This window comes from Felis catus, chromosome F2, assembly GCF_018350175.1.
Source record: "Felis catus isolate Fca126 chromosome F2, F.catus_Fca126_mat1.0, whole genome shotgun sequence".
Taxonomy (NCBI): domain Eukaryota; kingdom Metazoa; phylum Chordata; class Mammalia; order Carnivora; family Felidae; genus Felis; species Felis catus.
The window spans coordinates 74,689,943-74,760,659 of record NC_058385.1 but is presented as its reverse complement, the minus strand read 5'-3'; the positions used below and the strand labels follow the sequence as shown (position 1 = coordinate 74,760,659).

The 70,717-nt window shown below is 52.5% G+C and overlaps 3 long non-coding RNA genes and 1 pseudogene across 6 annotated transcripts; 3 read left to right on the top strand and 1 right to left on the bottom strand.

Moving 5' to 3' along the window:
* The first annotated feature begins 18,916 nt into the window (after nt 1–18,916).
* Nucleotides 18,917–21,548, top strand: LOC109496238. 3 transcript variants are annotated; one of them, XR_006592430.1, is made up of 3 exons: nt 18,919–19,048; nt 20,636–20,828; nt 21,332–21,548. It is a non-coding gene; the product is annotated as an uncharacterized LOC109496238 (long non-coding RNA). The 3 variants fall into 3 exon arrangements; XR_006592429.1 differs by lacking the exon at nt 20,636–20,828 and having other exon boundaries at nt 18,917–19,048; XR_006592428.1 differs by having other exon boundaries at nt 20,636–21,548.
* Nucleotides 21,549–25,695: 4,147 nt separating this feature from the next.
* Nucleotides 25,696–39,348, bottom strand: LOC101094238 (annotated as a pseudogene).
* A 15,840-nt stretch (nt 39,349–55,188) lies between these two features.
* LOC109496236 lies at nt 55,189–58,090 on the top strand. 2 transcript variants are annotated; one of them, XR_006592530.1, is made up of 4 exons: nt 55,189–55,292; nt 55,717–56,538; nt 57,334–57,806; nt 58,027–58,090. It is a non-coding gene; the product is annotated as an uncharacterized LOC109496236 (long non-coding RNA). The 2 variants fall into 2 exon arrangements; XR_002739544.2 differs by lacking the exon at nt 55,189–55,292 and having other exon boundaries at nt 55,678–56,538; nt 57,334–57,573; nt 58,027–58,086.
* Nucleotides 58,091–58,114: 24 nt separating this feature from the next.
* Nucleotides 58,115–60,374, top strand: LOC109496237. The gene is made up of 3 exons (XR_002152217.3): nt 58,115–58,455; nt 59,299–59,416; nt 59,647–60,374. It is a non-coding gene; the product is annotated as an uncharacterized LOC109496237 (long non-coding RNA).
* The last annotated feature ends 10,343 nt before the right edge of the window (nt 60,375–70,717 follow it).

Here is a 70,717-nt window from a genome sequence, read left to right as displayed (position 1 = left end):
ACAGAGACCCATTTCAGACTCGCGACCCCCAGAGCTCTAAGGCAACAAATTCATGTTGTGTTGAGCCCCTGCGTGTGTAACAATTTGTTACAGCCTCATCACAGGACATGTGTACAGCTAAGACAGGGAAACACCACGACAGGGACTTCTAGAGGCTCCAGGAGCTGGCACCAAAGCCAAGGGGTCCCGGCCACTGCCGGTGCTCAAGATCCCTGACGGCTGGGCCCGAGAGCAAGCCCAGCCTTGACCCTTGGCCACCTTGGCAGAGGTGGCACTCGTGGCCTCCCCAAGGCTGCTGAGCAGCTGGCGGGCCTGGTTAATCAGTAAGGCTCGTGTTTGTCCGGCCTGGCCTTCTGGTGACTTAGCACTCCTTGGCCTATTTATGATAGTTTGCACTCTCAGCATTTAATAAAATGTAATGAGTAACCAGGGTCCTGAGGTCTCCACACCTGCCTTCTCCAAACACAGCTGACTGGCCCCAACCTCCCCAGGGACTTTGGCCTGGGGACAAATCCGACACGGTTGAGAACATGTGCCCCCCCCCCTCCCCGGGGATGGGCCTGAGCCCTGAGCGGGCTGGCCTTGGGTTCAGGGTCCAGCTCCCCTTACTGGCTGTGGGTCACCCGGCCTCTCGGAGCCTCCGGATCTGCGTCTGCAAGGGACCTGCTTTGTCTGTTCAACAAATGTTTATTAACCATTAACTCTACAGCCTGTGCCGAAGGGAATGTGAGGCAGTGGAAAGAACTGAGAGAATCTGGGGTGGGGGGGGGGGCTCACGAGTACCCAGGAGACGGGAGATTCCCGTCTCCTTGGTCCCCGGACAACAAAAGTGTGAGTTTGTCTTCGGGCTGCCAAGAGACGTTCCTGGGGGTTCTAGGAGTGGTGTGCGTGCGGGGATGGGAGGGGGCGCAGTTAGGGTGCTCACGGCAGAGGGGCTGTGTGCACGTCAGAGGCACCAAGCAGCGTGAGGCGTAGCTTGGGCGTCCCAGCTGCGTGTCCTCCAGCAAGCGGTTCAGTGTCCCAGAGCATCAGCGTCCTCGTGCCTAAAAGGAGACTCATCCGCCAAGCCTCCCCAAGTCGGGAGGATTACAAGGCGATGGTTTCTAGAGAGCTGCATCCGTGTGGCTAAGCACGCAGGAAGCGCTCAGTAGGGGTTGGCTCCCTTCTCTGCCATCCAGCCCCCTGCCAACGGAAAGCCTCAACCTGCAAGGTAGGGAGGTCCCCGTGGCTAGATGTTTTCCGGCAGAGACTGGACTCCTGCCCACGGGGTCGTGAGAAAAGATTGGCACATGTGGGCATGCTCGGCGGCTTGAGACCCTCATGAGCCACACGGAGCAGGCAGTGTGCTCCAGGAAGGCCGGCCACGGGGGAGCCGGGGAGCGACGGGGAAAAAGTAAGGGAGGCGATGGGGTCAAGAGGACACCCTTATTCCTCAAGCCTGTCTTCTGCTAGGACACGGGAGTCTAGGCCCTGTCTTCTCGGCAGAGGCTCCTTTGTGGTCATGTGCAAGGTACGGCTTGTTCTTGAGGCCCAGAGGGTTTGGAGACATGGAAGACATTTCGAGTGTCAGTTGATGTAATCATCACAACACGTCAGGGCTGGAAGGAGGCACAGACACTATCGGGCCTTTCAGCTACAGATTGGGACACCGAATCACCGAAGGGGTGGAGGTTTCCCCAAGGCGATAGCCACGGGCCCAGCCAGGTCTTTGTAACCAGGGCTCTGCCTAAAACAGACCTGTGACCTCACGCAAGCCAATTCTAACGTGTTAGCCTTCCTCCCAGATGTTCACGGAACATCCCTCCCCAGAGAGTCCGCCTCTGGAAAGACTGGTTCCCTATTGCCCTCCAGCTCTTCATTTAGCTCCTTTTCAAACGTGTTGTTCTTTATCGAAGACGTTTATTCATTGGCCTGACACACGTTAGTAGGGTATTTAGTTATTAGTACGTATCTCGCCAGGACCGGGGATAACACGGCAAGGAAAAATTTTCTCTAAATAGTTGCTCCTGTCACGACAAAGCCATGAGTCTAGAGGTAGGACAGGTGTCTATTCAATAAGCACACAAATAGCTCTTGGTTTCTTCCCATGGCACCGTGGGCCCATGAAGACCAGGGACCAAGTCTGTCCTCTTGGGACAGACGGTGTGAGGACGCTCACAAGATCCGAAAAGCCACCTGTGAAATAGGCGGGCGTCTTGCCAACCGGTTACACTGTTGGTAGGTTGACATCAATAATGGTAGGAGTATTCACCCCACGGAAACTGGCAAGGACCATGAATCAGGGCGCTTCATTTTGTGGTTTCCCGGCATACCCCTCTGGGTCGGGGCCCCCCACCTGGTAAGAACTCGGGAAACACCCTGATGGATGAACTCTCACAAATTCCTTTCTTTGAAACAAGTACTGTATTGTGCCCATTTTTCAGATGAGGAAACCGAGCTTTCAGAGGGTTAGTCGTTTGCTCAAGGTCGTACAGCAAGTGGTGAAGCCAGAATCCGGCTTAGATCTCTGGCTCGTACACTCTGCTCTCAACCTCCGGTCGGCAGGGCCAGGCCTTTCAGGCAAAGGGATCTGTCTACACTGCAGGAAGGAGGAGGGAAAGAGAGACCGGTGCTGGGAAGCCCAGGGCTGCCCGGGGAAGGCGAGGGAGGGGTCTGTGACAGCACGCTGTGAGATCGGATCTGGGTTTCGGAACGTCGGGCCCAGGCCCCTGAAAAGTGGAGGCAGAAGATGCTCTTGCCTGTTGTTGATTGGTCTTGTTTCCAAAAATATAAACGCCCACCCGGGAGGCCCGGAGTCCTTCCTGGGAAGGCACGTCTGAGGCCCATTCCAAGGGGAGGTCAGCTGAGGCACTCCAGGGCCGGCTGCTTAATGGACCGCTGTTGGCAGAGCTCGTGGGCAGACCTGTTTCTTTTTATCAGAGAAGATATTCACGGAAGGTTCTGTGTCCTCGGGCCTGCCGCTGTGCCTGTTCCAAAACCCCAAGGGCTCCCCGAAGGGGTTTGCACCAAGACTTCCCATCTGGCTGGCTCCTGACTTGACCGTGCTCACCGCGTAGTCAGCATTCGGTGGGTGTCGTGAAGGAACGAGACAGTGCGTCTCTGATGTGGGTTAAGTAAATAACGCCCGTTTTCCCTGACTTAAAAGTAGCATAACTTGGAAAACACAGATATTTTGAAGAAAGAAAAGAAAAACCATAACCCAGCCGTAGACATAACCACGCTTGTCAGTCTGGTGCGGTCTTTTAAAAATATGTGTTGGGGGGGAGGCACCTGGGTGGCTCAGTCGGTCGGGCGTCCGACATCGGCTCAGGTCACGACCTCGAGGTTTGTGGGTTCGAGCCCCGCGTCGGGCTCTGTGCTGACAGCTCAGAGCCTGGAGCCTGCTTCCGATTCTGCGTCTCCCTCTCTGTCTGCCCCTCCAGTGCTCATGCTTTCTCTCTCTCTCTCTCTCAAGAATAAACATTAAAAACTTTTTTAAATGTGCAGGCATGTGTACCCTCATTGTATTTTATCTCCACATAATCCTCTATCAGAAGAAATTCTCATGCTTAATTAAAATCCTATAAAGATCATCATTATTTAGCACACCGTCACGAGATTGCCAAGATTTATGTAACTGATCCCCTAAGTTTTGACGTTTCTATTGTTCCTTTGTTTATTCTTTTTTTTTTAAGTTTATTTATTTATTTTGAGAGAGAGAGAGAGAGAGTGAGAGTGCAAGTGGGGAGGCGGGGGGTGGAGGGGGCGAGAGAGAAGGAGAGAGAGAATTCCAAGCAGGTTCCATGCAGCACAGAGGCCAACACGGACCGTGAGATCATGACCTGAGCCGAAGTCAAGGGTTGGGTGCTTAACCAGCTGAGCCATGTGGGCGCCCCACGTTCCTTCGTTTATTCTTATCAACCCCCCTGCTATGATGTTTCTTCTTCCTAAATGGTTACCCAGATGCCAGTCTTGGTTTCGCTTTTCCTTTTTATTATGACTCCCTAGACGTGGATTTAGCAGGTCAGAGAGCAAGAAGTTTTCAAAGTAGAATATAAGTTTTCCATAATAAATACATAAAAAATAATATATAATAAATCAATACTAAATTCGTTTCTAGAAAATTGGTTCCAGAGCAGTAAGTACTGGCGATTTTAACTTCACGGATTTGGTGGGTAACTGATGTGTGTTTTACTGGTGGCTGGTGGGGGGGACCACATTTTCCATCTATTCGTGAGCCCTTCACGCTTCCTCCCGGGAGCCGAGGACGCAAGTCTCCGGCACAGGCTCGGGAGAGGGTATCGGCTTGGGCTCCTGGACGGTCCTCCTGCCCCGAGGCCCGTGGGCTGCCCGCCCTCACGGAGGCTGATCGGAGCAGCAGAACCATTGCTTCTCCTGGCACACTGGGTAGCCAGGATTCCAGGACTTCTGGCACAGCGGGAAGACTTCTGGGAAAAGCCACCGCGCACCTGGCGAGCCCAGCCTCTCTCCCGGCCCACTTGGCTCCCAGCACGGACAGGCGGCCAGCTTCCTCCTTGGGAAGAAGGGACAGAGAAGCTAAGAAGTGAAGGACTGGGGGCACCTGGGGGGCTCAGTTGGTTAAGCGTCCGACTTCAGCTCAGGTCCTGATCTCCCAGTTTGTGGGTTCGAGTCCCATGTCGGGCTCTGTGCTGACAGCTCGGAGCCTGGAGCCTGCTTCAGAGTCTGTGTCTCCCTCTCTCTCTCTGTCCCTCCCCTACTCAAAAATAAAACAAAACATTAAAAAAAAGAAGAAGAAGAAGAAGTAAAGTGAAGGACAGGAAAGAGTTTCCTGCCTCTGGGGTCTGGATTAGGAAGGAACTAGGATTATTTTAGATTCTCCCTGAGAACTAACCCTGGAACGGTTGATCAGGGCATCTCTGGGTCACAGAGAGGAAGGTCCCTTGTGCCCTTTAATCCAGGGGAGCAGCTACGGGCTGGGGCTCTGGAGCCAGACTGCCGGGGTTGCAATCCCCACCTGCCACTTACTACCCACGTGACAGTCACTTCACACTCCTCTCAGACCTTTGGCGCTAAATGAGACAACAGACACGGTGTGTCAGGCACAGCGGAGACAGAGGGGGAGCAAAGCATCAGCTGTTACTCTTACATTGGTGTCCTTTTCCCGCTGTAACAAACGACCAGGAGGTTAGCGCCTTAACGCTTAAGATTTTACAGTCCTGGGGGTCAAAAGTCCTAAATGGGACTTGATGGAGTAAAACCAAGGTGTTGGCAAAGCTACATTCCTTCCAGAGGCTGCTGGTGGCTTCTCCTCCTTCTTCAGATCCAGGAACCACAGCCCTCTGACCTCTGCTACCATCATCACATTTCTGACTCCGGGGCCTCCCTCTTCCATGTTTTAAGGACCCTTATAATTACCTTGGTCCCACCCAGATAATCCAGGATAATCTCTTTATCTTAATGTCCTTAATTGCATCTGCAAAGTCCCTTTTGCCAGGTAAAGTCACATACTCATAGGTTGCAGGGATTAAGATATGGACATCTTTAGGGGTCATCATTCTGCCCATCACACGATTTTATTTTCCCACCTATTTCTTGAGTACCTGTTCTTTGTCAGGAGTCGAATCTTCTTCCCTCTGAATAAGATTTAGGACTATTTTCTCAAGGCACTCACAGGCTGGTGCCAGTAGCAAGTAAGTAAACCAATAACCAAACCAAAGAGTTTAAGGGGTAAAGATCTAACATTACACAGAGAATGGAGGACCCGATGAGGAGGAATGTATCTGGGGGAGAAAGAAATCTCACGTAGAGGAAGCAGGACAAGCAAAGGCATAAAGCGAAGAAGAGGCCACATCAAGGGGTTTGCTCTAATTCCAGCTTAGAGCACGTAGACACTTAGATCTAATCTCGCTTGGGTCAGAGGCTGAAGCATCTCTGAGACAGGAGCCTAGAGAAGAAGAAAGACCCTCGATCACAGAGGACATACACGTCACAGTGAAGAGCTTGGATTTTATTGAGTAGGCCATGGAGAGAAGATGACAGATTAAGAGCATGGGATATGGTTAGGCTTCTAGTTTGCAATAATAAGATGGGGTGTGGACTGGGAGTGGGTGATAGCACACAGGGGACCAGCTTACACACCACCATCCTTCCATCCATTCACTTATCCATACATTCAACTAACTATTCACTCTTCAGTCCATCCATCCATCCATCCATCCATCCATCCATTTGTCCATCCATCCATCTGTCCATCCATCTGTCCATCCATCTGTCTGTCCATCCATCCATCCATCTGCCCATCCATCCATCTATCCATCCATCCATCTATCCGTCCATCTGTCCATCCATCTATCCATCCATCCATCCATCCATCTGCCCATCCATCCGTCCATCCATCTATCCATCCATCCATCCATCCATCCATCCATCTGTCCATCCATCCATCTGTCCATCCATCTGTCTGTCCATCCATCCATCCATCCATCTGCCCATCCATCCATCTATCCATCCATCTGTCCATCCATCCACCCATCTGTCCATCCATCCATCCGCCCATCCATCCATCTATCCATCCATCTGTCCATCCATCTATCCATCCATCCATCCATCCATCCATTAGCCCATCCATCCATCTATCCATACATCTGTCCATAAATCTGTCCATCCATCCCTCCAACCATCTGCCCATCCATCCATCTATCCATCCATCTGTCCATACATCCGTCCATCAATCCATCCATCCATCCATCCATCCATCCACCCATCCATCTGCCCATCCATCCATCCATCTATCCATTCACTTATCCATACATTCAACTAACTATTCACTCTTCAGTCCATCCATCCATCCATTTGTCCATCCATCCATCTGTCCATCCATCCATCCATCCATCTGTCTGTCCATCCATCCATCCATCTGCCCATCCATCCATCTATCCATCCATCTGTCCAACCATCTATCCATACATCCATCCATCCATCTGCCCATCCATCCATCCATCCATCCATCCATCCATCCATCTGTCCATCCATCTGTCCATCCATCTGTCCGTCCATCCATCCATCCATCCATCCATCCACCCATCCATCTGCCCATCCATCCATCCATCCATCCATCCACCCATCCATCTGCCCATCCATCCATCCATCTATCCATTCACTTATCCATACATTCAACTAACTATTCACTCTTCAGTCCATCCATCCATCCATCCATCCATCCATCCATCCATTTGTCCATCCATCCATCTGTCCATCCATCTGTCCGTCCATCCATCCATCCATCTGCCCATCCATCCATCTATCCATCCATCTGTCCAACCATCTATCCATACATCCATCCATCCATCTGCCCATCCATCCATCCATCCATCCATCCATCCATCTGTCCATCCATCTGTCCATCCATCTGTCCGTCCATCCATCCATCCACCTGCCCATCCATCCATCTATCCATCCATCTGTCCATCTATCCATCCATCCATCCATCCATCCATCTGCCCATCCATCCATCTATCCATCCATCTGTCCATCCATCCATCCATCCATCCATCTGCCCATCCATCCATCTGCCCATCCATCCATCCATCCATCCATTCTTTCATCCATCCAATTATTTATCTATCCATCTATCTATGTAACTTACTTAGTACCTATTTTCTTGCCCTGGCACCATGCTCAAAATGCAAAGACCTAAAACACATAGTCTCTGCCTTGAATAGCTCAGCTTTGAGAAGTTCTCAAATGGAAGGAGTTGTGACTGAAGGAGGCACATTAGAAGGATGCCTAATCCAGCCAGAGTGAGAGATCAAGGAAGACTTCCTGCAAGAGGCAACGCTTAAACTGAGTATTTAAAGTTGAGTAGGCATCAACAAAGCAAAAGAGAAGAAGCCTCCCAGGCAGAGAGGACAGTTAAAAGCATGAACAACCCTTGTGGGTTCTGAAACTCCTCATGGGATCTGGAACAAGACCCAAGATCCCAAACTCAGCAAGGAGTCAGAATTAGTGTTCCAGTGGTCATCATAACGTCAGGGGCATAAGGACAGGAATTTTGACTTTTTCCACGTTTTCTCTAGAAACTAGACCAGGATCTGACACATAGTAAGTGCTCAACGAGTGTTTGTCGAATAAATGAATAATGATGAAAAGGAAGTCTGTGTCCTTACATATGTCCTTCATGTTCCTCCATTTCCACCATCCGACGATTACACTTGTTAGTACTGACGTTTTCAATAGTAAGTTTGATGCAACTTGCATTCTGTTTCAGAACCATCATTCGTGCCTGTGTCTTGAATCACTTTGACATTTAAATGGAGTCCATGTTCATCATCAGTCTGTTCCTAGATGCTGTTCCAGCTCAGCGTCCTGTGTCTGGATTTATCACTTGGATGACAGGAACTCCCATCAGCCGTATTTCCCCTTGTTCTCATTTTCTTTCCCCACAGAAAGCTCATGGACACTCTGGCTCCTAATTTCTTGTTTGGCTGCAAATGTCTGCCTGTTGCCTTCATATCGGAAAGTCAACTTGGCTGGAATTGACATGTTTGGGCCCTACTTCCTTCCTTCAAAATGTCATTGCCATTGTTTCTAGCAATGAAAACGGCTGGAGAAAAATCAAGAGTTTGCCTGGCTTTATCCACTCTTATACTTAATTGCTTTTTCTACCTGAATGTCTCCAAGCTCCTTTCCTTAGCATGAAAGTTCGAGAACTATATCTTGGTGTGGATTATCTCGCAGGCTTTGTGGGCATTGGGGTGTGGGATGGGACACTTTGCCCATTCAGTCTGCACATTTATTTTAGGAAAATTATTCTAATACACGTGTGAATAATCTTTCTCCCATTTTTACATTTTCTGTCTCAGAAACGCTAAGTATGATACGCTAGCTGTCTTCTGTGTGTCTTATTGCTCTCTCCCCTGTTTCACCTTATGTTTCACTGCTGAGGCCAGGAAAGAGAAGACTAGATAGGATCAGAAGGAAAAGAAAGCCCATCACACATGACTCTGTAGCCACTGGGTTTTGGGTTTTCCTTTGAGTGAGATGGGAAACCGTTAGAAGCTCAGGAAATAACCATAACCATTGTTGTTATTGTTGCCTTTGTGGTCACTGTTAGCAAGATGGCCGCTGTGCTGTGGAGCACTCCAAGGCGATTGTTGGCTGTCTTGAATGAGGGCAGCATCGGAGGGCCACTTACCCACAGTGAGAATGCCTGAGGAATCAGGGAAATGGCTGGGGAAGAGATGCCAGGTATAATGGCCGCCTATTTTCCAAAACCAGCAAAGAAAGCACAGGTAGGTGTTGACACAAAGCTCAGGGCCATGGGGGAAATGGGACAGTAATGTTGGGAGCCAGAGACACGAGGGCAGGCCAGACCGGAGACGTGGGAAAAGAGTGTCTGGGACAAGATGGTTGCCTGGGATGGGCCCCTGGGGGTAAGACGTATGCGGAGAAAGAGATGTCAAAACTCCAGAGCAGAGTCGGTGAGAGATGCCAAGTCTTAGATTGAGTTTCCCAGAACCGGATTATGGCATAAGGATTTACGTGCAGGGACTTTATTTGGGAAATGATCGCAGGGACTGGGAAGGTGAGGCAGGGAAGAAAGAGACGGATGTCAGGTACACGCACGAGCAGTCTACCACGATGGGCACCCGGGGCTCGCTCCGACTGGGGTTCCCCGACAGACTGCAGAGATCGACTCAGCACCGTGGCACGGAGGGGCGGGGGAGATGGACGTCAGCCACCAGCCTCCATCCGCCATTGTTCACGGGGGCCCCTGGAAGTCCTCAATTGCTCCGGCCTCTCCCATGCACGGGCTGAGTCTGCTCCTGCTCGGGGGTGTCGTGGGTCCTGGGGAAAGAAGCAATCAGCCACCGAGAGAAAGTGGGTGCACACAGGCAGGGGCATGGTGGCTTTCCCTGGGATGTCATTGGCACCGGACGAACCCCCGTGGACTCTGCTGGACTCATATGACCCTGCTCCCACCCCAGGCCACCTCTTCTGCTTCTGACCATTGAGGGGGCGGTGGGAGATAAACCCTGGTCTCACGGGCCCAGAGTCCCACCCCCTCCACTGTTGACGGTCTTCTAGAAGGAATGCTCACTTTCAGCACAGCCAAGGGAACCACAAGACCAGCCACGCCCTCCCATGCAATTCCGACTGGGTGAAACTGTGTTTCCTGCCAGGGGAATGAATATATGTATTTCTCTTCCCTCTTTATGACTTCATAAGCAATACTTTCCTACTCAATAGAGGTCTGGAAAAATACAGAAATGTGGAATGCTGGAAATGAATGACACCTGAAGTCCCCTTACCCAGAGATAAATATTGTTAACATTTTTGCAGATTATTTTTTATTACATGCAATTTTTAGATGATTGAAGTCATATATATATATATATATATATATATATATATATATAGTTATCCTATCTGGCTTTTTTTAAACCTAACATATCCCGAGCCTTTCTTTTCCCCTCCTTAAACAAACATCTGCCAACATGACTTTTATGACTGCTCTTGGCCCAGCATGTGGTTTGCTGTTATCACGTCCACTCAGCATGTAATAGCTGGTCATCAAGGTTGTATCAAATATTTGTATTCTAGCAAACACTCTGGTGACTCTCCTTGTGCCCGGAGCTATTGGTACACCCCAAATTATTTCCTTAGGATTCCACCCCTCCTACTGACTCAAGAAGTGGGAGTTTCATGATAGGGTGTAAACAATAAAACTAAAAAAAAAAAGAAGGCAGAATGGGAAGGAAGCCAGAAACGCATGGCAAAGTCCACCAGAAAACTTCCCGAGAACACGGAACCTCATACTGATCGATTTTCATTTTTTCTTTCTTCTTAAAATTGATATGATGAGGACAAAGCATAGGAAAGGAGAAAAGGAAAGAAAGGAGAAAATGCCTCTGTCATCAACAATGTCTTTCACATTTTCTCCTACGAGTAATGGAAGTGACTTCTAGCAGAGGCAAGGGAAATAAAAGCAAAAATGAACGATTGGGACCTCATGAAGATAGAAAGCTGCTGCACAGCAGAGGAAACAATCAACAAAACCAAAAGGCGACCCATGGGATGGGAGAAGATATTTGCAAATGACATACCAGATAAAGGGTTAGTATCCAAAATCTGTAAAGAACGTATCCAAATCAACACCCCAAAAAGCAAATAATCGTGAAATAAATAGTGAAGAAATGGGCAAATAAATAGCAAGAAATGGGCAAAAAAACCCCACAAATAATCATGAAATAAATAGTGAAGAAATGGGGAAAAGATATGAATAAACACTCTTCCCCAAAAGATGTCCAGATAGCTAACAGACACATGAGAAGATGCTCAACATTGCTCATCATCGGGGAAATACAAATCAAAACCACAATGAGATACCACCTCACACCTGTCAGAATGGCTCACATGAACAACAGATGTTGGCGAGGAGGCGGGGAAAGAGGAACCGTGTTGGGCGGTTGGCCGGAATGCAAACTGGTGCAGCCACTCTGGAAAACAGCGTGGAGGTTACTCGAAAAATTAAACATAGAATTACCCCACGACCCAGCAATTGCACTACTAGGAATCCTCCCAAAGGATACAAAAAGGCTGATTCGAAGGGGCACCTGCACCCCCAATGTTTATAGCAGCGTTATCAACAATAGCCAAGTATGGAAAGAGCCCACATGTCCATTGACTGATGAATGGATAAAGATGCGGTATATATACACAAAGGAATACTACTCCGCGATGAAATAGAATGAGATCTTGTCATTTGCAGCAACATGGATGGAACTAGAGTGTGTTATAGCCAAGTGAAATAAGTCGGAGAAAGACAGATACCATCATAGGTGGAATTTGAGAAACTCGACAGATAAACATAGGGGAAGGGAAGGCACAATGAGATGAAAACTGAGAGAGAGGCAAACCATTAGAGACGCTTAAATATAGGGAACAAGCTGAGGGTTGCTGGAGGGGAGGGGGGCGACGGGCTAGACGGGTGAGGGGCGTGAAGGAGGGCACGCGTTGGGATGAGCACTGGGTGTCGTGCGTAAGAGATGAACCGCGGGGTCCTACTCCTGAAGCCAAGGCTACACTAGATATCAACCGACTTGAATTTTACAAAAATGACTTGTAGCTGCCAATATCCATCTTGTTGGTAACGGAACCCCGGCTTTGAAAGGGGCACGTAGCTGAACAGTTAAGAAACTACATCCCTGGGTTCCTGTGCACCGTGGTGACTATGGGACCGGCTTTTAGCCCACGGGAGGCTAGTACGAGTGTCCTAAGGATTGGGGTAGACCAACTGTTACTGCGGCACCTGTGGCCCTTGCTTCCTGAGGCTCACGTCTTTGCATGACCCCCTCCCCTGGAGGTGGGTGGGAGCTCTGACCTGCTTCTAGACCGGCAGAATACAGCCAAGGTCAGAGGATGCCCGTGAGCGTGTGGTGATCACAGGTACGTGTACACACACATAGGTACACAGGTGGCCATGTCCTACAAGGACCCTTGCTCGTTTGATGAAGTAGGTAGGCCAGTTAAGGAAGCCCACGTGACAAATGGCAGGCGGCTCCTAGGAGCTGAGTGAGGGACGCTTCCGGAAAACAGCCAGAAAGAAACTGAGGCCCTCAGCCCCCCAGCCCTTCAAAGGACTGGAATTCTGGCCACAAAGCCACCTTACCTTAGAAGTAGCTCAGAAGCCACCAGCTGGTACCTCCAAGGAGACAGCAGCACTAGCCTATCCCTGGATTGAGGGGCCATAAGACTCTCAAGTAGAGAACCCAGCTGAGCCGTTTCTAGACTCCTGACCCACAGTGACTGCGATGTGACGGATGCACAGCATTTTAAGCTGCTGAATTTGTGGTAATCTGCTACACGGCAATCAAAAAGGTGCAGGAGACGTCCAGAAAATGGCCTTAAAGAAAAAGAACGCCTTCTTCTTACCCACCTCGTCCTGCTGGTGACTTGGAATTTGGGTGTTGCCATGGCTGGAGCTGTGGCAGCCCTCTTGGGCCATGAGACCTTGAGATCGAAGCTGCGTGTTAAGGATGGAGCAGAGAAATCAGAACCCTGGGTTTCTGGGGAGACTGCTCTACTGCCCTGCTGCCCCCGGCTGCCTGCCTCTGGGCTCCTCTTACACAAGAGAGAGAGAACCTCCCTTCTATTTAGGCCACTGTCGCTTGGGATTCTCCGGCACTTACAGCCAGATCTAACACTCACTGATGCAAGAGTACAGCGGGTCATAACCCAAGCTTGGAATTGGCCAACTAGGGCTCGAATCCTGGTCTGCTGTTTCCAAGCGGGTGAGTCCAAATGTTTCTTTACTCTTCTGAGCCTGGGCTCCCCCATCCGCCAAATGGGGGTGAGCCTTGCCTCTAACTCATGGTCTGTTTAAAAGAACACGAGTGAAGACCTTAACACTGCATCTGGCTCAATGTTCATTCTTGAGAGAGAGAGAGAGAGCGGGGGAGTGGCAGAGAGAGAGGGAGACACAGAATCCAAAGCAGGGTCCAGGCTCTGAGGTGTCTGCACAGAGTCTGACGCGGGGCTCAAACCCATGAACCGTGAGATCTTGACCTGAGCTGAAGTCGGACGCTTAACCGACTGAGCCACCCAGGCGGCCCTACAAGAGACTCACTTTAATTTTTATATTTTTAAAAAATATTTATTGGGGCGCCTGGGTGGCTCAGTCGGTTAAGCGTCCGACTTCAGCTCAGGTCACGATCTTGCGGTCCGTGAGTTCAAGCCCCGTGTTGGGCTCTGGGCTGACGGCTTGGAGCCTGGAGCCTGCTTCTGATTCTGTGTCTCCCTCTCTCTCTGCCCCTCCCCCGTTCATGCTCTGTCTCTCTCTGTCTCAAAAATAAATGAACGTTAAAAAAAATTTTTTTAAATAAAACAAAATATTTATTTATTTTGGGGAGAGCCCAGTGGGGGAGGGACACAGGAAGGGGGACAGAGGATCTGAAGCGGGCTTTGCACGGACAGTCTGACAGCAGCCAGCCCGATGTGGGGCTTGAACTCACAAACTGCAAGATCATGACCTGAGCCAAAGTCGGGCGCTCAATCAACTGAGCCACCCAAGTGCCCCCAAGAGACTCACTTTAGATGTGAGGACACATGCAGGCTGATCATGAAAGGAAGGAAAACAATATTCCATACAGATGGGAACCGAAAGTAAGATGGACCAGCCCCACTAATAACAGACAAAAGAGACTTTCAGTCAAAACTGATGATAAACGGATGAATTCAGCAGGAAGATGGAACTGGTATGAATGTTCATGCACCCAACATCAGAGCCCCTAAATATTTAAAGTAAACACTGACCAAATGGAAGGAGGAACAGCCATGCGAAAAGAGTAGGAGATTTCAAAGAAGTCTCCATGCCATGAATAGACACTTCTCTAAAGAAGACATCCGGATGGCCAACAGGCACATGAAAAGATGCTCAACGTCGTTCCTCATCAGGGAAATACAAATCAAAACCACACTGAGATATCACCTCATGCCAGTCAGAGTGGCCAAAATGAACAAATCAGGAGACTGTAGATGCTGGAGAGGATGTGGAGAAACGGGGACCCTCTTGCACTGTTGGTGGGAATGCAAACTGGTGCAGCCACTCTGGAAAACAGTGTGGAGGTTCCTCAAAAAATTAAAAACAGATCTACCTTATGACCCAGCAATAGCACCGCTAGGAATTTACCCAAGGGATAGAAAAGTGCTGACGCATAGGGGCACTTGTACCCCAATGTTTATGGCAGCACTTTCAACAGCAGCCAAATTATGGAAAGAGCCTGAATGCCCATCAACTGACGAATGGATAAAGAAATTGTGGTTTATATACACAATGGAATACTACTTGGCAATGAGAAAGAATGAAATCTGGCCTTTTGCAGCAACGTGGATGGAACTGGAGAGTGTTATGCTAAGTGAAATAAGTCATAGAGAGAAAGACAGATACCATATGTTTTCACTCTTATGTGGATCCTGAGAAACTCAACAGAAGACCAGAGGGGAGGGGAAGGGGGAAAAAAAGTTAGAGAGGGAGGGAGCCAAACCATAAGAGACTCTTAAAAACTGAGAATAAACTGAGGGTTGATGGGGGTGGGAGGGAGGGGAGGGAGGGGGATGGGCACCGAGGAGGGCACCTGTTGGGAGGAGCCCTGGGTGTTGTATGGAAACCAATTTGACAGTGAATTTCATATTAAAAAAAATAATAGTAACAAAATAAAAATGAATAAATAAATATCAAGTGGAAAAAATACCAAAAAACAAAAAACAAAGAAGTCTCCGTGCAAGGGCCAGCATTGGAGCTGAGATCTGAAATACAGAAAAGATTGTCTAAGGTGAAGAAATGAGATGGTACTTATTTTTTGTAAGACCATCGGCTGATTTTTTGTGTGCATTTTAAAAGTTTATTTTATTATTTTTTTTTAATATTTATTTATTTTTGAGATAGGGAGAGACAGCATGAACGGGGGAGGGTCAGAGAGAGAGGGAGACACAGAATCTGAAGCAGGCTCCAGTCTCTGAGCTGTCAGCACAGAGCCTGAGGCGGGGCTCGAACTCACAGACCGTGAGATCATGACCTGAGCCGAAGTCGGATGCTTAACCGACTGAGCCACTCAGGTGCCCCAAACGTTTATTTTTTTTAAAGTTTACTTATTTATTCGGACAGAGACAGAGGCGGTGTGAACAGGGGAGGGGCAGAGAGAGAGAGGGAGAGAGAGAATCGCAAGCAGGCTCCGTGCTCTGAACGCAGATCCCGATGCGGGGCTCGAACTCACAGACGATGAGATCGTGACCTGAGCCATAATCAAGAGTTGGACGCTTAGCTGACTGCTTCGGATTCTGTGTCTCCCTCTCTCTCTGCCCCTTTCCCGCTCGAGTGCTGTCTCTCTCTCTCTCTCTCTCTCTCTCTCTCAAAAATAAATAAACATCCAAAAAAAAAAAAGCCTTCAAGGGCATAAAGCAGGAGGGGATCGATGCTCAGCCTTGCTTTTCTGGTAACTCGCCCTGCTTCAGAAGGGAGGGAACGATGGAGGCCAAGGGAGAAGAGTGTGGGTAGGGAATAAACATGGTGGGGAAAGAGAGGAAGCATGACCTTTAGAGAGATATCCTGCCAAGTTCAAGCGATAGACACTCACAGCGCCAACTCTGTGCGGGGCCCCGTGTTCGGTGCTGTTGGCATAGTCAACTCCAAGAGGTCCTTCCACGGAGAGCCGCTCCTGGAGGAGACAGACCCGTCCAGCCCAGGAGGGTGGTATTACCACACCCCCTCCCCCACGCGTGTGCGTGCACACACACACACACATGCACCTGAGACAAGCCAGGGCGGGGAGGTTTCCCAAATGTCAAGCCATGGGTTGCACTGGAACTTGAACTCAGACACAACGTTCTTCCCTACGGGCCTCCCTAACCATTTTTGGTCAACGTAAAGTGCCAGCGATGCAAAGGGTTGCCACTGCCTCCTTCAGGAGAGGAAGCCAGAGGAGGAAAAGCTTCATTCTGCAGACGGCTGTTGGGTCCCCACTGTGTGCCAGGCCCCTGGCTCAAGCCAGGAGCTAAGGGCTAGAGATGAAGGTCAACATGCCCCTGACCTCCAGGAACTCACAGCCTAATGAGAGACCTGCGGAATGAAACAGGTAACCAGAGACGCTTTGAGAGGCTCAGCCAGTTAGCATCAGAAATGTCATCACGGAGGGACGCCGGGGTGGCTCGGTCGGTTGAGCGACCGACTTCGGCTCAGGTCACGATCTGGCGATTCGTGGGTCCGAGCCCTGCGTCGGGCTCTGTGCTGACAGCTCGGAGCCTGGAGGCTGCTTCGGATTCTTTGTCTCCCTCTGGCTCTGCTCCTCCCCGCCTCGTGCTCTGTCTCTCTCAAAGATAAATAAACATTAAAAAAATTAAGAAATGCCATCACGGAACAGCAACAACAATGACATCAAAGCGGGAGGCAGCGGTCTTTGCATGGCCCCCTCGTATCACACAAGCCCACAGCCCGCAGTCGCTGCTCTGCTCCCTTCAAACCCTCAGGTCCTACATTGGGGTGCCCCCCTCCACGATCTATCAGCTCCCAGACCTCATGCAGTTGGGAGCCAACCCTCCCAGGCTGCAGGGAGATCCCAGACCCACCATGCCTGTTCATCTCTCTCTTGTGTTTTCCCTTAGCATTTTCCGAAACATTTCCTCAGCTCAAGGAACCTGAAGACTGGCTTTCGGTGCATCCAGCAGAATATTCTTCCTTGGAGCGTTTTGGGACAAGTCCCAGCAAACCGTCGTTTTGATAAAAAAAACGATGATAAAAAAAACCAAACATTTTTATCAGCTAGTCTGAGTCAGAACTGCCAACCCAAGCGGGGCAGAGAAGGACCGTCCACCGTGGAGTCAACCCCACCCCGCGAGGCAGAAGGCACGTCCCGCTGGGGAGCCTGGGAGAGCCGGGCTCGTTGCCGAGAGCGTGGGCAGCACGGGAGATCAGGAAGCTCACAGAACGCACGAGAAGGCTGGAGGAGCGGAGTCAGGGCGAGGGCAGGAGGCAGGGAGCCCGGGGGACTCAGCACGGACTGAGTCTTCTCTGGGCTTCTCTCGGTTTCCTGTGGCCTCTCTCTACTGCAGCCACACAGTCGGTGCCTTAAGGCAACACGCAGTTCGTGTCTTAGGGTTCTGCAGGCCGGAAGTCTAAAATCAGGGTGTCAGCAGAGTCGTGCTTCTTCTAGAGCTTCCAGGGGACAGATCTGATCCCTGCCTCTCCCAGCTTTCCCCGGGCCGCCCACATTCCTTGGCTCCTGGCCCCACGTCTCACCGCTTTTTCCTTCTCCATTTCCGCGGTCCCCTCGCCTCCTTCTACCCGACTGATCCCCGGCCTCCTTCTCGAAAGGACTCTTGTGATTACATCAGCCCGTTTCAAGATCCTTAACTTAATCACGCCTGCAGCGTCCCTGTTACCTTGTAACACAACGTATCGGCAGGTGCCGGGATGAGGAACGGGGACATCTTGGCTGCGGTGTGACTCTGAGGGCGACGAAGGGCCGCCCAGAGCGACACCGGCCCGCTCTGTCCCGCCACGGTCGTGGGCGCCCTGCCCAGGACTGTTGTCCGGGATCGGCTGCGGTCCTTGCACACGCTGCAGAAGCTTCGTTGCTACACCCGTTTTACACACAGGAAGCGAGGAGACGGAGGCTCCGAGAGACTGAAACGTCTTGCCCAAGAGCACCCGTGTGGTAGGGGGCCGAGTGCAGAAACCCAGCTCCAAAAGACTTTAAAATCCAGGAAATGATGGAATCCAGTGGTAGGCTGCTTTGTTTTCTTCTTCTCTATTTTGTTTTCCATGGAATTCAAGGTTGGGTGAGTCAAGAAAGGAATCTGATAAACTCGAGCAGGCCTGGAACTTTTCCCAGAGCCCGTGGGGCAGAGAACCAAATTGTACGGACACACCCTCCCGGCCAGAGCGTTCTTTTAAAACAGCCACTCCGGCCGGCTCAGTTCCTGTCTGTACCTCTGGGAAAGGACGGCCCTGCCGTCAGAGTGGAAATAGAGGGCTTCACTCCCCTGCCTTCCTTGAGCCGAGCACGCGGGAGACGCAGAGCAGAGAGAGGTCAGGCAGCCTGCCCGAGGTCACACAGCAGGGAAGAGGGTGCTCTGTGTGGTACAAAGGAAATCCTGCCAGACCACAGAGCACCCATGCCCAGCCCGCTGGAGCGGCTCTTGGAAGAGAAGTCGCTTTGGAATCAAAGGTCATGAGCCCAGGACTACTCCCCAGGGGCTGGAGGGAGACGCCCTCATTCCTCCCCAGACCCAGACGGTGAACGCGTCTCTCCTCTTCTCTGGCCGCCGGTGACCTGAGGCGCCAGCTTCACGCGCAGACCTGGCAGCTCCGAGGGGCCCAGCAAACTCTGTCCCGGGAGACCTCAGCTCGTGAGCCAAACGAGAGGCTCCATGACACGTTGTGTTATTGTTTTGTCCCCAGACCAACAAAGAAAAGCTCGCTGGGCAGCGCCAGCTGGCTCATCTGGTAAAGGAGAACCTTGAGGCCGGGAAGCTTCCAGATAGAGGCCGCGCGCTGGCTCAAGCAGCCCCGGGCACCTGCAGGCCTCTCCAGGTAATGTGACTTCAGGCCATCCCAGCCCCTTCTCTGGCTCCAGCTGCCTCGTCTGTGGGACAAGAGGGACGGGAGGGGGTTCAGGGGTTTCCTGCAGGTGACCCTGGCCCAAAGAAGGCTGTTCCTCTGAAGGGGGCAGCCCTGACCGTCCCCACCACCCTGTGTGCCTCAGCATGAAGAAGTTCCTGGCGTCTCCACCCGCCACAGGCTCTGATCCAGGAGGGTGGGCAGGGCCAGCCCAGGGGCAGATCACAGGGCAGACAGGAAATAGGGCCTCCTCCTGTCCTGCCGGGGGACAGAGGTTTTCCCCCGTGGAGACCCTTCTCCTGCCTGCCTGTAGCCTCCCTCCGTGTCCACGGGACCTTGGCCGCACCGACCTCCAAGCAGACAAAGCCTTTCTCACTTTAGGGACCTCTCCTCCGAGATACAAAGATCCAGAACCCGAGCCCCTGGCCAGGCTCTCAGCCTGGCCAGCGAGACTTCCTGCCTGACCCGAGCTAACTGCTTTCAGCCCTCAGTTTCCTCTTCTGTTCCCGGGGGGGCTTGCGGCAGCTGCAACTAAGACCCCTCTGTTCTCCAGTTGGAGGATCCCCTCACCCACGGGGAGAAGCCACAAGAGAACACTGTCATCCCTGCCGAGTCCCCTGAGGGCCATCTGTCCCTTCTGCTTGGCGTCTCCTGGGGCCCTGTGAAGGGGGGACCAGCCCGTTCTGCTCCTGTCAGAGGAGAGAGCGGGCAGTCAGAGAGGGAAGCCGGAGTCACACTGCCCACGTTCGAAGACTCCTTGAGGAGTCGGGGAAGCCCAGGGACCCCGTGGCGGGTTAAATGGTGTCGCCCACCCCCAAGAGATCTATCCACTGGGAAGCTGTGAACGTGACCCTGTTTGGCGGCGGGTCTTCGTAGGCGTAATTAAGGATTTCTAGATGAGGGATGGAACCCTAAATCTAACGACGGATGTCCTTAGGAGGAGAGGGAGGTTGGAGAGGCAGAGGGACACAGGGCAGAGTCGTGTGAAGACAGGACTCACGCGGGCGTGATGGGCCTACAAGCCAAGGAATGGCGGGGGTGACCGGAAGGAGCCCAGCTGCCAGGGCTCCGCGTCACTCCTGGGGCCTCCACCACTATGACAGAACACACGTGTGGGAGAGCAGCCCCGGGAAACCAGGACAGACCCCGTATCGGTGATGTTTCCAGAAACAGGCAATCCAATGCCTTGGAGGCTAAAGGAGACCATATGTGACAAACTTCCGTCTCCCTCCCGCCAGCCAGCTTTGCAGGCTCCCCGACTGTTCTCACTTCCCCTGCTGCAGCCCTGAGGTCAAAGAGGAGGGGAGTGGGAGGGGGGGGGAAGGGGGAAAGACAGGGAGAGAGAGAGAGAGAGAGAGAGTGTGTGACCCGGTGTGAGTGTGGTATGCGTCTGTAGTGTGCACGTGGGTGACAGGTGGGATGCGTGGGCGCGTGTGCAGAGCTGAGAAGAAAGGCCTACGGAGGGGGGGCCCAGCTTTGGCCCCCCCGTGCCTCTCCCGCCTCCCCCTGCCCCATCCACCCACCATCCAGGAGACAAAGCACTCTCCCCTCTCCCTAAAGCCAAGGGCCAGGCCACCGTCACCAATCGGCAGTTGTCCCAGGGGCAGAGACACAGCCCGGATGGGTGCAGGGAACGACGGGCCTGCACGGCCCCACCGCCGGCACCGAGCCTCGCTGGCCCTGCTTCATCTTCGTGGGCACGACGCCGCCTCGTGCACAGCGGTCTGGGGAGGACACCGCCATGCCTCCCAAGGTCTGGACCAGCCCGGCCTGGGGTCTCTTCCAAGGACACCCGTGTCCCTCCGGCCGACATGGCAGCCGTGAACGGAGCAGCTGTGCGGGTGTCCTGGCCGGGCCTGGCCCCCTCCCCCCAGCCCTAGCGCCGGGCCAGGGGCTCAGGGAGGTGCCTGACGACCGCCCCCACCTGGCCCAGGGCCTTGCCACGTAGGAAGAGAGAGAGGCCCGTTGGTTACGTCGTCGAAAACACTGGCGGGAAGTCACATTTCCCTTTTGTGGAGGCAGCTGAGAGGCCTGGCCTGAACTCCGGGGTCTCCAGGGCTTACGCCCAAGAGACAGGGGCTGGTGACCGGCCTCCCCTACCCTCCAGCTTATGGGGAGCTCGGGAGCTTCCCAAAGAGCTCAGCCCCACCCTCCCTCACACCCGGGGGGCTCCCGGGTGCCTCCAATAAAGCCCCAGCCCCTCCCCACCAGCTCCGGGGCCCTGAGAGTCTGGCCTCCTGCCCCTCTTATCCCTAGGCCACCGGGCTCCCCGACGCTCTCACGTGCTGACCCTCGCTGGACACGCCCGGCGTTCGCCCCCGCGCTGCCCTTCTTCACTCTCCGAGTCTTGGCTGGAGTGTTTCCTTCCCGGAGAAACTTCCCTTCAGCCACGTGGTCTGCATCGGCTCCCCTCTTCCCAACCTCACCATTTCCTGTTCCCTCGTTTTCCCTCACAGTGTGTGTCCTGACCACATGAGCATCTGTATGCGCTCGTTTGTGAGTTCGCCCGTTTATGGTGTCTTGCCCTCACAGGGCCGTGCGCTCCCCCAGGGCGTGGATTATTCTTTCCTATCCACCTGCTCAGGCGCAGTGTGTAGTTTCCGGCACGTCGAAGAGGCCTGCGTCAGTCAGGATAAATTCGGTTATGCTGCAGAGACACATATCCCCAGACTGTACGTAAGGACTTAAAGCAACCCTCAGGGATTCAGGCCGGTAGGACCGCCGACCTTGACTTTCTGCTTTCCAAAGCAGAAAGAAGGAACTATGGGGAATCACACACCGGAGTTTAAAGTTTTTACCCAGAAGTGGCCTACTTCCCTCCATTTCATTGACCAAAGCAGCTCACACAGCCCTGAAGAGTCAGAAGGAAACGGAGGCAAAACATTTCGGAAGAGCCCCAAGGTCAACAGCCAAAACGGTCATAGTTGGCCAGGTCTTCTGCATTCATGACCCTGTACACAGAGATTCTGTAGCTCTACCTTCAAGAAATGGTGGAATCCATTTCTGCCTCCTGGAGTCTTGGTTGACCATGACTCGCTATGACAAACACAATGTGGAGGAGGTGATGCCGCGGCATCTACAACCTAGGCTCAGAGGCCTTGCGCTATCCCACCCGTTCTCTTAGAACCTGGGTCGGCCTTCTGGAAAACGAGACCTGTGGCCCAGTCACACACCAGCAAGCCAACTGGTGGACTCAGGAGGGGGGTCTCGTGATATCAGCCAGCCCCCGGCGAATCTGCCAGAAAGCCCAGCCAACTTCAGCTGACCCCTGACCAGATGATCACTGCTTCCCCCTGCCCCAGTGGCTTGTGAGAAATAATGAATGCTTGCTGTTCCAAGCCATCAGTTTGGGGGCAGTTTGTTACACAGCAACAGCAGACTGCTATCAACCCTAATGACAATATGGTGCTTTGTTAAATACTCATTGAATGAAAGACGGAGAGCAGAGCAGATTCTTTCCCTCTCTTGCTTTCTCTACCAAAGCCCAGGCTGGGCTTCCAGGAACTAGGAATCCTGACTTAAAACGTAAAGCCTCGGGGTGCCTGGGTGGCTCCGTCAGTTAAGCATCCGACTCCGGCTCAGGTCACGATCTCACGGTTCGTGAGTTTGAGCCCCGCATCGGGCTCCATGCCGACAGCTTGGAGCCCGGAGTCTGCTTCGGATTCTGTGCCTCCCTCTGTCTCTGCCCCACCCCTGCTTGCGCTCCGTCTCTCAAAAATGAATAAACGTTAAAAATTCTGTGTAAATGTAAAACCTCTTGTGAGTTGGGGGAGAGATTTTACGTTCTAACTCTGCAACTCACAAGAGTGGCTCCTTGGGAAACTTCTTTCTCCCTGTGTCTTAGTTTTCCTAGATAGAAAATGAGGGGCTAGATTTGACACCCTCCAATGCCTCTACCAACGGGCAGGCTGGAATTTTCTAAGCTGTTCCCTGCAGGCTGCATCTCCCGGAAAAGAGAGACCACTGAGGGAGAACAAGATTCCGAATTGTGTCTTGGGACAGCTGGATTGAACTGGAAACCATGGTTCCATCCCAGGGAGATGGGACCATGCTGCCCTTGAGTACAGGAAAGATAGACAAGAGACCGGGGTTGGGGGTGGGGGTGGGGTTAATTCCCTGGGCTCCTCAAGGGCTCACAGCTAAAATCAGACACCACCATCATTTAAGCAAGCCCCTCCAATTAGCCAGAACCAGGGGTGAGCCCTCGGGGTACAGAGATGGTCATCCCAGCCCCCAGGTTTCATGAGCCTTTGGTGCCCTGCAGGAGGCAGGGAGGTCTCCACCCGAAATTAGGATTATATTTCAATTCTGCTTCTGAGCCCATCACTGGGTTTTTTATTTCACTTCGCGTATTTTCAGTTCCACAAGTTTCATCGGGTTCTTCTTTTATATCTTCTCGGGTTTTGGTTGGTTGTTTTTTTTTTTTTTTCCCTGAGATTTTCTGTTTCTTTGCTGAGGCTTTCTATTTTCTTCATTTGTTTCACGTGTGTTCATAGTTGCTCGCTGAAGTATATTTAAGATTTCAGCCCTAACGTTTCAGCCCCAAGTTTCTTCGGATAATTCTAAAACCTCTGTGTTCGTGGTTTTGGAATCTACTGATCATCTTTCAATCGGTTTGAGAGCTTCTTGGTTCTTCCTGGGGCTTGGCATGAGGGACTTTCGGTTGAAGCCGAAATGTGTGTTATGTTACAGAGACGCTGGATCTCACGTAGACCATCTGTTTGGCGGGGCTTTTTCTGACACCGCGGCAGTGAGGAAGGACAGAAAGAGGTCGGAGTTTGGGGGTCACTCTCTGGCCTCCAAGGCAGGGACGCCGGGGGGCTCCTTGTTAATTGTCTCTCAGTTAGTCCTGCTAAGACCCTACCGGTCAGGGGAAGCGGGTGCCGTTACCGCCCCGGCTGTGAATTTGACACCGAGGAATGGAAACATTCATCACTCGCTCAACCACACAGCCCAGTGTGGAATGACAATGGCTGGACCCTGCATCAGTGCATCCACCAAAGCATCAGCTCTGACCCATTCTGGTCCACGGCCTCTGCATAGAGGCTGTGATCATGCCCTGGGCGTCCCCGTGTCCCGAGGGATGGGGACAGGGCCTGGCCCGCCATAGGTGCTCAGGGCATGTGAAGAGTGAAACCATCACCGGAAGTACCAGCTGAACATATAAGGACTTGATACTCAGGCAGCACGGGGAAGCCTTGTGGGGGGCCCACCCTCGGAGTCGGTGTATGCTCTGTCTGCCTGGCCCAAAGCAGGCCACTCCACCTCTCTTAGCCTCAGTTTCCCTATCTGAAAGCTGGGGCTAACGAGACCCCAAATTTCAATAAGGTGATAGCTGTAGGATCATAGCAGCTCCTGGGGTGCCGTCAGCCTCCAGCGTGTCTCTTTCCATTCCTGCCGGTCCGAAGTCCTGTGGAACCTAGTGAGGAAGAACTCATATGGGCCCGAGGGATGGTCACGCACCAGAGAAGCGAGGCTCTGAGAGCTCGGGAGGACATTCGGGGTTAGACCAGAGGAAGACATGGGTGGAGACCACGGGCCTGAGGGGCAGGCCATCCAGAACAAATAGGAGTGGGGAAAGAGCTTTCTGGAAACAGGCTGTGTGTGGAGGAGCCCTGGCCGGCTCTTACTCGGGGCCTCACTAGAATCCAGCCTCACTCTGAGAGGAACCCAGGACACTGCAGCCTGGGAGGCAGACCCTGCAGGGTGGAAAGGCATTAGACTTCCCTCCTCGTGTGAAGAAAGGAGAGACGGGGACGTCTGCCAACCCCAGACTCCCTGGAGCCAGGTGAGTGCTGGGAGCCTGGTGTCACCGGCAACAGAAGGCCAACCTGCCTGTCTCCTTGGAATTCCTGGGCTCTTTTCAAGAGGCTGGGACAGCTTCAGTATGAGATCCGGGCCCAGATCAGAAGAAATGACAGCTGTCGGTGGCTTCTGTGGAAGCCCAGGAATGAGGAAGATCGTACACACGGCAGCGAGGGCCTATTCAAAAAGATGTCAAGAAAGCATGGTTTCCAGTGGCTTCCAACCCTGCAGCAGCCGGGATCACTGACTCTCCTGTTCCTCTTCGGCTTCTCCCCAGCTCCAGGGCCTTCTCCTACTTCTTCCAAGCAGATCAGCGCCTTCTGACCTGAAGACCTTCGATTACCATCTCCCCCCCACCTGAAATGCTACCCCCTGACTCTCCAGGGATGAGTCCTTGTCCCCCTTAGATTTTGGCTGAGGTACCTGCCCAGCTGGCTTCATCGAAATCTGCACCACCGCCCTCCGGAATCTTGTCCTTTGGGTCACGATGAATTTTGTGACTGCCTTTCTTTTCTTGTTGTTCTTAGCATCTCAGGTCTGGCTCCAGGTTTCTGGAAAGCAGAGACATTGCACTCTCTGTGCACTCACGTCCCCCCCGGCATTCAGCATGGTGCTGGGCCGCTAGTAGATGTTCCTAGAAATTTCCTGAACAAATGAAGGAATCGCGTACAGAAGATCTGCTTTTCCTAGGAGGGAGGGACTCGAGAGAACTTGCTAGAAGGAGAAATAGAGGAAACTAAATAGATAAATGCATTTGTGACAACCCTGGACAAAGTTAGGAATTTAATCCAGCTCATAAATTCTTTCTTTTTTTCCCCCTAAACGTGTAGCTTTTGACCACCATCACCCATTTTACCCACCCTTCAAGTGAGCCCCAGCCTTCTCCATGGTGGTGAAGACCCCAGTGGACTCCACAACATACTCAGCACCAGCATCACCCCATTTGGTGTTGGCGGGATCTCGCTCCTGGAAGTGGGTGATGGGATTTCCATTGTTGACAAGTTTCCCGTTCTCAGCCTTGACTGTGCTGTGGAATTTGCCGTGGGTGGAATCAGACTGGGACATGTAGACCATGTCGTTAAGGTCGATGAAAGGGTCGTTCATGGCGACAATGTCCACTCTGCCAGAGTTGAAAGCAGCCCTCGTGACCAGGCGCCCAATAGGCCAAATCCGTTGACTCCGACCTTCACCATCATGTCTCGGGGATGCGGCTGGCACTGCACCAGGAGATGCGGCTGTCTGTCCAACAGGGAAGAGCAGAGAGCCACCTCACCTCAAGCAACCACCAACCTGCTCTCTGTATCTGTGAGTTTTGGGGTCAATTCTCATATTAGCATTCTAACATCCCCATTCTGACTGGACTGAGAGGATAACTCATCGTGATTTTGATTTGCATTTCCCTGATGATGAGTGACACTGAGCCTATTTTTCATGTACGTGTTGGCCATCTGTATATCTTCCTTGGAAAAATGCCTATTCAGATCCCCTACCCATTTTTTAAGGGGATTTTTAAAAGTTTACTTATTTGTTTTCAGGAAGACAGAGAGAGAGAGAGAGAGCATGCACATGCGGGAGGGGCAGAGACAGAACGAGAGAGAGAATCCCAAGCAGGTTCCACGTTCCGCAAGAAGCCTGACAAGGGGCTTGATCTCATGAACCGTGAGATCATGCCCTGAGCTGAAATCAAGAGTCAGACGCTTGACCGACTGAAGCACCCAGGCACCCATTTGGGCTTTTTTTGCTATTGAGTCGCCCATAAATTATTTCTTAATATTTATTAGGAGCCTATTATGTTCCTGCTATGATTAATTCAGCGGCTACAGCTTCTCTTCGGCCAGGACATTCCTGTGAAGGGCTCCATATTTTGAGTATTGGCCTTGACACCTATACTGTTTATGTAATTAAATAAGCTAAAGTCCTTGATCTACAGTCAGGTGGAAACAAATCGATATGTGAATAACCATTTATCAGGAGACGGGTAGTAAAGTATATTAGAAAGGTTCAAAGGGCTACTAAGACCTGGGAAGGGAAGATGAATTCGGAGCGTGGGTTTGTGGAAGGTTCCTGGGGAGAAGGCGAATCCCAACTGGACTTTTGTCAGGACGTGGTGTTGAATGGGGGTGTGGGAGGAGAGCCCCAGAAAGCTGGCCTGTAGAGTTCAAAATGGTGTGAGTCTAGAGCAACCCACGATGTGGAATATAAATCAAGAAGTCCTTTTCCTTCTGACTGGCCAAGTCTTTTCAACTGTGTGCCAGAGAAAGCCACAGAAGGCCTTGCAACGGGTGAATTGGTGTGCTCCAAGCTGCCGTTAGGAATGCCCTTTTGCGGATGGAGCAGGAGATACCAGATCCGGCAAGGCAGCCAGAGAAAGGAAAAGTGGACCAATTCAGGAGACAAGGCACAGAAAGATGGGACAGGATGTGACGTCTGGTTGGATAGGAAGCAGGGAGGCATGGGGGAGGGGGGAAGACCAACTGGTCTCAGCAACTGGTCCCAGAAGATAACGTGGGACAAAGCCAGCCCTGTGGACAGTTTTGTGTGGAGGTGAGGCTGAGGAGGCCCATTTGAGACATGCCGGGTTTGCAGTAGCATCCGCAGAACATTCTAGAAGGAGATGCCCAAGACAGAGCCAGCACCTCGATCTAAAACTCAGGAAAACACAGGCAAGTTTCATGGTTGCCACTGGTCTCTGGCTTCTTGGCCACGATAGGACCCGAAAGCCCAGCTCTGTGTCCTGCCATCAGCTGGGGGGTGAATGGCCTCCAGCTCAAGCCAACGGGGTGTCCATTTCCTGCCCCTGTTTCTAGGGAGTCCTTTGAACTACCTGGCTTGGCTCACACCCATGACCTACTGAAGCTGGCCCCCAGTTTCTGACTCCCTCTCTGAAGAGTTTTTCCATTCCCTCTGCCCCTCAGTTCTGCCCTTCACCCTTGACTTCTAGCATGTTGGGCCACCTGGGCTTTCTCTCCACAGAGCCCCTGCTGACCTTCAGGACAGACTTTCTGTGAGTGGGTGTTATCACCCACATTGTACACATGAAGAAAACTGAGGATTCCAGAACTGGGTTGCCTTTTGGAGGCCCCCATTCTCTGTCCTCAGGGAACTCATCTAGTGACAGAAACAAATCCATAAACACCCACAACACTACCCACATTCTACGTGAATGTGAACTGTGTGATTTTTGAAGATCTGCAGTGTAGAAATACAAACCATTCCCAGTCGATGTGCCAAATGTGAAAGAATTCAAGTCCCCCACCCCCTTCAGCCACGTATCAACTACATAACTTCCCAGTTGGCAGGTGGAGCGAGCTCCAAACTGTGTCTATGCTCCTGCTCTATTCTGTACCTGTGCTACTTTAGCTGGAGGACAGAAATGCTCATCATCACCATTGGTGGCATTGGTCTTAAGTGCACACATTCACAATCGTGAGCAATCTTTAAGAGCACACTCTTCTTTTTTCTTTTAAGTTTATTTGAGAAAGAGAGCAGCATGAGCAGGGAAGGGGCAGAGAGAGAAGGAGAGAGAGAATCTCAAGCAGGCTCCTCGATATCAGGACTTGGAGCCCGGTGTGGGGCTCGATCTCATAAACTGTGAGATCATGACCTGGGCTGAAATCAAGTCAGATGCTTAACCGACTGAACCGCCCAGGAGCCCTGAGAGGCATAGTCTTCTGATGAGATTTATGGAGTAGGTGCTTCAGGGGCATCTTTATCAAACAGACCACTGATGGTCCCCGGGCAGAGCAAGGTCATGTCTACCCAGGAGAAGAGGGGAAGTCATTGTTTCTTTTAAACCCCTCTGCAGCCCTAGGAGTCGAGTGTTACTATTATTTTACAAATTAACAAATTATTTTATAAATGGAGAAATTGCCTTGTAATTTAAAATATGCCCATCCATTCTTTTATCCTTCTTCCTTTGAAGGTGGAGCCTCATTGTCCTCCGTGTGCTCATGGGCTGCACTTGGTGAATCCAGTGGATAGAATGTGGCAGAAACGATGGTGCTAGACTTCCAAGAGTGGATCCCAAAAGGCACCGTGGCCTCCTCTTTGCTGACTGTTTGGGTCACTCATTCTGGGGAAGGCCAGCTGCCATGTCACGAGGACCGTCAAGCAGCCCTCGGGAGAAAAGCATGTGTCAAGGAACAGAGCACCCCCCTCCACCCCCCACCCCACAGCCATGGGAGCGAGCCATTTTGGAAGCCCCAGTCAAAGCTCCTGGTGACCACAGCTCTAGCCGTTGAGTTGACCGCACCTCCTGAAAGAGACCTTGAGCCAGAATCACCCAGCTAGGCTGTCCTCCCCGCCATTCACCCCCACCCTGTCAAATTCCTGATTCACAGGAGTCACAAAATAATAAATGTTTGTTGTTTGCAGTGGATAAGTTTTTGGATAATTTGTTACATGGCAATCGATAACTAATACCCTTTCCTTAGGCCACATAGCTGGGAAGTGATTAGGCTGGGGTTTAAGGTCAAGTTGACAGGTTTTCAAGTCCAAGTTCTCACCACTGTGACAGATACAAGTTGTCCTCCCATGTCCATTCTTCTCTTCTTTTGGAGTGATAGACTTTTCACCTGGGCACAAGAACGCCCAGCTAAAACATGCATTTCCTGGAGTATTTTGAGGTTAAGGCCATGCGACCAAACTCGAGTCAGTAAGATATGAGAGGAAGTACTATATGTAACTTCTTTTCCCAGTTCATGAGATGGAATGAGAATGTGATGGGTGGAACTGAAGCAGCCTTTTTGGAACATGAGATGTAAGTTTCACAAGGAGAATTGCAAGGCAATGAGATGGAAGAAGTCTGAGTTCTGATAACTGTGGAGTTGCCATGCAAATCCTGGACCACCTCCTCAGGGGATCTTTATATGGCAATGATCATTAAATTTATTTTTTTAAGTTTATATATTTATTTTGAGAGAGACAGAGAGAGAGACAGAGAGAGAGACAGAGAGAGAGACAGAGAGAGAGAGAATCCCAAGCAGGCTCCTCACCATCCACGCAGAGCCCGACACGGGGCTCAAACCCACGAACAGTGAGATCATGACCTGAGCTGAAGCCAAGAGTCAGATGCTGAACCGACTGAACCACCAGGCGCCCCTGATCATTAAATTTAAATTTTTGTTTTAAGTCATTATTATTTTAAGGCTCGCTGTTACAGCAGCCAGAGTAATACAATGTGCAACCACTATGTTCTGCTGTCTACAGTTTCTTAGACTTAGCGCATAAGGGGGAACCCAAAACCACGTGTGTCCTTGGCATTGTGGGCACACCAACTAAGTCTTGTCTCACATAAAATGTATTATCAGCTTAAATACCCATGGGCATTGCTAATCAGGCACAAATTTATTTGGAAGAGTCACGGAATTTAAAAGTCTACACCAGGAGAAAAGGAGACAAATAATGCATGTAAGCACCTGACATTGAGTATTCAATAGAGACTTGTTATTATAAGGCCAAAAAAAAAAAAAAGTCTCCCAATCAACAGTTGGCACAATGGTGGGGATTCACTAAAAGTCTTGATGGTAAAGGACTGGGTTGCTGTCCCGCATGGGGGTGGGGGGGATGTTGCGTATGGCAGACTTCAGCTGATTATCCGAGGAGGTCCTCGGTCACCATCACTTGCCCCAGTGGGCAGAGACCTGACAACCCTGAGCTCTCCTGCCCACCAAAGCAGGGGTCAGGCTGCTAATCATTGATAGGCCATGTGACAGGCCGGGCCCCTGGCCTCAGGACTCTGGTTCAAAGTGAGACCAAGACCTTGGGAGGCAAAGGGAGAGCCTGATGTGAGCTGGAGTGGAACGGGGGCAGTCCAGCCCCCAAGTGATGTCACCTACACGGCCGTCAGCATCCTCCTCCCCACCTGAAGCGCAGACGAAAACCTCAAGTTCCCAGTGGGTCCTTGGACTGGGTATCCTCCCTGCCTGCAGAGCTGCTCCCCAAGAAACACTTGCATCCTCTCCACCCAGAAAGTTCATGAAGCATTTCCTGTCCACGTTGGATAGCACGAGAATTCCTTCTGGAGGTATGGAGGGATTTGGAGGCCCCATTCTGCACAGTAGGAACCTGATGCTCAGAGAGGTTAACTGACTTGGCTCAGGCCACACAGGTGGTGAGAGGCAGAACAGGGCAAGTTTTGACGCCTTTCCTCTTCATCGATTGCATTTGTCCTGCTATCCCTTGGCTTATAGCAGGCGCGCTCAGCCCGACAGTCGGGTAGGAGAACTGAACTTGGGACCACACCCAGTGGCTTGGTCACTTCATAGGGCAACCATGCATCATTGGATTTGAACAAAGGTTCAAGGGAAGCGTTGGACCCCTGTGCCTTGGTCTTGTGCCTTTTCTGATCCATTTTCTTCACATCTTACCTTCTGAAGATTATTGCACGTTCTCAGCCACCCGGAAAGAACAGGGCGGGTACGCCCAGCGTGCGTGCCCATGTTGTGCCAAGGGAAAATACAAGCAGAGAGAGAGAGTCACAGGCACCGATCACTGCCAGTGGGCCAAGCACTTTATGGAGGTGGTTTTATCGTATTTACTCTCTTGGAGACTTATGTACTTTCTATCCTCCTCCTACACCAGGCAATGAAACTAGAAGTGATATGGTCAGGTCCCCCAGCCATGAGTGACAGACAGGATTCCAACACAAGGTCTGTTGGCTTCAGACCCCATGTTTCTACTCCAGAAGGCGGCCTGACCTTTTTATTGCCTCACCTTTAATTTCTACAGATTTTGACCATGAATTTTAACTTTTATTTTGCTCCGAAAGACCCAGTGTTTTACAAGAGTGACGCTTACTTTCTGTGATCCCATTGGGCGATGACCAAGTCAAGCCGGGTTCATTGGAACGTCAGGAGAGAGGAAGCTTCTGGAGATTGTGTTTTTTCAGCCTGTTTTTCTACCTATTGTCTCTATGTGAGAGAAAGATGAGAGGGGGAGGACTGTCATGAGGGTGCGAGTGCTTGTGAGTAAGAAACCTTTCCAGGAAAAACAAATCAACATTTATAGAGGAAATGATTTCTTCCGTTGGGTGAAGACCGCTGCCCACTTACTCAGCCAACGTGATTTCCAGTAATCTCTCCCAAGTGAGTCTCAACCCCACCCACACGTGCTTCTCTTCTGAGTCCAAGCATTCCGAACTGTGCCCCTTGGCCATCACCGGGGGGCTTCAGGTCCCCCAAAGCTGGGTTTGTCAGGGGATGGGACCATCCTCAGGTCAGGAACGGTGACTGTTCTTTGTATCCTCACAGCCATGTTCCTTGCCTGACAGCTCGTATATTCTCCATACAGAAGAAATATCTGAGTGCCAAGACCCCAGGGGGATAGCGCTGAATGCCTTTCCTGTGCCTGCCTTGGTGGGTCCCACCTGTCCTTTGAGAAACTGGACCAGCTCTCCAGGACCCCAGGCGTCAGAACTGAGACCACTGAGTAGTAGTTTCATAGTCATGATTACCAGAGGTCATGATTAAAAGTGTCATTGAAAATTTGTTTGGCGGGGACGGGGGTCGCCTGGGTGGCTCAGTCGGTTAAGTGTTCCACTTCGGCTCGGTCATGATCTCACGGCTCTTGAGTTCGAGCCCCACATGGGGGTCTCTGTTGTCATCACAGAGCTCACTTCAGATTCTCTGTCCCCCTTCTCTCTCTGCCCCACCCCATGCTCATTCCCTTTCTCTCTCTATCTGTCTCTCTCTTTTTCTCTCCAATAAACAAACATCAAACAAATTTTTTTTCTTCATGGCCTCAGATTACAACACAATGTAAGAAAGAACATTCTAGTTGTAGACATTCTCTAAAGATGAAAAGAAAAGTAGTGAGTTCCTGCCACCAGATACGTTCAAGCAGAGACCGGAGGAGGATTATCTTTACAAAGATTATTTGGATATTCTTTCAACAAATATTTGCTTCCAGCAACCACTGGATAGATCGGAGCGTGGGGTTTGGATTAAAATTGGGAGGATTCTGGAGGCATCGTCATCTGTGTTATCTCTGGCACATTAGCTTTCGGGGTCTCTCTTGTTTCATCTATAAAAGGAAGGAGTATGGAAGGGTGACAAAGAACAGGACCTAGTCATCCCACTGTGGCAGCATTTGCTAAAAAATACAAGTGTGGGGCTGTAGGGGCACCTGGGTGCCTCAGTCAGTTACGTGTCCGACTCTTGGTTTCAGCTCAGGTCGTGATCCCAGGGTTCGTGGGTCAAGCCCCGCATCAGGCTCTGTGCTGACAGCAGGAAGCCTGCTTGGGATTCTCTCTCTCCCTCTCTCTCTTCCCCTGCCCCATGCTCAGCTTTTCTCTCTCTTTCTCAATAAATAGACACTAAAAAATAAAAAATACAAGAGTAATGGTAAGGGTATTTGTACCAGATGTCTTTTACAGCAGGGTTTATATTATTTGAAAAGCAAGTGGAAACCTTGTCATTATATCAGTGGGAGTTACTTATTGGTAAATAAATTACAGTATATCCATTAGTGCAACTTAACAGCCTAGTGGTAGAAAGCTGATGCTAGAGATATGTGTGCCTTGGCCTGGGAATTTGACCTTGATACACACACAGACACACACACACACACACACACACACACACACACACATATGTGTGTGTGTATGTATCTGTATTATGTACATATGTATATATATGCATATATATATGTATATATACACACACGTGTATATATATGTCTATATATGCATATATATATCGATAAGCAATTACTACGTGTGGCTTACTGCATCTTTGCCATGAGCATAAAAAAATCTCATGAGCAGATGCGATTGGTTAATACCAGCCGTGTCCAGAGCTGAGGAAGGCTTATCAGTTATAACTAGATCCAGGACCATTCAACGGAAAACTCAAACCACCACCACCACCACAGAAACAGGGGCTTAAGTCAATAGGAGCTTTAGTTTTCTCTCACAAAAGGAAGTTGAGAAGTAGGTGGTCCAGAACCAACGTGGCGATAGCTAGATAGTCATCAACTCGGGCTCCGTCTTTCTGCGTCACTATCCTTGACTAATGGCTTCTCCTCAAGGCCACTTGTGGTCAGAGACGGTGGTTGGTGCTCGGGCAGCCTCGTCCAGGTAGGCACGTGGGGGAAGCTATTTGTGCCTCGTCCGCAGGCGCGATCTCAGAAGTCCTGTCAACCGTACCTAATTGCAAAGGAGGCTGGGAAATGTAGTCTTTCAGCTGGCCGCAATAATTGCATGGTATTATATTGCAACATATTACATTTTATGATATCAGGCAGGCTCAATAACGTTAGAAAACTCTAAGAAGGCTATGGAGAATAGATATTGGGTAACCAAGTAAAGGTCATTGCCACGAGACGATTAACATTAAAAAAAAAAATAGACTTCCATGTTATCTGGCTAAACGCAATGAGAATGCATTGCTTTATAACTTAAAAAATCCAATTAGGAAAGGCTTAACATCTTTTTTTACATTCATTTATTTTTGGAAGACAGAGATAAGGCACGAGACGGGGAGGGGCAGAGAGAGAGAGAGGGAGACACAGAATCGGAAGCAGGCTCCAGGCTCCGAGCTGTCCGCACAGAGCCTCACGCGGGGCTCGAACCCACGAACCGTGAGATCATGACCTGAGCCGCTCAGCGGACTGAGCCACCCAAGCCCCCCAGGAAAGGTTTTTAAAAGAGAAGGAAGGAACTAACTTTTCTTAGCACACACCATGAGCCAATCAGGCATTTCATGTGTCAACTCATTTCATCGTCACGGTGACCCCGAGGAGGAGAGTGACTACCCCTTCTCCTTTCAAAAGGGAGAGTCCACGATGCAGAAGGATGACACAAATTTCCAAAAGTCTCATTGTCACCGAGGAGCAGAGTCAGGATTGGAATCCGAGTGTGTGTGATTTTAAATTCTGTGCCGCAATCTCTAAGACCCTTCTCAAGAAGGAGGGGAAAACACCAAAAACCCAAACACAACTCGTGTGTGATTCTAGAACCCCGGATCTGGAAGGGACGGGATGCCCTACCCTATCATTAGGACGAGTACTGGACAGTGAACACGGAGTGTTGAACCGTCTGATCTCTGATGGACGTTATCTAATGGGCAGGCTTCGGAGGGCACCAACCTGTATTTCCCTCTCGGATGTATTCATTTCCTGGCAATAGGAACTTTTTCACTTCTCCTTCCTTTTTGTTTCTCTTGCCGATTTTCACGCAAACATTCAAACAAAGACAAGGAGGTGAAAAATAAAGAATACGTTTTCATTCCCCACCCCCTGTTTCCTAATATAAGTCTCGTTACGTCAGAGGGACAAGGACAAGATCAGAGCCTTACACAAACACTGGGTTCCTCTCAGATTTTCATCCATGTGACTTTATGAGGGAATCATGGAGGGGAACCTACCAGAATAATACCGTTCCAGCCAAGATGCTGTCTTGAAGTACTTTCGATTCTAGACCGGACAGAAACAAACATAAAAAGAAGATACTGCCTTCCTCCATCCTTCACCACATTGAGGCTGGACCCTTGGTCTCTCTATCTTACCAGAGGTGTAGTTTTGTCCCTGAAATGTAAGTGTTCCTCAGGGAAATAGGAACACCCTCAACGCAGAGTCTTTTCCATCTGGGGTCTTGGCGTGTCCCCTAAAAACTCCAATACGGGACTCGTCCTGCCCTCTTGAAGCCTCGAGAACGAGTTGGAACTTCCAACGAGAGCCTGTTGAATATTGGCACATGGCGGGCACTTCTGCTAAAGTGCATCACGCGCTTGCTTGGGGGTGTGGAAGGGAGTCTTCTCTTCCCTTCCCTTCCCTTCCCTTCCCTTGCTGGGGTGGAGTCTGAGTTTCTTTCCTCACCTGCTGTGGGAACTCCGGCCGATCGCTGCCCTGGCTCTGTCTCCTGGTCTGTGAGATGGTGACAGTCGGTTCGTTTTTTCTCCCCCTGTAGACTGTACATCCTCCGCGGGTGGGAGAAGGTGTCCTTACTCCTCCCTCCAGGCAACAGCCCCCTCCAGAAAATGTGGCTGCTTCTGGGGTCAGAGCTCACCAGGGGCAGGGCAACCCGTCCGGCTGTGCCCAAAGGGTTCCCAGACCCGTGCTCGGGCCCGCGCCCCGAGGGGAACCCCCAAGACGGAACCTGAACGAACCAACGCGTAACTGGAGAACAAACCGTCGGAAACCGGTGAACGTAGCCAGGTTTCGACCTTCACCTCCCAGCTGCACCGACAGCGGGACCCTGGGATCAGACAGAACACCGGTAAGTGAGGCGAACAGCCAGTTTCTCAGCAGGGAAGACGTTATTGGACTGGATTCGCTGTGCCTCCGGGGCTAATCCAGGACCCTTGAGCTTGATGCTTTTATTGCGTATCTCGGCATATTGGGTTAGGCCTGACTTTATCTCAAGCAGTTGGACCGAGTGAGCTCCTACTGGATTCCAGCCGTTAGGTTAGCTTCCTTGCATATTCACTCTCTCAACAGCCTAGCTGAGTGTCCCAGTCAGTGCTAGGCGCCGTTGCTCAGCCTACGTGGCCCCGCTGCAGCCTGGCGGGTGAGCCGGCAGGTTCTAGAGTCCGTCCGCCTGGCTGTGAGTTGCGGCTCTCCCACTTACTCCGTGGCTAGAGCAAGCTGACTGCACTCCGCAAGCCTCAACTTTCTCACGGGCAAAGTGGAGGTGACGACGCCAGGGAGCATAAAACAGGAGATCCACACGGAGTGCTTGGCCACACTGTGTTCTCTGCCACGTCAGTAGATGCCAGCTCTGAGATGCGGGGACCTAGATGGCCCGGGCCCTGGGGGTGCACAGGTGATGGAGGCACAGTCTCAGCTCTGAGACATTTGTGGTCTAGGGGGAAACACGGCAACATGAGGCTGGGATCCCAGGGCCCTCTTTTCCTGAAAGAGGACATCGAGGTCACCAAGGCTCAGTGACTCACCAAGAACCCCCAGGACACAAGTGGAGGTCCCAGGATTGTCCTCGGGGCGCTTTATGCTGACCTGTCTAGTCCCTGTCATGTGGTTCTTCTCTTCTTGGGTGCCTCCTCTCGCCCAGAGGGAGATCATTGCATTTAGAGAACGCCTGGAGCAACCCTGCCACCGTGTTTCTTTCTGGGTCTGGGTGAGCGCCCAGGACGTGGGTAGGGTCAAGGACAGGAGGGGCCTTGACCTTGGCAGATCTGCCTTTATCTGGAGGCCTTTTGCTTTGCACAGCCCAGCAGAGGAGGGACGGGAGGCTGGGGAAAAAGCCGGTAGGCGTCGGTGAGGCTGGCCCTGTGTAGAAACGTGGGAAGGAGACTCAAGAGAGATGTGGGGGAACTTTCTAGTCTCTGCTGCTGCCCCTATCAACACACTCACCTTCAGCATGATCTGTGGCGTCTAAGTTACGCTCAGCGACAGGTGCTGACATCGGGGCTCCGGCACATGTCTTCAAGGTCCACAAGCCAAGCGTGTATATTCGCTCTTCCTTTGAAACGCCCCCTGCCCAGCGTTCCTCTGCCTTCTGGTCCTCTGCACATCTGGGTGTCAGGAAGTGGCTTTCACCCCCACCTCCTTGCGCAATCTCCATCCAGGCTGGGCCTCAGTGGGGTGCACCTGCAAAAGGGAGCTAATTCCTACACCGACTTTAATTTCTAGCAGAAGGGTACCTTCCGGCCGGCGACCTAGTGGGTCGGCCCCATCTGTAAAGTGCAAATAACAAGAGCGGCTCCCAGAGGCTTTCCTCTGAGGATGAGGGACCATGGACAGCTGGAATCTATTGCCCAAGCGTGGCCTAAGTGCTTCCCCAGAAGGAAGTCATTTCGTCTTGACCGCACACGCTGAGGTAGGTATCGGTGCGGTAACCTCGGCTTTACGGAGGAAAGAAGAAAGTCCCGGAGAGCTGGGGCGAGTTTGTGCCTGTGTCTAAGTGGGAGTGAATAAAGGAGTTGGGGAGCTGGGGACTGAACCGGATGGCGCAGAAACTGAGTCTGGGACCCAACCCGAGGCTGGGGGCAGAAAGAGGGAGATGGGTCTGGGTTCAAATTCGGCCACCGTAGCTACAAAGGCACTGAGCACTGAGCCTCGATCTCCTCTTTCGAGCAAATAAAACGGAGCCCTGAAGGGTTTTAAGCAGGGTGGTGACATCGTCTGTCGTGTGGCTACTTGTGTCCTTCTGGCCTGCTAGCCTGGGAATCCACGCCAAACCCCCAGGACGGTACCCGGGCCTCCGTGAGAGATTCCCCCCAAAACAGTCCTTGCTCCTTGGACAGGTTTTGTCTTCCCAAATAAATTTGCAAAGGGTGAAGACCTCTCGCTTCCTCTTGGATCCCCCCCGGGTGCTCTCCAAGCAGAAAGGGTATGAGCAATGCTGTAGAAATTCTCGAAGCCAGAGCTCTTGGAGGCGCCTGCCCGAGGCTGAGCCCGGGGGCGGGGGAGAAGGAGAACAGAAACCGCCCGGGGAAACAAACACACCAACCTACGAACAAGGCCTGTGTTTGTTACAGAAAGAGAAAGGGCCCATTCAGCTCTGGGCCCTGGGTGCCCAGCGTTTCCTCCAGGCCCAGAGCTCCAGGCGGCTCCGCCTTGTCCTGGGACACGGCTTCCCCAAAGCCACCTGTGACCCCTGGCTGCAGCTTTGGGGCTCTGGGCTGAGGCCTGACGCATCCCCCAGTTGATGAGGATGAAGGCAACTGCCTTTTCCCCAAATGCTCACCAGAGCGGCTGAGACACCTCTGGCCTTGCCACACAGCCTGGGTGGGGTTTCCTTTTCCCTTCCCCTTCCTCAACTCGGTTCTTGGTATCTTCTCTCTTCATTCACTTCTGAAGCCCAGGGCCAACAGTGGAGCCATGGCTGGAATGGAGAGAATTCCTCCAGCTACCTTGGGGTGGGGCGGGAAAACGTAGTAACATTTACTGAATGCCTACTACGTACCAAACATTCTGCTGAGCCTTATTAATCTACTGCTCCCAGCACAGCGCGGAAATGGTTGGATCAGACTGAGAGTCCCTTCTCTTTCCAGCACAAAATCCACCCCACGGGGGTTGGGATGGTGAGAGCTAGGGTAGGGAAGAGGAGAGGCTCCAGCGAATGAGGAAGCCCCCAGCACACAGCAGGTGTCTTCAAGAAATACACCTGTATCCCGGCTCTGAGGTTCTACGGTACACTTGCAAAATGGGAGGAGAGAAAGAACGACTCTGCATAAGCAGGTCGTTTGTTTCATTCCACGAGCATTTAACAAGTTATTTGCCGAGTGCCTACGGTGGGCCAGAAACTGTGTAGGGGCCAGAATACATCAGTGAGAGAGGCAGAGAGTGCCCCTGCCTTGGTGCAGCTCGCATTCTCGCGTCACATCAGGGAGAGGGATTCTTTCCATGCGTTTATCCAGCACGGCGTGTGCACGGCCTCCCTGTGTGCCAGATGCCGTTCTCCGCCCTGTGTTCGCAGACCACGTCCCGTGAGGTCAGGAGGCAGCATTGCCCTGGGCCGGACTGCACCTTTGTGGGAACTTGAGGAAAGGGGTCTTCTCCTCTGACATCTCCAGAAAAATTGTCCTGACCAGTATACGAATAGAGAGTAACAACCATGTGATGGTGTCGCCTGGGGTCGTGCAGTGAACAAGCTTCACTGAGGAGGGGCTGTACCCCGTGGGGCCACTCGGAAGCCACGAAAGCCTCCAACTCTGAGGAAGGCTGTCAGTGCTGTTCCAGGCACGGGACTGGCTCCGTCACGACAGCAGCAATAATAATTGCTTTTAGTTTTTTTTAAGTTTCTTTTTATTTTTGGGAGAGAAGGAGAGAGAGCAGGAGCAGGGGAGGGGCAGAGAGAGACAGAGAGAGAGAGAACCCTAACTAGGCTCTGCACCTCAGTGCAGAGCCCGATAAGGGGCTTGAACCCAGGAACCGTGAGCTCCTTCACCTGAGCTGAAGTCACGAGTCGGAGGCCTAACCTACTGGGCCACCGAGGTGCTTGGCAACAATAATAATTATTAACGAAAATTAGAGCTAGCATTTCCTAACGACTCCCTGATATTCCAGAAACTGTGCTACGTGGTCCTGAATTCATTCAGTTTTCCTAGCACCCTATGAGGCAGTGTCATGGGCTGAACTGCGTCTCCCCCAAATTCGTATGTTGACGTCCTAACCCCCAGGGCCCCAGAATGTGACCGTTTTTGGAGACAGGAACTGTGAAGCAGTGATCAAGCTAGAATAAGGTCAAGAGTGTGGACCCTGGTGTAATAAGGCCGGTGTCCTTGTAGGAAGGGGGATTAGGACACAGACAAGTACAGAGAAAGACAGGGAAGAGGAAAGACGGGGAGAAGACAGCCGTCTACAGGAAAGAGGCCTCAGAAGAAAACGCTGCTGATACCCTGATCTTAGACTTAGAGACGCCAGAATATTAAGGAAAGAAACCGTTGTTGTTTAAGCCACCCAGTCCGTGGTGCTTTGTTATGGCGGCCCCAACAGACTAACGCAGGTTAAGTGCCATTTTGCCCCTAAATACAAACTAAGTCTCAGAGAGGTTATGTAACTTGTTCCAAGTCACACAGCTAAGAAGTGGGGAGATGAGGTTAGAAGTCAGATCCGCCTGACCCCAAGCCCATGTGCTTAGCCACACTGCACTGGACAGATTTCTCGTCTTTGATGCTCTTTGGGGCCTTTCGGAGATTCGGTTTTAACTACATCCCTGCAGGGAAGGAAGTCAGGGGGAGGGAGTCTGGCGCTGAGCCCGCCTCCACACCTACGTACCCTTCCCCAGAGCAGGCGCTGAAGAAGCTCTCTTCTCGTCCGGGCGCTGCCCTTGGAGCCGGGCCAGGCTGCAGAAATTGTCCCCTCATTTTGTTTTGTTTTCTAAATTGTCTTGGTCTTTGGAGGCAGTGACCTTCAGAAAAAGAAAGAAAAATACAGAATATTCCAAGGACAGTGAGTCATCTGAAAAAGTCAACTCGAGACCAGGGCGCAGGGAGCTTTGTCACGAGTCAGAGAGTAAATATCTCAGGTTTTGCCTGTCACGCGGTCCCCACGGCGACTACTCGGCTCTGCCTCCGTAGCCGTAGAGGATATGGAAATGAATGCGCGTGGCTGTGTTCCAATAAAACTTTATTTATAGGTACTAAAATCTGAATTCTACATCATTATCCTCTGCCACGAAAAATGTTACCTCTTCTTCGGATTTTTTCCTACCACTTGAAAATGTAAGATCTGGGGCGCCTGGGTGGCTCAGTCGGTGAAGCGTCCGACTTCGGCTCAGGTCACGATCTCACGGTCCGTGAGTTCGAGCCCCACGTCGGGCTCTGGGCTGACAGCTCAGAGCCTGGAGCCTCTTTCAGATTCTGTGTCTCCCTCTCTCTCTGACCCTCCCCCGTTCATGCTCTGTCTCTCCCGGTCTCAAAAATAAATAAAACATTTAAAAAAAAATTAAAAAAAAAAAAAATGAAAATGTAAGATCCATTCTTAGCTGGCGGGCCCCATGAAGACAGGCACTGGGTCGGATCCAGCCCGCGGGTTGTGGTTTGCTAGGGGCTGCTGTAGACAATCGTGTTTGACGCTTTCTGCGAAGTGATTTGGGAGCTCTCTGGAGTTGCCGAAGCCTGACAAGAACGATTTTGCGTGTCCCGAACCGCACCAACCGCGTGTCGTATGGCCCGGGTTGTTACCGACCGCCCAGTCAGCCCCGGGCATCCAGCTGTCGGGGTCGCCTCTGTCTCCTGTTATGTAAGACACTCTTTCTGAAGCCCCCGATGCAGGGATCAGGAGTCCTGGGAAACATTCCCAGACTGCCCACCCCCTGGCTGTGCCTGCGTGTGTGTGCCTCAGTTTACACAGAACGGTTTTAAGGATCGGATGATATTAAAGATGCAGAGGGGCACCTGGGTGGCTCAGTCAGTTGGGCATCTGACTTCAGCTCAGGTCATGATCTCACGGTCCGTGGGTTCGAGCCGCACGTCGGGCTCTGTGCTGACAGCTCGGAGCCTGGAGCCTGCTTCCGATTCTGTGTCTCCCTCTCTCTCTGCCCCTCCCCCACTCATACTCCGTCTCTCTCAAAAATGAATAAACATTAAAAACAAATTTTTTAGGGGCACCTGGGTGGCTCAGTCGGTTGAGCTTCCGACTTCGGCTCAGGTCACGATCTCACGGTCCGTGAGTTCGAGCCCCGCGTCGGGCTCTGTGCCGACCGCTCAGAGCCTGGAGCCTCCTTCAGATTCTGTGTCTCCCTCTCTCTCTGCCCTTCCCCCCACTCATGCTCTGTCTCTCTCAAAAATAAATATTAAAAACAAAATTAAAAAAAAACTTTTTTTCAAAGTGAGGGTGCAGATAGCACAACTATCACGCAAGCCACACACGTAATTTAACACGGAAAATGCTCCCGTAACCATGTTTATACAATGAAAAGAAAGAAATACGCTTGACTCAGATTTCATATTTCTATTTAATCCAACATCTCCACTATCATTTCAATATGTAATTAATAATTAAAAATGGAGATACTTTATAAGCTTTTCTTCGTGCGAAGTCTTTGGAAACCGGCTGGCCTGTCTTGCGGTCGGGCTGAGCCGAGTTCGAATCTCAGCTCCTTGCATAAGTAATGGCCCCAGTCTGAGCCTCAGTGTCCCCACTCTGGCCTGGGAGGATTGCAGAGAGGATTACAGGAAGAGGCTTGTATGGAGCTTTCGGCAGGGCAACCCCCCACACCCTGCACAGCGCCCTGCACTGCCTTAATGCCCAGGGGGTGAGGATGGCTGGTCAGAGGGAGGACAGGACCCAGGTGGGGCGGGGGGGCGGAGAGGGCGGAGGCGGCCAAGAAAGTGGAAAGAACTGGAAGCAGCAGGTGTGGTAGGAAGGAGCCAGGAGGGAGGGGCTGCCCCGCCCCGGAGCCCTGCCCTGCCCTGGGCCCTGTGTCTGGCACTGAGGTGCTGAGTCACCTCTTGGCCTTGAGGGATTCCTGGGAGGGGCGTGCAGGGCTGCACGTCCCACTGAGGCAGGCAGGGGAGAGGGAGGGTGCCTGTCCGTGCCAGCTCTCTCTCTGCCCCAGCAGCACCAGTGGGGAGAAAGACCCAGGTTTACAAGCAGTAGCGAAGGGCCCTCTTGGGGCTCAAGGACGCCAATCCTGCCCTAGCCCTCCTGGAGCCCACAGTTCCACGAGGGGAGATAGACCTGTAATTTTATCCCAAGGCAGGTGGGCGTTGAGTGCCAGGCCCGCCTTCCAGCTGCAGTGACCGTGGCCTGGGCTCCCATCTCTCTGAGCTGCTGTTTACACGTCTGCAAAAGGAGCCTAAATAACACTTTCTGTATTGTAAATAACGCTGCTCTAAACATAGGGGTGTGCATGGATCCCTTTGAATGAGTGTTTTTCTATGCTCCGGGTAAATACGCAGCGGTGCCCTCGCAGGGTAGTTCTGTTTTTACTTTTTGAGGGGCCTTCACACTGTTTTCCAATGTGGCCGCACCAGTTTGCATTCCCACCCGCGCAAACCAAGAAACAGACCCTTAACTCTAGCGAACACACTGATGGCTACCAGAGGGGAGTGGGGTGGGGGGTGGGGGATGGGGGAAAGAGGGGAAGGGGATTGAGGGGTGCACTTGTCACGATGAGCGCCGGGCGATGTGCCCAAGTGCGCCCTCCCTAGATCGTACGCCTGAAACCAACCCAACACTGTATGTTAACTAGCTGGAATTAAAATAAAACCTTAAAAAAAATCCAAGTCAACGGAAGAGTTAAAACAAAACCTTAAAAAACAAAACGAAACAACAACAAGAAAACAAAAAAATACCTTCTCTGCCCTGTTCTTTCCAGACCGCTTCGGGCAAGTATCAGGGAGATGGCCAAAGGCTTCCGTCTGGTCAGGCGGAGAGGCTCCACGGAGGCCGGGCGCCTTCACGGGCTTGTTCTCCACTGTATCCTCAATTTCTGGGCTTCGTGAGCCCTCGGGAAATGTTTGTTGAATGAATGAAAGAGAACGGGTGGCAAAGGGCATGCTGAGAAGGGTGTCCACTCGCCCGGGGGGTCTTGTGATTCCAGAGCAATTCCCGGTGAGACCCCAGGTGGGTCCCAGGATCCAGAGAGGTGAACCCAGGCTTAGGGTGCTCCCCGCGGGCCCCAGGAGCCTAGAAACACCACCAAAGGAGAGGAGACCCACTCCCTATCCCCGGAGTCCCGGAGGAGTAACTGACATCAGAGAGAGGACACTAGGAGACACTGGGCTCCTCCCGGCCGGCAGGACACCCAAGGGGGTCGGCGGGGTGCAGAGCGCTGGCCGACCGGCTTGGGTCTGGTTCAGCTGCTCACCACGTGCTCTGCGCCCGACCACGCGGGCCTTTGTTTCCTCATCTGTAAAATGGGCAGTTTCGAAAGTACACCGGATCCAGCCAGAACGTTCCCTGCTTTCCAGAGACACCCGGGTTCCCCTCCCTGGTCAGTATCTGCCCTTCCCCCTGAACTAACCCAGCTCTCCCCCTCTCCCTCTGCCAGTTCGCCTTCGCCGCACTTCACATAAAAGGAATCCCCCAGCGACTTTGTGTCTTTGTGTCTTCTCCCTTCCCGTCCCTCCTTTTCTTCCGGTAAAGGTGCTCCCGTTTGCTCTTGGGGACCCACCCTCTCCCGGACTCCATGCCTACCCCTTCCTCCCCCAGCCCTGCATCCGGGAACGGGCAGGTGAGCCTGACCATGTGGTAGCTTCCTAATGTTGCCCTAACAATTTACCAGAACGTTAGTGGTTTAAAACACCAATTTATTCTCTTACCATTTTGGAGGTCTGACATCTGAACCGAGTTTTACTGGCCAAATTCGGGGTACCGGCAGGGCCACACTGCCTCCGGAGGCCTTAGGGAAGAATCCGTATCTTTGCCTTTTCCAGCTTCTAGAAGCCATGCTGACCTCTGCCTCAGTAGTCATGTCACCTCTCGCCGCCTCCTGGTTAAGGACCTTTGTGATTGTGCTGGGCTCACCTCGATGGTGCCGGACAATGGATGTCCCCATTTCAGGATCCTTAATCTTTTTTTTTTTCAAGTTCATTTATTTTGAGAGAGAGAGAGAGAGAAAGAGGGCGCCAGAGGGGGAGGGGCAGAGAGAGAGGGAGAGAGAGACAATCCCAAGCCGGCTCTGTACTGTCAGCACAGAGCTTGATGTGGGGCTCAAACTCAAGAACCGTGAGATCCTGACCTGAGCCGAAGTCTAGAGTCTGACGCTTAAGAGACCGACCCACCCAGGCACCCCTCAGGATTCTTAATCTAAATATCTGTGCAAAATCCAGTTCCACGTAAAGTTACATATTCCTGGGTCCTGGGGATTAGGACGTGGACGTCTTTGGTGGGTCATTATTCAGCCAACTACGTCTGGCCACCGGGAGCATCCCTGCACTCCTTCCTTCCTTCTTTCCTTCCCTCGACTTCCCCGCCTTCTTTCCTCTCTCTCTTCCTCTTTCTCTCTCTCCTCTTCTTCCCTCCCTCCTCCTCCTCCCCCTTCCTCCTTCCCCTTCCCAGAGCCACTACTCTGCCCTGCCTGCCTGGTTCCTGCACCTGCATTTTTGAAACTGTGGGGGCCTCAACCGACTTGTTGCTGGGGAAAGCACCGGGTAACTACAGTGAAATGACTTTAAATCCATTTTAGGGGCGCCTGGGTGGCTCGGTCAGTCAAGCGGCCGACTCCTGGTTCCAGCTCAGGCCTCGATCTCGCGGTTCGTGAGTTCCAGCCCCGTGTCGGGCTCTGTGCCGACAGTGCAAGGCCTGCTTGGGACTCTCTCTCTGTCTCTCTCTCGCGCTCGCTCTCTCTGCTCCTTCCCCACTCGCTCTCTATCTCAAAATCAATAAAATAAACTGTAAAAAATAAATAAACAAAACCATTTTAAAACGCAGACTATCAGGGAAGGGAGCCAGGCCGGAATGTAAATGACTATAATCCAGGGCAGAGGAGGATACGAGTCTTGGAGATAACAGACCGACCGCTCAAGTCCAGGCCTTGGCCCCTGGGTTGCTGCACGCAGTTCATGGGACAGAGACCTAAACAGGTAATTATGGTGGTTAAGATAAGGGCTGTAATAGAACCCGTTGCAAAGGACTGTGGGAGCTGAGAAGAAACCAAAAACTTTGCCCCAGAAGCCAAGGGGAAGCTTCCAGAAGGAGGGGCCTTGTAAGCTGGGACTTGCAGAAAATGTCAGGGCTTGAAGAGCCCAGAAGGCGGGGAGGGTGTCCCAAGCTCAGGAGCAGCATGGCCAATATGCAAAGGCACAGAGTGGACTCATGGGGTCTAGAAACGGCCGAAACAACAAGTCTGTGGGATTGGGAAGCTTGGACTCACGTTCTTTGCCGCTCCCCACTTTCCAGGGGACCCAGGCAGGCGACACGGTCTCCCTGAATGTTTGGAAAATGGAGAGAATCACACGCACATTCAAGGCTGCTGCTGTAGTCAGGGTCTGGAGAGATGGGCGTGTGGCACGTGGACCTGCCGGCCGGCTGTTGACCAGAGCCGGATGCGACAGCAGGGTCTGGACTCGTGTTCCCCCCACGTGGGAAAAGTCCCCAGTTGTCAGCGTCTCTAAGTCTGTGACACACCAGCAAGACGCTGTAGGGTCCCCGGGACTTCCCAGGGACCTCAGACCTCTTCATGACTTCAGGAATGATAACAGCTGTCATTTATTGAGTGCTTAGGGTATACTGGGTGCCTCACATGCCTTATTTCTGACCCTCTGCAATTCGACGTTATCGCCTGCACTTTATAGATGAGGAAACTGAGGCACGGGACAAATTATGCATCTGGGCTGCACAGCTAGTAACAGACAGAGCTGGGATCCGGGCTTTGCCCTGTCTGTGCCTGGGGGGGGGGGGGGGCACGGGGACATGCAGTAAATGTCTGAGGACAAGTGGTGGGCACAGAACAAGAGCATTAGATCCTGCGGGTGGGGGACAGGACACCCAACGGTCCCGACCGCTCCCTCACAATCTTTTCCGCTGTGCGTTCTTTATTACCTGCGGGGACAGGGAGCTCAGTCAGGAACCTGAGCTCTGAGCTTGGCACGCGATTCAAGGGACCTTGAGGAAAGTCTCTCCCTGGGCCTCACTCTTCCCGTCTGAGATATTTGGGTGTAGCTCACTCCCATTATCAGACCCTGCCCCCACAGGATCCGGTGAGCGTGAGCAAACATTTTATAGCAGGCAGGGCCCCCGTGGCCAAGATAAGCCGTTCAGGAGCCTGGCCCAGCCCTGGTAAGTGGGACATGGGAGGAAGGAGAAAATTCCTTTAGTGTTGGTTTGGGTCTTGAGGAACAGGGGGGAAGGGGGTGAAGTGTGGAGAGGTGCGGGCAGGGTGCTGTGTGAGAAGGGCAGCAGGGAGTGCCAGCGCCCAGCCCTGCAGGGAAGCCGTGTCTCCATCAGAGCTCACCCTGGGGTACCCACTCAAGGGGGAGATTCACGTAATTCAAGTGCCTGTTTTCTCTCCTGTGGAACAGGTGGTAAGTTACGTAACGTGTGCGTGGCGTGTCTGTGCTCAGCGTACGTGGATGAAACTATAAACCAGCCTGTCGTGTTCTGCCTCCAGACACCCGGCCTTCTTGGTCGGGAGGATTTCTCTGTTTGGTTCCCCTGGGTTCTGGACTGGTCGTAACCTCTCGGGCCGGCCGGGAAGGCCAAGCTGCGGTATGGAATCTGGAATCTCCGACCCCATGCGACGTCCAGGAGCTCAGTGAAAACCCACCTGCCCACCCGCCCTGGCGGTTCTGGTTGGTTGAGCGGGACGGGGTGGGGCCAGATCCCCCGTGGGATCTGGTGATTGATGGTTATTGTGTTTGTTTCCCAGGGCCACCTTAACAAATTACTGCAGACTGGCTCGCTTAAAACAACAGCCATCTATTCTCATAATCCTGGAGGCCAGGAGCCCAAAGGCAGTTTCTGGGCCCCAATAAGGGTGTCAGCAGGGCTGAGCCCATATCCGGGAGGAGAATCTGATCCTTGCCTCCTCCCGCTGAGCACAGCTACTGACGATGGCTGGTTTATGGTTGCACCACTCTGAGTTCAGCCTCTGTGGTCGCATCACTTCCTTCTCTGTGGCCAAAATCTCCCTCCGCCCACTCCTCACAAGGACACTTGTGATTGCATTCACGGCCCCCCTGGGTAGTGCAGGGTGATCTCCCCCTCACAAAATGCTTGGTTTCATCCCATCCGCAATATCCCTTTTGCTGTATGAGGGACCATTCACAAGTTTCGGTGATTTAAGAGCTGATCTCTTTGGAGGCCATTATGGAACCGACCACAATTATTGCCTCCCTGGCCTTCCCTCGGGCAGGGCAATGGCTCAGCAAAGCTAAGTGACTTCCCCGAGGGCACACAGCTCTACAGAGACCCCAGCCTGGATTCGCTCTCTTCTGTATTGCAGTCAACCCGGCACAACTAGATTTACATATAGTGATGGGACAATTCATAGGAAAGGCTGATAAATGGTGCAGATCGTGTGCATCAGAAAAAAGAAAATAAGATGTTTTCATTTGGGAAAAGGATATGGGCACTAAAAGTAATTGTCTGCCCACAAACAGAACAAAAAACGTCATCACTACCGAGGGGCCCAGGCTTCTCACTTCAGGAAAAGGGAATCACCGCGTCTGGACTGGCTGACTCCTGAGAGACGTGATCGTCTCTGGAGTTCACACTGTGCCTGATTCCTGCAGGGTCACGCGAAGTTATAGCTAATTCCAAGAATCGCCCCTTCCTTAAAAAGGAGGTGCTGGGTTCCCAGACAGTGACTCAGAGAAGGAGCTGGTAAGGTCAGCAAAAACAAAACAAAACAAAACAAAACAAAACAAAACAAAACAAGATGAAAAGAAAAGAAAAGCAAGAAAGAAAGAAACTGAGAAAAGAAGGCACGAAGCCCTGAGATAAGTGCCATCAGCCCCTCCCTGTCACTTCTACCTTCACTGAAGTGAAAAAGTGAAGCTTCCTCTCATCCAGGATACATGAATCATGAGGGATTTTGCTTCCTGCTTGAGAACCATCCGCGGTTTTTGCCTGAACCCGAGGTCGTCTAGATAAAACTGTTGAGGGACAGGCGGGTGGGCGGAAGGAGGAAAGCAGGATGGTGGAGTGTCACACGTTAGAAAGAAGCACGACACACAGAATGTTCCGGAAGGACAGGATCCAAGATGGTGGATCGCGACGGTCGAATCCCTTCCCGCCGTCCACGGCACACAACGGCCGGCCTTCCAAGCGAGGGCACGTGACCAAACAGTGGCGTGTGGTTTGTGAGCAGAAGCGAGATGGACAATCTCCAGAGCGAGTCTTGAAGGGGAAGCACGTCTTCGGCCCTCCCGCTTCCTCGCCATTCCTCGTCACGGAGGTGGCGGAGAGCGGCGGCACCACGTAACACGGGTCCGGGAAGCCCTGATCTCGTTGGGTCCCGTGCAAGTGGCCCCGTGGGTTGTGCAACCGGGGGCCCAATGGTGAACCATTGCCAACTCTGTGGACTGAAGCAACACCCCAGGGACGTCAGAACAAGTGCGGGAAGGAGCCGGTCCTCTCTCCTCGACGTGGACTTCAACCATGGCCACCCAAACCCAGACTGTGGTGTGAGAGAGAGAGAAAGTTGTATCTCGTTCCGGTCCTGGTTAGTCCTGGTCTCTGTCGTGACAGCCGACCCTGTATTCCAACAAATAGACCGGATAACCCTCTATTACGGGGCAAGTCAACTCTACAGCAATCTGTTCCTCAAACACCGTGGGGAGTTCTGGTTAAGACAAGACCTTTCTTGAAATGGGCATGATTTGGGCAGCAAATCCCACCTACAGAGTCCTGTCTAGAGTGCCCCGATGGCCGGAGAGCAGCTGGCCATGCAGTGCCACGTATGACCGTAAGCCCCAGCCGGGCAAAGATCATGGAGCCCATCAGACGGTTCTCTTCATGGGACCAAGGGTCCGGGCTCCCACCGCACATGGTGGGGTTCAGCAGGCACCTGCAAGCTTAGCTTCAAACAAGCCAGACTGAGCAAAAGTCACAGAGGGTTCCCACATACCTCCTGCCCCTACACAGGCACAGCCTCCCCCACTATCGACATCCCCCCGCGAGGGTCGTGCCTCGAGGGTCGTACATTTGTTACAACCGATGAACCCGCACTGGCACACCATGATCACCTACAGTCTACGGTTTACCTTCGGGCTCCCTCTTGGGGCGGTACATTCTGCGGGTTGGCACAAATGTATAAGGACGCGCGTCCACCATTTTACGGAATAGTTCGACCGCCCTAAAATTTTTCTGCGCTCTGACTACTCACACTTGCCTAGCCCCTCCTCCCCCCAGGCAAACACTGATCCTTCCATTGTCTCTACAGTTTTACCTTTTCCAGAATGTCATAGAGCTGGAGTCATACAGTCAGTACATAGTCTTTTCAGACGGCCTTCTTTCACTTAGTGACGGGCCTTTAAGGTCCTTCTATGTCTCTTCACAGCGTGGTGGCTCGTTTCTTGTCGGCACCGAATGGGGTTCCGTTGTCCGGATGGACCGCGGTTTATTTATCCACTCCCCTACTGAAGGACATCTTGGTTGCATGATCTGTGTTTTAATACACTCTCCAGGTGATTCTGAAGGTCACGAGCACTTGGAAACAATATCTCGGGGAGCCTGGGTGGCTTCGTGGGTTGAGCTCTTGGTTTCGGCTCAGGTCATGGTCTCATGGGTCGGGGGTCCCAGCCCTGCGTCGGGTTCTGTGCTGACAGCAAGGAGCTTGCTTGGGACTCTCTCTCTCTCTCTCTCTCGCTCTCTCTTTCTGTCTGCCCCTCCCAGCTCTCTATCTCTCTCTCATCAAAATAAATAAATAAACTTAAAAAAAAACATTATCTCCACACTACACTTCTACCATTAAAAAATCTTTTAATGTTTATTTATTTTTGAGAGAGAGAGAGACAGAGCACAAGTGAGGGAGGTACAGAGAGAGGGAGACACAGAAGACGAAGAGGCTCCAGGATCTGAGCTGTCGGCACAGAGCCCGACGCGGGGCTCGAACTCACGCCGTGAGATCATGACCGGAGCCGGAGTCAGATGCTCAACCGACCGAGCCACCCAGGCGCCCCTCTACGTCCACAGATTTGACATTGCAGCCATTCCCTTTGCCTGAATGCCTTTCTTCCTAGCTCTGCTTACAGCGGTCCTGCTCATATTTGGGGGGCACCCAAAATGCCACCTTTTCCAGAATGCACAGTCTGAAATCATGACTCCCTGGGGATGTCCGTTCTGGCCGGAGCTGCTGGCCTCCCCCCACTGGAATGTGAGCTCTTGCAGAAGGCATCCGGTTTTCTGCAGCTCCCAGCCCCTCGTTCCAGGCGGGGTTTACAGTAGCGCATAATAAATGCTGTAAGCTTGAATCATGCGCTAGGACGGCAAGCTAGGAAGGCCTGCGTCCGGACTCACAAGCAGGCAAGCAACGTGGCAGAGGGATTCGTTTCACACTCCCAGGAACGACATCTTACATACACATGTCTCTCCAGACCAAAATGCATGTCCAAAAAAAGAACTGATAAGATCGTTTTTTGGTTTTTGGGTTTTTTTTCCCCGCAACGGTGAGGAAAAGAAAAGAAGTGAACATAAACCAAGTACTGTCCATCTGCCGGCACTGTTTTTTGGTGTTTGGTTTGGGTTTTTTTTTTTGTTTTTTTCTACCTTCTTACTCCTCGCCACCCAGGTGGGTGTGCGGAATTGTCTCAGGTACAGACGAGTGATGCTCAGAGAGGTTCAATAACTTGCTCTAGGTCACACAGCTTCAACGTGGGCCCAGAGACCCGTAGGACACATAGGACCGCCCTTCTTCTGTGTCAGTTCACTTCGAGGGAAGGGCCCAGGGGGACGAGAAGGAAACCTCTCCCAGCCTGCTTTGTGTCCGCTCGAAATCGCCACCTCTTCTAGAGGCACCACACCTCGGGCAGGCTGGGCCAACGGGAGGCGTCGCACGGGACCTCTGCAAAGCCCAGCAGACGCGCTCGTCATCCCACAGGCCGTTCGCTGGGCCAGGCCTCGTCTGGCTAGACGCCGGCTCAGTGTATAAGTGGAAGTCGCAAAACAAGCAGTGTGGAAGTGAGCGGCCCGTCCCCGCCTGGCAGAAATCGACTCCGTGAACATTATCAACAGCCGGTGGCAGGCGGACGTGGAGGAGGGACAGGGACGCGGGCCACGCGAGCCCGAGTCGGCCTCTCTGGGCCCTCACGGGAAGACCTTTGCACGGACGGCGGGCAGTGGGGATGAGCGTCCGTGCTCAAGCCTCGTGTTTTAGGAGCACCTGCCAGCTCGCAGGGGGTTAGAAATCCGGGGACCGCCACGCGCTCGGGCTCCTGCATCGCTCTAAACTTCAGTCTCCTCGTCCGTGACGACAGTAAGGGGATCTGCCTCTGGGTGGCTGTGGCGATTCGGGGACATAATGTAAACCACGGGTGCCTGCTCAGGACAACCTTGGAGAGCGGCCACGACCGCTGTCTCGCCAGCGCCTGCTCTGGCCCAGGATTTCTTCGCGTGCTGCTTCCTGAGCACACAGCAAAACGGGGAGGAAAACGTAATTCCCGGGGCTCCCGAGAGAACAGTGTCAGGAGGAGAGCCGGAAGGTGCAAGTTCCTCTCCCCAATTCTGGCCACTGCTCCTGCTCCTGCGGGCCAGGCTTCTGGGGCTCGGTGAGGGGCTGTGTGGTTCGCCCACCAGGACTGGAAAGCCTAAAGCACGCTGAGTGAAGGCAAGAACCACCCACATTCGGCTGCTACGTCCCTGTTTGAAATCCATGTGCCGAGTTCACAGGATGCATCCAATGCCTCGCCTGGTTTTCCCTGCGGGGCTGGGGCGGCCGGAGGGGAGGGGGGACACAGCAGGGACAAGGGGACAGAGACAGGCACGGGGGCGTTGGCGGCTAGAGCATGCGTGTGCAGACTTGGGTTCAGATTTCAGCTCTGCCCGCTTACAGCGTGTCCTCAGGCAAATCTGCTACCATTGAGGCTCCGCGGTTTCCTTCCCCGCGCAAGGAGGTGAGGGAGAAGAACCCATCTGTTTTAAGGATCCACAAGTATGAACGTAGCCTGCCAAGTCCAGGGCAGGGCAGGGCAGGGAGGGGCTTGCAAATGGAGGCCACCTACCCCTTCCCCCACTAAGGCAGAGATGTTTAGTGCCATACCCAAGGCCTCCGGGGTAGTGAGGGGCAGAGCTGGGAACTGAACCCCAGAACTGGCTGGTGGTAAACTCACGACTCCAATGCCCTTCCCCACCCCCGCCCCGCCATGGGTCTTGCATGACACCAACCTCTGCCCTTAGGAAGTTTCCAGTCTCTCTTGGAGAACAGAAGCAACGCACGGGTGCTTTTTCCAAGCGCCTGCCACAAAAAAAGGTACAAGGAAAGAGGTGTGGGAGATCCCAGGAGCCGACCATCCCAGTTTGGAGAAATCACCCAAGCTTCCAGGAGGAAGCGACACAGGTTGGGTCTTGAAGGGTGTGTGGGGTTGGAGGGGTGCGTGTGCCGAGCCCCGGTGTCTCGAGTCTGCCAGTCGGCATTGGGATGGCTCCGCGGGGGGCTTCGGGCAGGCTGGCGGGGCACGACCTGGTCACCGCTGAAGGCTTTGGCAGGCCAGCACAGGGAGCCAGAAGCGTGTGCTCCTTTCTGGATTCTTCCACGCACCCCTCCTCCCCCCTGAGCCCCAACCCCCCGCCTATTACCCTCTACTACATCCTGGAGCCCCTGAATTGGTAGAGGAACCAGAATTCGTGGTGGCCCTTTTGCCTAGGTGCGATGCTAGGTCTCGAATATACAGACAAAACTCTGGAACATGAAAATCACATAAAAGAGTCACTTCAAGTCACACAGAGGGTAGGAGAGAATGAGGATTCCAGCCCTTTTCCCTCCAGTTCCCAGATCCAGCATCTTTCCATTAAATGCACTGGCTTGAAGGCCAAAGAAACCTTTGTGGTAGAGGACCTCTGGGAGCGATGCTCGGGCCTCCCGAAGACCTGCCCAGGGGGATTGTTAACTGCTTGTTAGCAAACATCTACTGATACTGTACTGTGTAAGCCTATAAGGGTTTTAAATATTTCACCTAAATTCTCACCACTGCTGTCCACAAGGGAGGCATTATTATGATCACCAGCCTCTATTTCACACCAGGAAATTGCCACATAGTGTTTAAGTGGCTGGTCCAAGGACGCATGATTCATGGGGTTGAAAGGTTGGATTTGAATCTGGGCAGCCTGGATCCAGCTTCCTGCCCTAACTAGAATGATGTGGAAGGCTGGCCAGGCTGTGCCCTGCGCAGGTGGAGGCTGAGATCCAGCGCGAAATCTGCTCTCTGGGCTGTGCAGGCTGGCACGGGCTGCTGGGGGGGACGGGGCACCTTTGTGTGACTTCCACCCAAGGGCCGCAAGCCAAGCTTGTCCTCCTGGGAACGACAGCAGCTGACCACATCGCACCTTTGTCGTTTGCACCATTGATTTTTTTTTTTTTTATCCTGACCTTCTCAAAGCCATTTAAGAGCACAGATAAAAAAGCCAAGCGCAGAGAGGCTGTGAAATGCAGCTCAGCGGTCAGCCACAACGGGAAAAGGCATTTAAACGCGGCCAGCTCAGACATTCTTCCCCCGGTGGATGGAAGTGAGTTCTGGACCAGTCTGCCCGGTGGGCAGCTCGGCAGGTGTGGCTGGCTGGCTGGCGGGGCCGCACCGTTGGCCTGGCGATCCCTCTTCCAGGAATCCATGCGGCCGAAATGCTCATCGGCCCCAGCGAAGATCTCTGCGGGGAACATGGTTTGTAAGAGTGGAACACCGGAAACCACCCCGCACGCCCCGGGAGGAGACTGGTCCGATCCATTACGGTGTGCTCAAATTTGGAGTACCAAACAGACCTTGAAGTGAAGGCAGTAGCTCTGCCTGTGATAACAGCGGATGTTCACAAGGTCTAGTTCAGGCTCAGGACATTTCGTACAGTGCGAGCCTGTGGGGGTGAACGCTGTTTTCGTGTGGGCGTATGGATTCACTCACCCTGTTGCGAGAAGCAGAGAGGGGGGCTGACGCTGGTCTGAGCACGGCTGAGGGTGGACAGGTTCCGCAGCTCTCAGGGCTAAGGGCCCGGACCCGGAGCCAGGTTTCCCGTGTGACTTGCACCGTCTGACTCACTGTTGCCGTGCCTCGGTTTCCCTGCGCAGAAAACGGGCGTGCTTGCTCCTAGTACTTTCCTCTGGGAGGTGTTTTGAGGATGGAATGCGTGCAACCCTGCGAGGCTCTGTCTCTGCAGGCCTGGAAGACAGTAAGCCCTGGAGTCTTGGCTATGTTGAAGCCCGGAAGACAGTGCTGGAGAAATGTGCTCAGCCGGCACCGGTCACTGGTTGTCTCTGAAGAGCGTTGACTGTTGAACTCACGCATTCCACAGCGTTTAACATTTTTGGAAAAAAGAATGCAGTCGGGCAGAGAAACAATTGATGTCCAGAGGAGACCCTTGTTACCGGCCTTCGAGGATAGGTCAATGCCTCCTTCTACTACATTCCCTGGAAAAATGGGTGGGTAGACTCCGGACTCGGGCACAGGACTCACCACCCAGGCTGCCGACTCTCCCTGCCCACCACCTCCCTGGGTCTGGTGCTCATCTCTGTCAGTGTTCTTAGCCCCTGGGGTTGTCCCTTTATAAATCGGCTTCCCCCAGCAGGCTTGGGAGCTCTCCAAGGACAGGGACTGCATCCAACCTGTGTCTCTGTGTCTCCACGCCTGGGCTGGGGCCTGACACACAGTAGGTGCCGAATGAGGGTTTGCTGAGTACTCAGTCTTGAAGGCATTACTCGAGGGTTGGTACGTGACCCAAGGGTTTATTGGAGGAAGTCTCTTCCACAGTCTGACAGTAAACACTCCCTCTGACCCCTCTGGAATGCTCTTGGCACTTGTTTCCAAGTCAGGCCCTGAAAAATGAACCCTGTGTGTTAATTACAGAGCGAAACAATGCATTCTGGACTCCACCTCGGGGCGGCCATGTGGTCGGCCAGCTGCTGCAGAGGCTGTCCCCAGGGAAGGGACCTCCAGTCCCTCCAGGCCCGGGCGATAGTTCCTGGCATCCAGGTCCTCCAGGGGCCAACCACAGAAACCAGGGACCCACTTGGCATATCAACAGGAAGCCTTGTTATCGCCATGCTTGTGGGCATGCGCCCGTATGCACACCCACAGCCCCCCAAACAGAACAAAAGCAAAACCAAAAGGTGATGAAAGAAGCAATGAGAAAAGGTTGGGGAGGGGGGGCAAAGAAAGGGACAAACAAATGTGTTTGCGGGCCATATCAAGCCCGTGAGTTCCCAATTCCCAAAGCTCTTCCCCATTTTAGAGACGAGTACGCTGAGAGGCAACAGCGTGCCCAAAGTCACCAGGAGTTAGTGCGTGGTCCAGGATGAAGTTTCTGGTTTTCTGGCCCAGAGTCTCCCCTCTGTTTTGTCCTTGAGGCCGAGGGTCTGCAGGCTCCAGGGGCAGGACCTCTCAGGAGAGGAACAAGGGCCACCTGCCTCCCCGGCAACCCCCACCCCCACCTTTTCCCAGGAACCCTTTGTGACAGGGGGTGCCCAGTACTCGCGCATCAGGTAGCTGATGCTGTCACCCCAGGAGGGGGCCAGAGATGAGGGACTGGGGCTATCACGTGAATACGGGGATCCGGGTAGACAGAGGCTTCTCTGAAATTGAACGTTCATGGGGAAGGAGGACCGAGGTCAGCTTTGGAGCTATAGACCAATCTGGGTTGGAATGCGAGCTCTTTTCCTTCTAAGGCAGGTGAGTGTGGATAAGTGCTGGAAGCTTCTGGGTGTCAGCATACTCGGGTTTAAAATGGGACAGCACACAAGTCTGTGTGCAAGATCGAGTTCGTATAAACGAGGCCCCAGGGCCCAAGCAGGTGCTCCTAGGTCCAAGAATGCTGGATGGGCCAGAGGTGGGTCTTGCAGGAGAGAATGTAGTCTTGTGTGTTTGTAGGAGGTGACATCAGTGCTTCCCTGAAGGTCAGCACAAGGGGGGTCCTACTCTTTATGCTGAGACAGTTGTAGTCAGGGTCACAGCTAGTACTGGGGACAGAGACTGTCAGAGAGACCAGCTCAGGGCTTATGAACTCAGCTCCCAGCTCCCCCAAGACGGGCCGGGAGCGGGGAGCGGAGCAGAGGTGGGGGAGGGGAGGCTTCAGGGCCCGGATGGGGGGAGGGGATGGGAGGGGTGGATAGCACTGGCCCAGGGAACAAAGCCTCCAATCCCCAGGACCTCAGCCTCACAACTGTAACAGGAAAAGTAGCAGATCGCAGGCTGGTAGTAGGGAGTAACCGAGTATAAAACGCTAGGGCGTAGTAGGTCCAAATCCACATGACGCGGGAGGTGGCCCCTCCCACACACACCGGCTGTCCGGCCTCCCCTTCCAGGGCCTCATCTTCCCTGCCTGGGTTCATGGTTTGTGTCCGAGTAATAGTTACCAAATGGCAGTCTTTGGCGTATTACATTTATGATTTTTTTACCATAATCCAAAAACATTTTGCAAAATGTATTACTTCGTATCTTTTGAAAATTTAATGGATCCCCTTATAGAAGCTGAAATAGAAAAAAAAAAAAAATTAAGGCAAACACGACATTGCCGCTCTAAGTGGAGAAGCCGTCTTGCTGGTCATGAACTGAAGTCACTGGTGAGAATAATCACAACCCAAAGCCAATGGGGTGTTAAATCCTGGCTGGGAAGGACCTGGGCACAGAGGCGGCTCTCTCCTTGTGCGAGAAGAAAAAGCATCAGGGAAGCATTCGGACCAATGCCAAATCAAGACTCGCTCCCTGGTAGGACCAGGAGGGCATAAGGGGTTAACTTGGGAGTCATTTCCATCCTCCGTGATTCATTTAATGCCTCGAGTAATTCAGAAAGTGATGCTGGGGGGTCCCCACCCCATCTCCGTGAGGCTCACACACCAGGACAGGGCGCCTGGGTGATCCTGTCGGTCCCTCCTGCTGAGGCTGTCAGGAATCTAGAAGGGCCGGCAGGGCTGGGACATCGCAGCCGAATGGGAAGGAAGGTGTGTGGGGTGGGCAGAAGCCTGGATGGGCAGGGGTGGGGGGTCAGGACAGGAGCACAGTCAAGGATGCCCGAGGACGGCCAGATTGCCAGTTTCCTCTCGGCACAGGCCTGTGCCCATGAGCAAGCTAGGAAAGGGCTCTCAAGCTAAGAACCAACTCTGCCTTGATCTTTAAAAAAAAAATAAATAAATTTTTTTAATGTTTATATTTATTCTTGAGACAAAGAGAGACCGAGCATGAGCAGGGGAGGAGCAGAGAGAGACGAAGACACAGAATCGGAAGCAGCTCCAGGCTCCAAGCTGTCAGCACAGAGCCCGACGCGGGGCATGAACTCCTGAACCGCGAGATCAAGACCTGAGCCAAAGTCGGACGCTCGACCGACTGAGCCCCCCCAGGCGCCCCGACTCTGCCTTGATCTTGGACTTGCAGCCTGCACGGCTGTGAGAATAAACGTGGTTTAAGCCACCTGGTCTGTGCTATTTTGTCGCAGCAGCCTGAGCGGACTGAGGCAGGGAGCACGGGGCCCGTGGCTGGGTGTCGAGAGACTTCATTTCTGTCCCTCTTCTGCTAGCGTGACTCTTGGCCGGGGTTGCCCTTCTCTGGGACTCAGTTTCCCCATCTGTAAAGGCAGGACCATTAACTCTACAGGTAAGGGGTTCTGGCCTTCTGATTACAGGAAATGCCTGCACCTTAGCTGACCAGTGCTGAGGGTCCGGAACAGGATGGCACCTGGGGCTGGCAGGCTTCAAACCGCCTAGAAGCACCCCCAGACGCCTAGAAGCACCCCCAGATGCCTAGAAGCACCCCCAGACGGTGGCGGCAACCCGGGCCAGGAATCTCACACAGCACTTTTTGGGACGGTCTGGGGTCAGCACTAGGGAATCTCTGCAGGCTCTGGGAGGCACAGGACACACCTGGTTAAACATTTGCCCGCTTTGGCTCCTCTCCAGAGCAGCGGACACCGCCCTGCGCACACATGGGCCCAGGGCTGAGGCAGCAGTTTTGCGATCCGGGTTTTTATTTAACTGGAAGACAGATACAGAGATACTTGCTCCCTCCCTCCCCCGTCCCCCACCACGCTGCCCAGCTGACCTTGGCTCCACGCAGGATCAAGGTCAGGCAGGGCCTCTCAGGCCACCCTTGCGGGGCAAAGAGCTGGAGGTCCTCATGCTGAAAGTGGGGGTCTGGATTCCCGCTCTGCCACGGTGGGGGGGTGGGCATCCGGGAAGTGCCCCCACCTCTCTGAGCTCAGTCTGTACTCCTGTAAAATGGGCTAATAATCAGTCTGTGGGCTGAGCCCCCTGGGTCCAAACCCCGCCTCCGCACAGCCTGCTCTGTGAGCTCACTGCCGTTCTCATGGGTCACTCTTCCCCTTCTTGACCTTCGTGTTTCTGCCTGGGCCGCGTCTGCCCTTCCCTGGGGAGGCCGCTGGTAAGGGTCAGGCTCAGGAGTGAGCGGTCTCTCAGAGGGGTTTTTTCGCCTCCATCGCAGATAACAGGTGATGCTAGAGAAAGTCACCTCTCCAACGTCTGTGCAGCCGGGGGGTCGGCATTCGGGTTTTCTTCTCGGGGCCGCGGGGAGGACGAAGGAACGTTCTGGGCCGTCACCGGTAAGAACCTTGATGAAGGACAGAGTCACTTCCAGCGATGCCATCCCTAACCCCGTTGGCTGGCTCACTGTGCCCTGCCCCGCCTCGGGTTGAGTAAACATTTCCTCTTTCTGCCCCTGTGCCACACTTACCTCTAAAGGCATGTCCCCTGCTGGGTTTTACCCTGGCTTTGGCTTGTGAGGATGGTGAGTGCCTCCAGGTCAGGGACTGGGTCCCATTTACCTTCCAAGCCCCCAGGTCAGCAGCCTCTGACCAGAGCCAGCTTCTTGAATGAATGAATAAGTGGGTGAGTGAATAACTGAAACGACGATGACCTTCAAGCCCCGTGGGAAAATGCTCTCGGTCTTTGCCAATCAATAGTGATCTGTGCCCCACTTTCTAAGTCACGTCCTAGACAGCGGTCGCCAGGCTCAGATGCATGCCACAGTGATTCGCGGACCAGACAGCTGGGCGGGGGGGGGGAGGGAGGCCGGAGAGGTCACACGGCCTGGCCCCCCCCGTGCCACACGCCTCTCTCCTGTCTCGGCGGGCGAAGAAGGAGTGTCGCACACGCCCGTCTTTTCATTCAGCCCTCCCTGGTGGTGGGCTTGTTGGGCTCATCGGTCGTGTCGGGACCAGCTTTCAGAGAGTTTCTTTAAATTGCACGCGAGGGTTGCCCTGGATGAGCTTGCCAGATGCGAAGGACCTCCGCCTGAGGGAGAAGACCCTGATGAGGTTGCCACCACCCTATTTTCACCTTCAGCCCCGGACGGGCCTGCACCCTAGAGGAGCACTGAGGCAGACTGGCATTTTCTTAAGGATCTCAATCAAATACCAAGAGGGGACCCAAAGAGACTATATCTCTTTTTGGGGGGTGTGCCATGCTTCATTTTATTTTATTCTATTTTGTTTTGGGGCGCTTGGGTGGCTCAGTCGGTTGACCGTCGGACTTCGCTCAGGTCACGATCTCACGGTCTGTGAGTTTGAGCCCCGCATCAGGCTCTGTGCTGACAGCTCAGAGCCTGGAGCCTGCTTCGGATTCTTTGTCTCCCTCTCTCTCTGGCCCTCCCCCCGTTCATGCTCTGTCTCTCTCTGTCTCAAAAATAAATAAATGTTAAAAAAAAATTTATTCTATTTTTTCTTTTCTTTTATATTATTATTATTTGCATTTATTTTTATTTTATTTTATTTTATTTTATTTTATTTTATTTTATTTTATTTTATTTTATTTTCTAGAACACCACAACGATCATTCGTATACTTACTTCCTCAGAGCCAATAGTGTTCACATTTTACTTTTATTTTTGCTTTTATTTGCTGGGGCATTTGAAAGTAAGATACAGGGGTGCCTGGGTGGCGCAGTCGGTTAAGCGTCAGACGTCAGCCAGGTCACGATCTCGCGGTCCGGGAGTTCGAGCCCCGCGTCGGGCTCTGGGCTGATGGCTCGGAGCCTGGAGCCTGTTTCCGATTCTGTGTCTCCCTCTCTCTCTGCCCCTCCCCCGTTCATGCTCTGTCTCTCTCTGTCCCAAAAATAAAGAAACGTTGAAAAAAAATTAAAAAAAAAAAAGAAAGTGAGATACAGACACGGTGACCCACTGACCCCCGAATACTCCAACAAATATCTTCTAACAATAGAGGCACTATCTCACCTAGCCGCATTCTAAACCTCAAATGAGAAGACACATTCCTCATATGATTAAATACTCGGTGCAGATTCAAACATCCAGAATTGTCCCCCAAGTCATTTTCATGGCATTTTCCCCCAAATCAGAATCCGAATGAGATTCACGCAGTGTTGGTTTTTTTTTGTTTGTTTGTTTTATTTGTATAGGATACATTTTAAGTCTCTTAACCTAGACGCGTGTCTCCTGTCTGCACCTTTTTTTGTCTGCATTTCTTTTCCCTGACATCGGCTGCTGGTCTAGAGGAGGCTAGGGGTCGTGACGAATGGCCCACACCCTGGAGGTGCCCACTGTCCCCTCGTCCACCTGCCCCTGGTTCCCAGCTGGGCCTGAACTCAGCCCTTTGCAGAGCTCCCCGGGGGTGTTAGTGAAGGAACTTTCGTGACCTTCTCAGAGGTAAGGGGGTGGCACATTCATGGGGGCCCAGGAGGGCCTGAACGGAAGACGTGCTCTGCAGATGAGGCACCATGGTCACATCAGAGGGCACCCGGCAGGAGGTCAGGCAGGTGGGGGCATCTGGATGACTCTGGACCCTCGCACACCTCTATCACCTGCCGGGCCTCCTCCGGCCAGAGTGCCGTCTCCCTCCCCGTGCCACACCCCCACTTCCTTCTCCCCTCAGGTCCAGGAAAAGCCCTGCACCCCCACAGACTTTGCCTCCCCCCCTGCCCTGGTTCACCGTAACTTCCAGATTGATGAAAACGTTCCACATCCCATCTAAAAATGCACACGTGCATACAAACGTGAAACGAGAGAAGAAATACAGCTGGATGTCAGTGGGCTTAACTGGGATGAGAAAGAGCCTCAAGCATGACCTGAAAAGCTGAAACCGTGCAGAGAAGAAGGGATAGATCTGACTAAATCAATCAGCTATAATGAGAAGTCAGACAGACTCTGGGGGGGAGAAAATGAACCATGAAAATTAACTTCTGACACTTCATATCTCCAACCCGTGAGCTTTAATCTGTAGAACTGACACCCATAGTGAGAGTTTGGGTTCTCTCTTGGGATACAACAAGCTATCCCCAAAGTAACGGCTCGTAAAGACAATCGTCCTAGGCATCTGCTCCTGATTCTGTGCCCGGACAGGGCTTGGCATGGCCAAGCCTTCTGTTCAGTGACCCCGGTCACCAGCGAGGTCGCCACCATTCACCTGGCTGGCTGTTGGGAGCTCAGCCAGAGCCCTTAGCTGGAGCCTCAGTTTTCTTCCTGAAGCTTCTCTTGGTGGCCAGACTGGGCCTCTGACAGTGTGTTACCCCATGCGTGGCTGCCGGCTTCGAAGCGAACACGGGCAGGAGAGGGGAGGCTCCCTGACGGCTGAGCCCTAAAACCCTCCCCGTGCTATTTCTGCCTCATTCTATCTGTTACAGGGGGTTGTACAAGTCGCCCAGATGCAAGGGGGGGAGGCATTGAATGCGGCATTGAATGGACGTGGTCCATTGGAAACACCCAAGTAACATTCTGCCACAATAAGAAATTAAACAAAATCCCAACCGAAAAATCGACTATCGGTAAGAATAAATAATTCATATAAGAAATACAAAAGGCCGGGGGTGCCCGGGTAGCTCAGTTGGTTAAACGTCTGACTTCGGCTCAGGTCACGATCTCACGGCTTGTGAGTTCGAGCCCCGCGTCGGGCTCTGTGCTGACAGCTCGGAGCCTGGAGCCTGCTTCCGATTCTGTGTCTCCCTCTCTCTCTGCCCCTCCTCCACTCTTGCTCTCTCTCTCTCTCTCTCTCTCTCCCTCAAAAATAAATAACCATTTAAAGGAAAAAAAAAGAATTACAAATGGCCAACAGACAGCAAAATATAGCCAACCTAAGTACTGTTGAAGAAACACGCATTTGAATTTCACCTAATTTCTCCCTACCCGAGGAAGGAAGAGGGCATTGACGGGATTCACAGAGCTCTGTTGGCGTGAAAATTTCTGTCAATCTTCTGGAGGGACATTCTGATACAATGTGTCAAGAATCCCTAAAAATAGTGCTGCTTTTGAGTCAGCAATTCCACAGTTGGGATTTTCCAGAAGCTTTTCGTAAGGAAATACTTGGAAAAGTGTACAACGTTATTTCAAATAGTAAAAGACTAAAAGTAGATGAAATGAAGTTGCATTGATTTGGTCGGAATACAAGTCAGGAAATGACATCTCAGTGAGTTTAGCCTTTAAGCCACTGACCTGGCATCAGAAAATACTTCCCAACCTTCCTGCCTTGTGTCATCCAGACATTCACTCACTCATCTGTACCACAAATGTATCGAGTGCCTCACGGGGAACAGTAGTTCCCTGCGCTCCAGCCCCTGCCTTTGGCCTGTTTTCACAGCCTTTGGAGAAAAATAAATACAAATATTAATTACTAAGTCTAACACGGTATGAACAGCACGGATGAATGCGCGTTGACAAGCCCGCCTCTTCCATCCAGAAGGCGACTACAATTAGGTCCAAAATTGAATAAAAAAGGCGACTAAAATTAGGCCCAAAAATGAATAAAATGGTACCTAATGCTGGCAAAAATGAAGGCGGACAGGCCCCTGGGGGGAGCATATTAAGTGATGCACCGTCCTTGTCTTCCAATAGAAGCTCGATTAAAGAAATTATTATGTATCCATTAAATGGAGCTCTACATAACTGAATAGGGAATGATGTGAAACCATCGCCATGATATTGCTACACGAAATAAAAAGATTTCTTTTTATTCTATTTATTTGATTTAAAAAAAAAATTTGTTTATCTTCTAACTGAACAGTTTGGACAGCATGTCCCCAATTGTGTAAAGCATACAAAAGGGAAACTTTTGGAAATATAAACAACCATTGTGTGGGTCGGAACATCTGGGGAGTGGTCTTTGGAGGGGGAAGAAAGACTCACTGCTTAATTTACGCCCTTGGGCACTGCCATGGACCCAATGTTTGTGTCCCCCACCCCCAAATTCATATGTTGAAATTCTAGCCCCCTCCCAATGTGACGATACTAGGAGGTGGGGCCTTTGGGGGGGGGGTGATTAGGTCACAAGGGTGGAGCCCTCGGGAATGGAATTAGTGTCCTTAGGTAAAAGACACCCCAGAGATCCCTCACCCTTTCTGCCAGGGAAGGATGGAGTGGGAACACTGCCGTCTGTGAACCAGGAAGCTGCTTTCTACGGCCTTAGTCTTGGACTCACAGCCTCCAGAACTGTAAGAAATAAATTGTTGTGTAAACCACTCAGCCTATGGTGTTTTTGTTACAGCAGCCGAAATAAACTAAAACAGGCACCGTGAGAGTTTTTTCGGACTCGGTGTGTGTGTTTTATGAAAAAAAACTGTAATAAAATATTTAAAATGTCTCAAAGACAGTGTTTTCACTAGGGCATCTTAGGTTGCCTTTGAAATTCACTCATGGACTGATCCATTTGTTGGTTGATTCATTCAACAATTTGGTGGCAGTCACATCCCACGTAGGAAGACACAGAGGACTGGACTCAGAGTCTAGGGGATGACCCACGGGAGCAGGCCCCAACCAGCGGGGGGCTCAGGAGACAGTGACGCCCTGGGTCGGCTGAGTGCATGTTGTGGGGCCGTGGAGGGGGCAGCCGGCAGGTGACGGGCTACAGGAAGAAGGGGCCATCTGAGATGGGCTTTGAGAGGGTGAGTGAACTTCTGCCAGGTGGGGGAGGCCAGGGAGGAACTTGGCATCCAACAGCACAAACAATTAATGTTTCCAAATCAGCTGACCTATTTGGCAGGGATGGGAAATTCACAAGCCAGAGGGAAGAGGGAAAAGAGGAGAGGCATCCAGATCGGGCAGAACATGGGAGGCATTTTGTAGCTCATCACAGAAGGAACCACACTTTTTTTTTACCCCCCTCAAAGAGAGCAGAAAGCTTCTCTCGCCATTCCCAGTCACCATGACAACCGAAGACCCTTCTGTTCAGAGTGATGGGCTTTGTGTCTTCTCTCCCGGAGTAGCTCGAGATGCGCATGAGCCTCTGACATCCAGGTGGGCTCCTGTGAGGATGAACCACACCCTCTTTGAGATGCTGAAACACCTCTCAGTGACACAGCGGCAGGCGGCCGAGAAGTTCTGGTTGGACCTCTCACCTTTCTGTCATCCAGGGTCCCAGTGAACAGGACTGGCGTACCCATGGCTTGATTCCTGGAGGTGTGACCCTGGGCGAGTCACTTTTCTCTCTCTGAAGAACCAGCGTCCCAGGATCAACCAACTCTCAGGATTGGTCCAAAGATTCATGTGCCATTGACCTTCCTCTGGTGCCACCCATATGAAGCTCATCATCATCACGTGCCTGAGCTCTGTCCTCCATGCATGTAGGTGAAGGCTGGCCACCCAGGCACCTGTGGACAGCAGCCATGTCAAGCCCCACTGTCCTCTTTCTCTCCTGTGTCTTAAGCGTCCTTCAGCCAAGTCCCCTTCCTGGTTCCTACAGCCACTGCCTCAGGTCAACGTCCATCATCTCTCCCTTTGGACCAGATCACCGATGATGTGTCTGCTCGGATACTTCCTTCACACAAGGGAAGACGTCAAGCTTCTCTGAAAACACAAATCTGACTGTGTCTTTCTCCTGCTTGCCGTCCTTCCGCGGTTCCAAGTTACCCAAAGGGCAATCAGAACTCTTTTGAGGGTACACAAGGACCTTCCTGGCTGGCACCAATCTACCCCACAGACTCAGTTTTCGACTTTCCAACCCCTGTACTTGGTGCCCAGTAAAAGTGATCGCTGATCGGTCCTGAAGCATGCCACGTTTCCTCCTGCCTCCTGTCCTCCGCAGGCTCTTCCCACTGCCTGGAAATATGCCCTTCAATCCCTGCCTTTGTCTGGAAGAGTTACCTCCAGGGTTATGGCCCTTCTGCACTGCCCCGATACCTGCCTCCCAGGCTGGGTTAGGTGGCCCTGGTCTGTGCTCCCATAGCTCTCGGGGCTGCCTCAGCCATCACAGCGCACCAGCCTGGGCAGCCGAAGGGGCCTGGTTCGGGGAAGGCGCTAATCGAATGACGGAATGGATGACCCCACGCCAACCTGGTGCACGAGTGAAAGCCCTTTGCTTGCAGCTCCAGATACAGCCGCCCCTGCCTGGGAGCTTGCATGGCCCGTGGAAATGACCGGGGTGTCACCTTCCTCTCTGGGAGCAAGTTTTCCTTCCAAGGCCGTTTCCGGATGTATGGAACATGGGGGGGTGGGGGGGTGGGGGTTAGCATCTTCCCATTATCAGAAGAGAGATTATGTCTGAATACATAGATTTCCCCTATGAGTGGCCATGTTCAAATTAACTTCACAGGGCTTCTGTGGACCAGTGGGCCCCAGAACACATCTTGTGAGTTCTGCCTCTGTACCTGCTTTGCCGATGGGGCAACTGAGAGCAAGAGACTTCAGGCCCCAGGCCCGCTGGTGGACGGGGCCAACCCTGAGGTGGTCCCAGCATGCCTTGCCCTCTGGGTGCGGCCCGACTCTTCTCTTCTCTCCACGTGGACCTTTACGGATCTCAAAACTCTCAGGGATGGGACTATTGCTCACACTTTCACAGAGGAGGAAACAGACCCAAAGAAGCGCAGGCCATACACCTGCAGCTGAGACACACACACACACACACACACACACACACACACAGCCCATATCCCGAAAAGCAAAGAAACGTATTTCTGGAGACTTTAAAGGGCAAAGGCACATGGAGATTGCCGGTATCTTAGAGGCCAGAAGGAAGTCCAGAGCAGAAAGCCAGGCAGGAATTACTGAAGGAACATGAAGTAATACATTCCCTAAGTGGTGTTTACATGCCTAAAATTCCACCATGACCCTCCAGAAAGCACTTCTTCTTCCTGACCTACTTATTTCCTTCTAAAAACCGAATGGCTCTAAAAGTAAATATCCTGTGCTATCTGGAAGTCAACATCATAGACTGCGTGGTCCGCGTCCACATGCAATGTTTAGGAAACACGTGTAATGCTCTATCTTTAATACAAAGGAGGAATCAAAGGAAAACGATTTGTAGCACGCCGATCTGGATCGCACTGTGCAAATACCTGGGCCCGGCTGCTCTGAAAAACCATAACAAAGCAGTCAGCTTGCCCACACCTATAAATAAAAAATCACCACGAACACAATTACAAACGCAGACCGACATGGGTGTGTTTTGCCAGTGACTCAAAGCGCTTCTGCGGGTGATGTGATTTTCCAAAACAGTGAACAATTCTTGGAAAAACCCCAGAAGCCGACAAAGCACAAACGTCCCTTGATGGGTACGGTAGTTGCATTCTAGAAACTTCAGGGAATGTGAAAACCCTGCAAAACCCCCTCGGGCGTCTACGTAAAATGGAAGTAGCCTCTGAGCTCAGATCCCTAGAAAACACGATTTTGCTTGCGTGGATGGCCAATGGGAGATTTTTCAGTCGGGTGGGCTGTGGAGGGATCTGTGTTGTATGGTAAACGAGCCAAGCAGGGAAGGGCAGCGTGCCCATGGCATGGTACGTGAGGGTGGAGGCAGGTAAGTAGGATAGTAAATATTATCACTGTCACTTGTATACTTTTTACCATGTGTCAGGGGCTGTTCTAAATGCTTCTGATAGATATACAGATATAGATGATACATATAGATATAGATATAGATATACACACATATGTGTAAATACACACACACATATATATTTTTTAATTTTTTTTTAATTTTTTTTTCAACGTTTATTTATTTTTTGGGACAGAGAGAGACAGAGCATGAACGGGGGAGGGGAAGAGAGAGAGGGAGACACAGAATCGGAAACAGGCTCCAGGCTCTGAGCCATCAGCCCAGAGCCTGACACGGGGCTCAAACTCCCGGACCGCGAGATCGTGACCTGGCTGAAGTCGGACGCTTAACCGACTGCGCCACCCAGGCGCCCCTATATTTTAATTTTTTTTAACATTTATTTATTTTTGAGAGACAGAGGCAGAGTATGAGCAGGGGAGGGGCAGAGAGAGAGGGAAACACAGAATTCGAAGCAGGCTCCGGGCTCCAAGTTGTCGGCACAGAGCCCGACGCGGGGCTGGATCGAACTCACAAACCGCGAGATTGGGACCTGAGCCGAAGTCGGACACTCAACCGACTGAGCCACCCAGGCACCTATATATATATAAAGTTTATTTAATTTGAGAGAGAGAAAGAGAGAGAATGAGTGGGGGAGGGGCAGAGAGTGAGGGTGAGAGAGAATCCCAAGCAGGCTCTATGCTGTCAGCCCAGAGCCCAATGCAGGGCTCGATCTCACGAACCGTGGAATCATGATCTGAGCCGAAATGAAGAGTCGGGCACTTAACCGACTGAGCCACCCAGGTGCCCCTAAATGCTTCTCATAGATTAACTCATTGAACCCTCACAAAAACCCTATGAGGCTGGTCTTACCAACGTACCCATTTTACAAATGAGGAAACTGAGGCACAGGGTGCTCACAGGACTGCCTTGGGGTCACGCCGATGAAAGGTGTTTAGTTAACCACAACAAATGTCCATGAGTCCCCACCGTATGCGGGGTGGGGGGAGCCGTGGGGAGCATGGAAATTCGTCCTGCTCGGGGTCCACGGGAGAGAGAGCTAATGCTTCCTGAGCACCTGTTCTGCCTCAGGTTCCGTGCCGGAGGCACAGCAGCAAGTCCTCTCAAAGGCATCTCGGCTCTGTCCCTTCCCTCCACGGGCACTGCCCACCCCAGGCCGGGACTGTCTGTCACGGGGACAGATGCCATCGTCTCCTCACTGACCCGGACATTTCCAACCTCACCACCACACCTCCACACGGCAGTCAGACGCATCTCCCCACTGCCCCCCACTGCAGACCTCGGGGTCGTTCCTCACCCTGGACGGGGCCCGAGCTCCTGGTCAGCCCTCCCGCCTCCCTCACAAGCCCGCCCAGCCCTCCCCTCGGAACTCCAGCCCCCTGGCCTTCGCCCCGTCCCATCCCACCCGCAGGGGGTGCTTCTGGCCATGGCCGGTTCCTTCCTGTCCTTCGGGCAGATCTCAGAGCTGAACCGAGGCCCCTGATGGCGTTAGGGCCTGCCACCCACCCTCCCCTCACTCTGGCTCCCTCCTCGCTCGTCCGGCGGCTCAGTATCACAAAGTCGTGTCACCTGCCTCCTCTGGAGTCCACGGGCCACCGGGGCAAACACTGGTTCTCTAAGGCACCCCGGATTCTCCGTGCGGGCACACAGCCGGCCTCCACGTAGCCGGCTACACGGGTGAACGAGTGAGTGAGAAATGACGGAGCCCCACGTTTAATGCCCACGCAGCTTGTGAGGTGAACGTTATTATGCTGCTCTTGCGAGGGAGCCCGTGACGGCCTCGATGAGTCTACTGCCGCTGGACCCGGACCCAGCCCAGCCCCTGGGGGGTCCTCCAGCCCAGGAAGTGGGGGTGGCTTTCACAGGAGCGGGGGGCACCCACACATGAGGCTGGGCGGCCGGGCGGGGAGGCCTCCGGGGGCTCCGACCTGCACTCCTTCCCAGAGTAGATTCCTCAGGCTTGACTCACCCCCTTCCCAGGAAAACGTGAAGCACCGCCTTGAGAAGGTTCCAGAAGGGCTACCGCGTCCGTGGGCCGCGCGGCGGCCCGGTGGCTCCACGCATTTGGGAGTCAGCCCCGGGAGAAGCGAGGCCTCGTCGCTTGGCTCCCCAGATAGATGACTTAATAGAGCCCCGCTGGTAAATCCCTGTGGGGCCTCATTAGGCCCAGGCCCAAAACCTTGGGCCCGTTGTTTCTTTAGCCAAGACTCGGGGTTTGCCAAATTCCAGCCAGAGGACAACACCCACAAGCCCAGAGCGGAGAGTGAAGTCATCAAGTGGGGAGGGAAGCGGGAGACAGGACAGGTAAGCTGGCAGAGAGCGTGGCCTCAGGCGGTCGGCCTCTCAACTCCTCCCACCCGCAGGCAGCCAGACTTCCTTCCGTCCTCGGTTTACCTCACGGGAAAATAGAATGGGCCTGGGCGTGTCCATCACTGGACAAGTCCCCAGATTGCTACGCAATTAAAGGAGAGAGCGATGTGAAGCAACCGCCTCTCCCTTAGCCTGAGAGTCTCTCCCACATGGGTGAGACCCTGGGATCTGTCCCTAACGCGGGGACATCTGTACGCCCAAATCGTGTGGCCGTTCGTTCAAAGAAGGAACCGGCCTGAACCTTGTTCTCCCTCATCTTGGGATGGCAGCCTGCTCATCCTGGGCTTGGGAAGAGAGCTGCAGTATCACCCCGGGGCCAAGACAACGGTTCGGGGCTGGGAGGCAGGCAAGGGGAGGGAAGGGGGAGGAGGAAGCAGGGCTTGTGCATTTTGCCCGGACTTTATCGCTGGCAGAGTGCTGTGATATTGTGTACCTCGCTTGTGCCTCACAAACAACTCGGGGGCAAAGTAATATTAAGTCTGTTATGCGCTTGAACACACAGAGGCACAGAGAGGTTAGGCGGCCTGTTCCGGGGCGCACAGCTGCCAGGACTCAAACCCAGGTCTTCGGATTCCAAGCCCAGGCTCTTCTCTCCTGCTCTGAGCACGTTCCAAGAGCATTTGGCGTCGTAACTGGTAGCTGGGGAAGGACTACAGGTGTGGGGAAGACGACACGGGGCTGGATACGGACCCTGACCCTGCTGTCTAAGGCCTTTCGTGACCCTGGTCCAGCCAAACATGAACCTCCGCTCCCGCCTCTAGAGTG